Here is a 72,089-nt window from a genome sequence, read left to right on the forward strand (position 1 = left end):
TGCATGATGCAGGAACAAGCTTAAGTGATGGGCAGTAAATAATGCAATGCCATGATGTGCCATCACGGCATATCCCTTTTGCAACCTTCAAAAAAAAAAAAAAAAAACAGGCTCAATTCATATCCTGTTTTCAAGAACTGTGAAAAGTATAGGTGAGGGATGAGAAAGCCTTTGTGGAAAGCTTCCAGTGTAGCTCAAAATTATATAAAGCGTACCACTTATATCTAATGGCCAGAACTGAACTGAACTTGAAGAAAGCGAAGTTGATGCCGTCAAGTGAGGCTTCAAATTGCACTTTGCAAGCGATCGGCGCCACATTGGTGCCCAAGTAACATACAAAGCAGTCTTGCATGTGAACTAACTCCTTTATACATAATGGGTGTAGTTACACGAGCCAGCAATGGGAAAAAATATTACACTCTTACGTCTTCATCATTCGTCATCCCTTGCTTCCCAAAGACATTCCACTGAGTTACACAGCCTCCCACTTATTGGTGCTGCCTGCGGCTCTGTACAAGAATCACAATTCGCACAGCAACTTGCAGAGGCAAACAAAAAAGAAAAATGTACTCCCATGACCTCCCTTTTGTTTTTACAAACAGTGAGATGCAAAGGTGAACGATGAACACAGCTTCAGAGCCTCAGTAGGTGGCCTGATGCAAACAAACCAAACAATACAATAAGATCTCTTGTGTTCTCACAAAGCTTTGGTTTTCTTCAGTTCCAGAGATGGTGCAAGTAAACCATTTCAGGAACGTTTATCACAGTCTCAGGATATATATATAAAAAAAATAAAACATACGAACAACGTTTTTCCTCTTTCCAAAAACCATACCAACTTGACAAGCCCCGTGTGTTCAAGGCACACCTATTCCGTAAACACGCACACCGCACACAAGCCAAGCTGAGGCTCAGATGTTGTGCAGGCTAAAAATATGCAACATGTGTACATCTGTGGTGAAGAAGAAAAATAATGCAGAAGCACAGCAGTTGTGGATGATGGAAGATGAGTGTCGAACAATAAATAACAAGGTATATATAACACCATCACAACAACCTAGGAACGTGGTGGTAGTACAGTCTTGGAGCACGTCGACAACTGGCTAGGTCGCCAAGACTTCTCACGGAAGGGGAGTACCAAAAGAAAAAAGGGGACTCCTATTCGAAAAAGCCTACCGCATTCAAGCATTCCCCAGTACAGCACAACAGTGTCCTGTGTGTTTTCGCATATGCCACTGTCATAGGCTACGCAGGCATGCTTCTCGGCACTTTTGATCACAACAATGAAACAGTGTGAAATAAAGAAGAAATAAAGAAAGCAGTGTGAATAAACAGAATGAACAGGAAGCTTTTGCAAGCTTAGTGGTTACGGCCTATAAAAAGACTCTTTGCAAACAGCCACCAAAAAAGCAAAACACGGATGGTGAGCAAATGACCCAAGCAGTGGATGAGGCGCAATCCGGCGAGTTAGTGCAACCACAACAACATTTAAACACAGCAGTGGTCTCAAAAAGAACAAAGTGACCAAATATTTATGAATGCGAACAACAGCCAAGGAAGCTTGCAAGAAAAAGGCAACAGTAAAGAGCTTCAAATGCAAGAATTAAAAAAAAGAGCAGATGGAAGGATGCAGGCAAAGGTGCCAAGGATGAAATGACAATTGAATAAATAGTGGCCAGTTATAGGCGTACCTCCAGCCTAACTTAAAGGTTCTTCAGTCTTGCCAGATGACATGCTTATTTGCATCCTTGTTTACAATTAAATAAAACAAAATTGCAATCATGTTTAGACCTCAATGCGCACAACCATAACAGAATGCACAGACTTCTCAGCACAGTGGATTTATATGCGGCCCCTTATCTACAGGCAAAGTGCGACAACTACTAAAACTTTACCTTTTCAAAGTGAAAATCTAAGCATCAGCTAACACAGCGGCACAAACCGTGTAATGTTTGTTAGACCAGGAGGACATCTCCAATACTGGCCTGCGTCCCTGCGACTGCCAGGAAACTGACAGCAGCTAGACATCCTTGTGCAGCCAAATCAACAGGTTGAGCCTTGCAGTACTTCCACGGCATAAAGAGCCAAAGCAGAATACACCACACTGGTGTTAACGCGATAGTGTTAAAGCCTTGTTAACAAGAAAACCCGGTATTGGTGTTGTGAGCGAAAAATCACGAGCGTAAATTTGGCAAGCGGTCCCCAGAGAGCAACCTAGGAGGCAGGTGTAGTGACCAAACTGCCCACCGTGGCAGGTGGCAGTTAAATTTGATGATTTTTCGCTCGGGAAGAGCAACTTGGGCCGCACAAGGCCCACCACTGCAAGCACCTGCCATCGCAGGGGAATGACACATCGCTTAACCGCTGCACCACTGTGCCAGAAGCGGTACGAGGACTCCTAGGGATTTATGAATGGAGAAGTAGAGAGTGACCTTCTTCACATATATGGGAATTAACCTACTACGCTATCGCGTCATACCCTTAAGGCAGAGCCTAAGCATCCCCTCCAATTTCTTTGCAATGAGGTTTGAACAAAATGCGCATGTACAGGTTGATAACAAGAGCGAGTTTGCACCTGGCAAGACTGAAGACAGAACCTGTGCCCGCACCGATGTGTGGCCGCGTCCATTACATGCAAGGATGACAGAGCCACACGTCTCTGAGGATGTGGTGCGGTGGCACTCAGCGAGTCTCATCCATGGTGTTGGCAACCCGGTCGGCCTCGAGTGAATCGCAGATGGCGTAGCCCTTTGCTGCCGCTGCTTCAGTCGGGGGGGCACACTAGGAGCGGTCCTCGGGCACGGGCGCCAGCTTCTCGTACATGAGGAACACGATGCAGATGTTGGGCGTCACGTGCAGGAAGTAGGCCGTCACGCCCTTGTAGAAACCCCGCAGGCCCTCGTACCTGCGCGATTTGCACGAATTGACAAATAAGCCGATGGCAATATTCACCACCGTGTGAATGAACAGCACGACATGCTAACAACCCCACATTGTTCCAGTACAACTGCTGGGTGAAACCAACAGGCAGTGGTATTTCTTCATGGTTTGGTTTATGGGGTTTAACATCCCAAAACGACTAAGGCTATGAGAGACGCCGTAGTGGAGGGCTCCGGAAATTTCGACCACCTGGGGTTCTTTAACGTGCACTGACATCGCACAGGCCTCGAATTTCTCCTCCAAAGAAATTCAGCCGCCGCGACCGGGATCGAACCCGCATCTTTCAGGCCAGCAGCCGAGCACCATAGCCACTGAGCCACCGCGGCGGCCTGGTATTTCTTCATGTCCAGCTTGCCGCTAAAGCCAATTTCCGACAGCATGCGAGTTCCAGCTCACAAATCGACCGGTAGAATTTACCAAGGCTCAAAGAACAACAAGACCTACAGCACCATTTCCCAGTAATGACCAGAGGACCCCATTGAGAGTGTAGGCAACTGTAGAAAGCAATGCAATTCTTCTTATGCGATCTCACTGCAGAACACATTTGCAGTGGCATTTGGGCTTCAGTTTACGCTGCCCAGTTCCACAAAAGAAGCCACTATATAACTTAATTCCACGCTATTGTGCTTTCAGTCGACACCACATCAGAGGAAACAAAATCGCCCATGTGTTGCTCACCAGATGACATGCCAATCTCGGATTATCACGTGTTTGTTTACTACGCAGTAAGTATGACTACAGACGATCGACCCTGCATGGTGATTGACTCTGCTGTGGTTGTTACGATTTCTACTTTCGTGAGCTGCTTCCTGGGGGCTGTAAGCAGAACAGAATCGGGATACGTTCTGCTCAACTGTAGTCTGTCTCCTGTCGGCTTTTGCTGCTGGCAAGGAATGCGTGCAAAATATAGACAAAAATGAATATCAGCTGGTTGAATGTTCACATGGACCAAGAGGGTGTACTGTGCAAATTTAGCTGCGCACTGTATCTCTAATGCTACAGCTGTACCATAGAGGGCTGGCACTTGAATGAAAGGCACCACAATCCGGCCTTGCATGTCGGCTCCTTGCATACAGCATGTGCTTGCATGATGATCAGCACTGTAAAAATTCTCTTTAATGAGTCAAACGCAGGGTGATGCATGTGTACGGTATTCCTAAGGTATTTTAAGCAGTTGTGGCAGAAGGCCTGAGCATCGCGATGTACGGCAGTCGGGGACGACCAAATCAGCACTCATGTCGGCTGTCGTAAGTGGCAATTGTGTGGCCTCATATATGCCCCGCACAGATGCCCCGAGAAATTTACTCATGAGGGCTTTTAATAAAGGACATGTTTCAATCAATTGAGCATGTCTCAAAGTATATCCATGTTTCCAGTGCACAGAAATCAATGAAGACCACGTTCTCATATTGCACTCAACACCTCGCCCACCACGTTCACCACACGCCTGTATGCGTGCGCCTTAGCGTGTATTCGGAGCTGGAACCTGTGGCTGCTCTTATGAAAGGCCTCGAACACCATCAGCAGGGCGCACAAAACTAACAGCCAAAATATTTTGTGAATCAGAACTATGCGGTCATAATATGAAGCAAGCACTTGTGGTTGCGAGGTGGTGAGACAATCAAAATACAATTACACACATGCATGCAAAACAAAAAAAAAACAGACAGCAAGAACTACCGCACAAAGCGTCACTGCAGGCGAAACATACGATACGCACCATGGTCTAGTCTAAACAAGTGCCTGCGTTGTGCTAGGGATTGAACAAGAGATCGCATGATGAACTGCAGTCCTTCTAGTCCATCTAAAAATGGCCGTGCGCGCTTCCCGCTACCATGCCACCTCTCAGTCATCTGCTAGTTGCCCGAGTGCTGCCAGCACAAAATTGCCCTGGCAAGCCTGGCTGCCCGCTGGCAGCCCAAAATCACTCAGCTAGAGAAAAACTAACGCGTTCTGGGCAGCCACCGGAATTGCACGGAGCATCCCGAGAAAACAGAGCGCCTGGCTCCGTGCTCTAGCAGACCAAGAGCAGCCAGAGGTGAACAATCGAAGAGGCCCAGTGACGTGAATCACTGTCGGATTGGACTCCGTATAACAGGTTTTGCTGTAGCAAGACATGCATAGCTAGCAATGTACCAAAAGAGAGACCCTTACCGCCATGTCCTGCTCACCACTTCTTTGAGTCCCTCATAGTTTTGGTGCTGGTCTTGAAGACGTGCCCTCATCAGCTGATACGGGTAGGTGACGCTAGCCGAGAGGAGCTTGGACAATGCGGCGAACGTGAGGTACTCCAGCGTGCCCTGCACAAATTGCGGCAAACAAACGCATTGGCATTGACATGTTCCCACATTCGTATGACATGAGAAACTTTATAGGCGACATTTCAGCAGTATTTATCAAAACAAGACTGGTGGAACTCCCAAGTGTGAGGCTGATTGATGGCAACAAAATAAAATGAGAATGGTAAAAGCAGTTCAAATGTGAACAGAACAACAAAAAACGCACGCACAGTGTAAAGCTCACATTTCAAAAACACCTACTGGTGGCAAGTGCACTTTCAGTGAACACATTTATGACATACAGGACAAAATTTACCAATAAGATGATGCATTGAATAGCAAATTTATTCTTGTTAAACAGTGAAGGAGTGTGCACAGGGACACGCACTTTGAAAAACAGTGCATACCAATTTGGCTTGTGGAGGGATGTTGAAACGACTGGAGTAGGCCTTCTTCATCTCCTCGTACACCATGAACTGCAGTGCTCCATGTGATACGTTGAACATGCCCGGAACGAAACCCTGCGTTCACAATGAAGAAACAATGCTCAGAATGTGACAACACCATTGCTCACCTGCAATTTGGGCAAGGAAAGTGGCAGCAAAAATTCTTTTTCAAGGAGGTCTGTGAACATTAAACACTTTCCAATGTTTTTAACATCTCATACTGAGGATCACACAAATTTGGTGTGTAATTGTTGGTTTGGTTGGTTTATGGGGTTTAACGTCCCAAAGCGACTTAGGCTATGAGAGACACCGTAGTGGAGGGCTCCGGAAATTTCGACCACCTGGGGTTCTTTAACGTGCGCTGACATTGCACAGTACACGGGCCTCTAGAATTTCTCCTCCAAAGAAATTCTAGCCGCCGCGGCCGGGATCGAACCCGCGTCTTTTGGGTCAGCAGCCGAGCACCATAACCGCTGAGCCACCGCGGCGGCGGTGTGTAATTGTGTACCACAGGGTACCAAAAGGTAGCTGGTAATGAATGATGATGACAATGGAGATATAAACACCACTGAATTGAACTCTTTAGCCCTCAAGCTAGCGTACTAGTTTTCCATTTTGCCTTCAGTTATTGAACAAGCTGCTACGTACATGCAAGGGTACTTAAAGATGTAGACGTTTTGTTGGCATACCACTGAAGTGGCGTATGCACAAGCCGTAAGTACTAATCAATGTGGTCATCCGATAAATACACAACAAAAATATGTAATTAGGCATCAAATGACTAGCATATAGTAGTTCCATACTAGCAGCATGCTCCCTGATACAACTTTCGGCGCTAGCAATACGGTAAGCAACAGGCTGCACACTACTAAGTGAAAGGCTTATCAGAGAGCTTCCCATGTTCAAGTCCATGCGAGATGCCGGTTATGTACCGTTAACCAGTGATGTTTCTCACCCTGTAGAGCCCGGTCACCCCTTCGTACTTGTAGACCTTGTGAAAAGCATCCAGCATGCCTGAGTAGCGGCGTGTAGCCGGCAGATCCATGTGGTGGTCCGCATACTGGAGGCACATGCGAGTCTTCACCATGGTGATCGGGTTGGTGATGACTAGTGTCAGCAGCCCTGCACGCATGTGCACACATACAATAGAACCATGACTACAGCGGTCATCACAACCCAATGGGCACTGAAACTTCCCTGGACGTCCTTTGGACGTCTGTGGGACGTCCATGGAAGTTGCCTATTCACTATGGCTGCTCGAGAGCAGATTTGAACACTGAGGAAAAGCTGTGTGGCCTGCGGTCCTGGGACCAGAAGGAATACCTTCACCTACCTATCAAGGTTTCTACTCAAGGAATCCGGTTACATATCCCAAGCGCACGCTTGGCCACACTTCGGTGCAAGGACCAAATAGAGCCACATCATGACTACACAGCAAATAAACTTCCTTCCTAAGCTCCCAGGTTAGAATTCACAGAATTGATCATAAGCAACAGTGATGGTCTTAAGTGTCATGCAAGCTGCACTGCATTCGCGAGGCGTCCATCTGTGCAAAACACAAATGACCAAGACACTTGGTCTTGAAATTCACACAGCTGGCCCACTACTTTAATAATGCTTAGGAACAGCTCTGCTAATCATAATAAAATTTTGTGACTTGCATTTTAGCACAGCAACATGAACTAAAAAAGTGCGCAAAAAGAACTGTACAGCTGCAAACTATTACACTAAACAAAGCAGGCATGAGTAAAGTTCCATAAGCATTATGTGACGGCCAAACTGTCGTCACAGCAAAAGGCATTCCTGATAAGATAACGCTCTTAAATATGCTTTTGCAACAGGTGCACACAATGCACGCAGCCATTTTTTTTTTGTTTTCAAAACTGGCATGGGCGCATTACATTAGCATTTATAAAGGTCTCATCCAAAGAAAAACACTAAAAAAAAAGAACAGTTCCCTTAAAAATGTTAACACAGCGATGTTGCCAGTGACATCCGCAATCACTAGTGCTTTAGTTTCAGTTGCTAACAACAAGAACTTATTTGAGTGACATCCGGGTGCAAGAAAGAAAACTGAGCAATACCCGGAAAATCGTCTCATTGCCAATGTCCCCAAATTCAAGACAATCAACAAAAAAGCATTCTCAGCAACAGAAAAAAAATTAAAGCTTCATTTTAACAAACTTGGCAATGATCCAGTGTCAAGTTGCATATGTGTGTAATGCAAGCACAACCACGTGAAGCTACCCGTGATGCACGACCTAGAAAAGTATGCCACATGGTGCTAAGGGTCCCCTCTGTCTAGCCCCAGGGCTTCCTCCAATGATACAGATAAAACTTGGACAGGAAGCCCATGATAACCAATGTGGGGTAGGTACGGGGTGATAAGTGTGGAAGATTCCCCTAAGTTTTCCCCGGGCTGCTTGGAAGGCAGCATCATGGCAGATAAATGGAAAAAAAAAAAAAAACCTACTCAAGTGGCACATTTCGCACGCCGTGTTCAAAAGCCACGGAGGTCAAACAAGATAACTTTGTACACACGTAGCAAGCCAGCCTCCTGACAAGTACTGCCCCCCCCCCCCCCCCCCCCCCCCCCCCCCCCCCCTTCTCCGTTCCTATCACAGGGAAACTGAAGATGCACACTGGGCTTTGGCTCACTGGCGGGTATAACGCAACACATGCCGACAGTTGCAACAGCTTAGGGCATACATAACACTGGACAGGAGGAAAATGACAGCAGTAATACGTAAAACTACGCGACAGGCCAGTCACACACAGAAATGCCCACCACAAAAATAATAAAGCAACTTAAAAAGACAGCGTACATGGCAAACCAAATCGGCATGCTGGATTAGAGGTGAACATTTGACAAAGCCACAAAAGCCACTGTCTTCTGGCGAAAGGCATTGAGGCCAAGAACACTAGTTTTACTTTGTACTGCTTTTAAATAGAGCATAAAAATGACAAATAAAGTAAAACCCACACTGTTTTTATACTATGAGAACAGAAAATTATTCCATGAAAAATTATTAGTGGCCTTCTACCACACCAACAAACCAAATGAAACAAGGTTGGCATCCCCCTCCTTTTAATAGACAATCATCAATGTCATAGCAAGTGTTCAGTGTTCAATAGTTACATAAAAGCTCGAAGCTTAATGAAAGCAAAATGCCGCTTCTCTGAGCCCTCACCAAAAATTCACTCCCCGAACACCAGGTCTATAAATTGATAATGGGCAGTATAGAAATCGTAGTTAATAGTAGAGATAGCGTAGCTGCAATATATATTAAAAAAAAAATCGTTCACCAAAAATTCCTTTTACAAACTCTTGGTCACACCTCATCAAACCTATGACCGTCATTAAAGTGCAAATAGCAACAAGAGGCATCAGCCGTGGACATTGTTAAACAGTGTGGAAAGACAGGACAGACGAAAGAAAGAACACGCAACACACGCGCTCGTGTTTAGTGTCCTTTCTTTCATCTGTCCAGTCTTCCCGCACTGTTTAACAATGAACCAGTACCAACTTGACCGAACTGCAGCTTTTACATGGACATTACCCTATCTGGAGCCATATTAACTGCACTTGCTCACTCTATGGGAAGCACCCCTCAAAGTCAACGTACAGTGCATCTGAATATCCCGTATATGCACATGCCAATATATCCACTTACAATGCACACAGTAGCAAAGCCTGAAACTGAAGTTTTACTGAATAAATCAACTACACCGAACGCCTTATTGCCAATCCTCAGCCGCCTAGGGTGGCTGAAATTCCTAACAAGGAAGCAATCACAATTTACACTGACACTCGTACGGATGTCAGTCATAGTTATAATGCTAATCACTGATGTCAAAGCCATGAGAGCTACCATGAAATACACCAAAGCAGAACAGTACACATCTGATCTTGGGGGTTCTTTCAATGGGCATTAAAATCCCAACACATCACCATTTTTACTCTGTGCCTTCAGTTAAAATACACCTGGGGATCAAGCCCACGACTTCACACTCAACACCAGAATGCCAAAAATCAGAGTCACTGAATGTTATTTATTCCTAATCTTATGTTTGCCAGCACGGGTCAAGGATTCAGGGCAGACCCGCAATAGTGAATGAGTGCACAAACATGGAAATCGAAGCAAGACATGATGTGCACACGGCACAACATTACGCAAAGGGGCACATCGACTCACCAGATTCTGCAGCTGCCATCATGTGCCTCCCAGGACCAAGTTGCTTGTCCGAGGATCCGTCCAGCATCCAGGTCTTGATGGAATTGTAGCTGCACGAATCATTGGGAGGAGGGAAGGTCCATTGTGAATCACGAACCGCATTCAGCCAAAAGTCCAGAGTTCAAACAAATCCAAGCATGACCCACTAGGTTCTGAATGCGCGAAACCTGGCCACTAAATTCTCACGCAGATGTGAATAAGTATTTGCTGAAGATCAACAAAATGACAGCAACAGCATGACACAGACAGCTCTCTCTTTCCGCAAGGCATGTACAGATAATAAATGTTTGGCTTCGGCTTTCAGTGAAATTATCAGTACCTGCAGCAAATGAATGAAAGCACAAAACATCAGAGTATATGCAGGCGAGCAAGAATGCTGTTTACAGTAAACAGAAAAATGCAGACAGAGGACTAACAGAACACTAAATCAAAAAGAACTGCAACTTAAAATGGTAAAAGAATGCTAGCATGAATACCGCTCAAAGAACGAATCAAAGAACACAAAACTTGCAACGCAGAGTTCAAGTGATGAGAGTGAGGTGGTTGGAATTCGTGATAATTGACGTGGTGAGCTTATGAGGCACAAAAAATAAAAAGCTCAAAATTGGCCCCGCCGAATGTAATTACATTTCAAAAAACAATGAGTCACTGCTAACAGCAGGCCTTCAAATTGGTGCTCAGCAGGGGGTTTGTCCCGGTAATAGTGTCGGTAGTAGGAGAGCCTCTGTTGTAAACAGTGGGGGAACACGCCACAGCTGAGCGCACAGGTGTATAGCATTGTTCACGGCTAGCAACAGCTTAACAAAGCAGCAGCTGTCCTGACATTCTGCCGATAAGTGAACCAGCACAGAGTCTTTGACTAAACCACACGAGCCTACGATTATAGAATATAGATATAGATTATAGAATAACAAGATAAGCCAAAGAACGACCAGTTGTTCCCAGACCAAAAGTTTGAACGTTACCCGTAAAGTCTGTAAAGTGGTTTTCTTGTAGGAGAATAGGCCACAGGTCTGGCCCAAAGGCAACAATAATTCGGTTCCTGGGACATAAACCATGCATTTCCGGCGTAGCGAACTGCCCTATGCTTTCAAATGGGAAATGCGTCCACAGTAACCCCAGCGAAATCCACGTAGAGCATAAGATAGGGAGACAATGCCCCTTAAAAAGGAAAATTAGTCATGAAAACAATGCCTCCTGGAAATGCTACCGTCAACTAAACGACGTTTACTTTGTCATGATAACAAAGCGTGAAAGCTATTTGCAGACTCCATTTGTCTTATCTGTACTACCCCTTTTCTGCCCCATTGAAAAAAGAAACTGGAAAAGAAACTGAAAGTTTTTTGCAATGTACAGCAACAATGTTTGGAAGGAACTAAATGGCTTTCAAATGGTTTTCAACTGTGTTATTGGGATGCCCAACTTTTTATCTTAAAGTTTTTCCTCTGATAGGAAACCTCTACAACCAGCAAAAATATATTGGCAGATGTTACAAATGCCATGAAGCCATCACGTACAAGAGAAAGTAGAGGCCCCAAGAGGTGCCGGCTCCCCAGCAGTTTGGCGCCACGCCGCGGTAAAGACCGCGGATGCCTTCTTCCCTGATGATAGTCGAGACGGCGTTGAGAATGCCTCTGTACTGCGGCCGACTCTTGAGCTGGCCATCATTCACTGAGAAGCCAGGGAGGATGAGATAAGACAAGGCATATCACTTTTCAAATGACACTGCGACAAGGTGTACTTCAGTGGATGTAACAGAAACAAAGACATAGGCAAAAGAGACCGGAACTTCACTCTTCACGAGCATGTCGTGCATTGACACAAGGCAAGTATCGCACTGCGCTATGGCAACACTGATGGCTGCAAGGAAACAATCCCAGTATTCTACATCACAAACACTAGCACTAGTTTGCGAAAAAATAATTTCAAGCAGTCTACGTCCCAACCCTTCCACAAATCTTTACAAGTCAGCACAGTGCATGAAAATGGCCAGAGAAGAATGCGATGAGGCAAGCGATGATTTCATTAAGTACACACCAGCTAGCCTAAAGGCTGTGTTGAACTTTGTATCTAATGTGCCCTTTCCATATCCTACCTTCGCCTTCACAAAAATCCAGCACTTCCAGCCCTCTTATATGTCTTACTCTTATATATCAATGACTACCTCACTACCTCAACGCAAAGAATATTGCACATGCCTGTCACACGTCAATACAGTTCACCACTTGCCTCATCTGTTTTGTGTTGCTTTTTTGAAAGTCTGAGTTTTGTTAAATATTGCAACCCATTACAGTCAGAGTTGTGCACATTAATATTCAGTAATATAGCTCAACATAAAAAGAAAGTGAGAAACACTTCCACAAAATTGAAACTGCACATTCGAGCACTGTTTTCTTTTTTTTTTTTTTTCAGCATGTTCATATGGCTTCAGGGGTGGATTGCACTCTCATAGATACGTCTCCTCGAGAAAATTTTCAAGAGAACCAAGGCAGGGAATCTGAGGCAGTTTTGTCACTTTCTCTCGATAGTCTTAACTGAATGTCCTTGCTCGTGTTTTGACAGCACAGAGCTTACAAAGGCTTGAATCTACACACATCTGGCATGTGAACTGCAGCACAAGAGAACCCTTCCTCTCTGTGTGATCTCAGAGTACTGAGGGCACAGGTATAGCTATCTGTTGTGCAGCCAAGATCTTCCATTCTTATCTGCCAAGATATATGCTGCAGACTGTGCTGCTGGTATGCTGCAAAGCATGGTACTTGCATGCCATAATGCGTGCAATGCTAACAGCCTGCTTTACTTAAATGCTATATGCATTCAATAAGGCTGCTCAGTAACGGTTTTCCCCTATGTGTATACCAGCTGTAAACAGGAAAAATGGATTTCAAGCTACACACGGCACCATGCACATTCGCTATTAATGCAGTCCTTTTGAATGACGGCAACGGAGTTGACAGCCCTCGCAGTTAAAAGGCTTTAATGACTTTAAAAAAGATAAAAAATCGCCTAATCAGGTGACATCTAACCTCCGAGAGAATAATATATCCTAGACTTCGTGTACCGCTGGGTGTGATCGTGATGGTTTTTTTGTTATTCTTGAAAATTTCTCCCGAGTTTATTTTTATCACCAAATCTGGGACAAGACCTTCAATCCGCACCGCCAAACAAACCGCGTGACGTCAAAACTCGCGCGATCAGTTTCCTCTCCAGACGCAGTAAACGTAACTGGCACCTAGCAATTAATGAAAAACCGGGCAGAAGGGGAAAAAAAAAATGCCATTAAAACTTCCCGTCACGCGCGGGCCCGATAAGCGCTGCGGCACTGCGTCGATGTCCGCATGAGCGATTGCGATAAGCCCTGCCACTCGGCAGGTCCAAGGCGGCCATCGCAACAAAGAGCGAACCACAAGACACGCGAGTCTACGTCCCTCCCTCCCTCTCGCTAAAGCAAGCCGCGACAGGCACAACAGCTGCCGAAGACGCCGTCGACGACAGCGACGTCACAATGACGTCATGGGCGGCTCGCCGAACCGACCTTGAATCAGAGCCAAGGTCCCCCCCATCGCTTTCGGGGAATCAAACAGAAGGCAAAAACACAATAGCCGGTCTACGGTGCAGGCAGGCAAACAGGCGACGACGACGAGCCCCACGGACCATGAGCAAAGCGCGCTGCCAAGTTCACACTGCAGTGCAGAGGAAATTTAAGCTTTTTATTATAATTTTTTTTCGTGGTGACTGCGCCTGCCTGCAAAACAGCTGCCAGAAATGCCACAGCGCAGAAATATGCCGCAGTGACGTTGTGCCTACGCGCGGTACGAATCGGAAATCAAGCAGCGCGCGCTGCCTCTCAGCGAAACGCTCCTGGCGACAGTCTGGTAGCGACACTATCGCAAAGATATTGCGGCCCCGCTGTAACTTAATCTGCATCTAACATGAGCATCTGGGTTGAAGTACTCAAGAAAAAAAAAATACGGTCACTGCCCTGCGGCGGTGTCACCAGTCGTGAGTAACCTACGCGTGAACGACAAGGAAGTTCAGCACGTGAAATCACCGTGCAACTACAATGGTGGCAACACGGGAAACCATTGATAACCATTGCAAAAGCTGTGCAATAAGTCTCTTTTTGTACGCGCAGGGGAATTCCAGGTAAGGTCCACAGTTGCAGACGGAAGCGCGTTGCAAGCGAAGGGCTCACGCGCGATAACGGAATCTCACGCGAGCGAGCGCGGTCTCCCGCGATGCGACACGTGCAACGACGGGAACTAAAGAGAGTATGTGGAAGCGATGGGGATGAAGTGGAACAGCGAGCAAAAGTAGCTAGCTTCACAACCGCGTCTCTTGGCAGCAACGGTCGCACGTCGGGAGCGAGCAAGCGAGAATGGAAGCGGGGATGACGCAACGGGATGCGGAGGCCGGCGTCGTCGTGTAGCAAGCAGTAGCAGACCTCTCGCTCCGAGAGGTCTCGCTCCGAGAGGTCTGTGGCACTTCGGGGAAGTTATTTTCAAAGCCGGTCCCCCCTACTCGGCGGTCACACGTACCCTTCGTTCTGCTTCCTTTCACCCTTTGTGTTTGCCCGAGGCAAAACCCGCGCCGATCAGCCCGTTTACGTTTTTCCTGGGGTAGCGCACGAGTGAGAACCAGCTGTCGTCTGCCTCGCAAGCTGTCTGCTGCATTCGCAGATTGCGTGAATAACTGAAGCTAGCACTAACTACTGTAGCACTTTTTAATTACAATTCAGCGTTGATAACATACGGTGTTTGAACAGAAACCGAGCTTGGTGCCGGAGGTAGGGTCAGGATTGCAGCAATGAATGAAACGGTGTCAACGAGTACGGTGCCCTTCACTGGCGTCATTCCGTGTGCACAGTCGGGCCTCCATTTTCTTTTCTTCTTGACTACAACGAAGGCCACCTTGTCTTTACCTGCCGTCACTTTCAAAACTGGTCGCGCTAAAGCGCCCGCGGAGCGGGTGACACAGTTCGCACACTTGCACGCGAAGCGAACGTGGTCAGGGTTCGCGCGCGTGTCTTCGCGGTTGTGCACGCGTCCATGGCCCGCGAATATTCCACTGACCGGTTCAGGGACCAGTTAGAACCAGATCAGGCTGGTACTACCACCACCGTGCACAAAGGAACGAGAGAGCCACGCGATCGGTCAAACGCGCGCGCAGGGATTCGCCGGGTTCCAAGAAAAGTGCATGCGCCTGTGGCAAAAATGTGATCAGTTCAACTGCGAAAAGGGTTGCGATAGAGAGGGGGTGCACTCCGTTATATTCAGAGCAACGGGTGAAAAAAAAAAGAACAAAGCACCGCAACAAATAAAGCTCCATTACTGCACTTATGCACTGCAAGAAACAGGCGACAAACACTGCATGCATTTTTTTTTTTTTTCCAGGAAGAACAGGAATAGCAAGGCGAGTATACGTATTAGAACAAGCAATGCGGCAGGACAGGCGGCTCACCTGCAAGGCGTATCTTGAGCAAATCGAGCGGGTGCAGGACTAGTGTCGAGGTGACACCGCCCGAAATGCCGGCCAAGAGGTGTTCGTAGCGAACTTGAGGCATCACGAGGCTGTACGAAGAAGTCCTCCAGCGACGATCGTGGTTTGCTGATGTCGACTCCTTCATCGGCGCGCTCCTTGTTTAGTCGCCGCGGGGAAACGAATTTACTCGCGCGACACACGAAGAAAAAAAATATAGGAGAGAGACTTCGAGGAATCGTCAGCTCGGGCCGCAGGGTTTGGTCAGCGAGAAACGTCGGCGCATAGTGCGGGTACGGCGGCTGCGACCAGCGCCGTACCGTAGAGACGAGAATGAATGGGACGATCGGGCCGGCACACGCGATAGCTCTCCGCCGCTGACACGGAGCGGGTGATCCGGCACGGAAACGCGTTCTCTTCTTTTGGTTGCCACCCTGTGCCCTCCTCCCTCGTTTTTACGGGATGCCCTACACCTGTGTCCCTTTCTCAGTGCACAAGGCCTGGCAAAAGCAGTCGTCACATGCCGTCACCGTCTCTTGGAATATACGTCACAATAATAGCGCTGCTAACGTTACAATTTAGTTTTTAGCTCGCAAAAAAAATCTATTAGCCAGATTAACAAAACAATTTGCGTTATATTTAAAACAAAACTTAATAAATAAGTTAAAATATAAAACTTTGAGGTGAAAAACATTTAAATTTACTTTTATTGATGTCAGGCTTTTTGAACACTAGCGCCCTCATTGGTAGCGTAACGAATGTAGCAGAGCGTGCGAGCCCTTTATATCGTCTCCTCTCACGTGGTGAGAAGCATAGGTAAGCAAATGCGTCAAAAGACGCAATTTCTGCTTATTTACCGAAGCGCTTCTATTTCGGAGATATCAAAGTGTGCATTTAGCCCAAACTGACAAAACGTAACCGGCGGTACAGTACGGTCAGCTCTTTCCGATCGTGGCCAGACGGAAGCATCTGTGACGCCGATACCACCGGCAAGTGTGTCAAAATCGCTACGAAGATCTCTCGAGATTGTATTAAAACTGCTCACGTCTGCAACATGCGAAAAGGTTTTTCTTTTCATTAAAATCAGATACGTTATTGCGTTCTTGCTGCGCGTGAGCTATAATCTGTGAGCTCGAATCTGTAAACTCGCGATCGCCCGAAAGTGCCCACTGGAAAGTGTGTTTCGGTAGTCCAGGGACGCTGCGATTGTCGGCATAGGTGTCACGTTGCGAAAAGGCTTTCACATTGCGTTTGTGACTTATGTCGCAGGAGACATCTCAAGATGCCTTCCACAACAGAGCCTTCAAAGATGACCGACGACGGGTTCCAGCTCGTCCAGCGTCGGGCCAACCGCAAACGCAAGATGGCCGTGGACGCCGACGACGAAGACCCTAAAAAAGGACGGCCCCTCTACCCCCCTGCCAAGCAGGAGAAGCTGGTGCGACGCCTAAAATAGCACCTTTCGCCTCCCTCGTACTTTTAACCATTACCGAGATTGGTGCAAGTGGCGGTTCTTTCAAACGTGCCCCCGTTTCAGCGTGGTTGTGTTACGATATGTCAGCCGTGTGTGTATCTTGTCTGCACGGTTCCTCTTATTGCGCGATAAGTTTTGGCCATGAAGTGTCGCGAGTAGCGATGGTTGTCAGCTGAAAAGTCAATCAGGCTTGTCAGCATCGTATGCATAAAAGGGGGCGTGGTCTTGACTCGTTTGTAACACAAAAATGTTAAGACAACTGCTGTTTTATCTAGTGCCTAGGTAGCACGACTTTCACAGGGATTAGGTTCCTGTGCTTTTTTGTTTAGATTGTTTTTCAAAATGCATGCATCTTTCCTGTAGGATAGTTTTCGTGCTGTGTTGTGGTGTTGCTTCTTCATTATTGTATGTATGTGTCTACTCAGGCAGATATTTCTGGACGCCCTTTCCCACACCGTGATGATTACTTTACAAGCAGATGCTGCTGAATCAGCTGCATGTTGACATTAGTTTTTTTCTTTGTTACATTCATATCTGGGTACCACGGAGCTGGAAATTCTAGAGGCCCGTGTACTGTGCGATGTCAGTGCACGTTAAAGAACCCCAGGTGGTCGAAATTTCTGGAGCCCTCCACTACGGCGTCTCTCATAGCCTTAGTCGCTTTGGGACGTTAAACCCCATAAACCAACCGTGTCTGCTCAGGCAGATATTTCTGGATGCCCTTTCCCACATCCTGATGATTACTTTACAAGCAGATGCTGCTGAATCAGCTGCATGTTGACATTAGTTTTTTTCTTTGTTACATTCATATCTGGGTACCACGGAGCTGGAAATTCTAGAGGCCCGTGTACTGTGCGATGTCAGTGCACGTTAAAGAACCCCAGGTGGTCGAAATTTCTGGAGCCCTCCACTACGGCGTCTCTCATAGCCTTAGTCGCTTTGGTACGTTAAACCCCATAAACCAACCGTGTCTACTCAGGCAGATATTTCTGGATGCCCTTTCCCACATCCTGATGATTACTTTACAAGCAGATGCTGCTGAATCAGCTGCATGTTGACATTAGTTTTTTTCTTTGTTACATTCATATCTGGGTACCACAGAGCTGGAAATTCTAGAGGCCCGTGTACTGTGCGATGTCAGTCCACGTTAAAGAACCCCAGGTGGTCGAAATTTCCGGAGCCCTCCACTACGGCGTCTCTCATAGCCTTAGTCGCTTTGGGACGTTAAACCCCATAAACCAAACCAATCAAACAGGAATTAAAGTCAAAATTTTTGCATGAATGGTGCTACAAACGCAGTGACAATGCCCTTGAGCTGAGCACAGCATCCTCGAGATGAGATGACTTTGGTGCTTTTATGCCTTGCCATGCATTTTACAGTGCAGTTGCAAATTTGGCTGGGCTGTAGCTCTTCAAACTAACCTTGCCTCCGCTCAATGTGGTGCACAGGACGGCAAGACCGAAATGCGGAAGGTTCCCGTGCCGGCACACAGGTACAGCCCGCTGAAGGAGAACTGGCTGAAAATCTTCACGCCAGTTGTGGAACACCTCCACCTTCAGATACGGTTCAACCTGAAATCCCGCTGTGTTGAAATACGGGTGAGTTTGTAGGGAGGCATTGCTGCCTTGAAAGCGCAGAGTTGTCTATTCTTAGGTCAGTTCTCACTAGGGTTCTGCATCTGCAGTCTAATAATTTTAGAATGCTTACGGAAAACAGCCAAGTTCGGAAATGAAATTAGTGCTTTTGAGGGCATTCTGTCAGGGAGCATGCTTTGTTGAGTAAGGTAACGGTTGCTAACGGTTCATATTGGAAGGTATAGCGCAAAAGAGACGCAAGACGTACAGAAAGAGGACACAGACAAGCGCTGTAGGTGTAGGTAAGCTACAAATTGCAGCACTGTGCAAGACCTTGAGATAATCTTGATAGCCTGAAACTCTTGATTCCGCACTGTTCTCATTACAACGCCAGTACTGGATGTCTTCTGCTGCCACTGTAAAAGTGTGAAAGTCTGTTCTGGTGGGCTTTTCCTCTTGTTGGTCTTGCATTCTTGCTGGATTTTGCCATCCCAATCCAATCAGTCCTCCTTGTGTAATGCCTGCGGGCGCTCATTGAAATTATCAGTGCATTTGTAGTACTGCCTCTGGTCTTGTCCTCAGTAGTTGAAAGCACCACTGCTCATGTTTAGATATGAGAAAAGTCTTCAGCACACTAAGGTGTCGCCATGCAGCCAGCTACTCTCAAGTGGTCTTGGCCGAGTAACTACAAGTGGATGATTGTTGTGTATTGCTGCCAAACACGGATTTGCAGAAGGGGTGGCAGGCCAGTTTATTACCGCTTGTTTAATGGCAAAAGGGGATCTCGCCTAAAAAGTTTTTTTTTCTTTTTCCCAGACGTGCAAAGAAACAGAGGAGATCAGCGCACTGCAAAAAGCTGCTGATTTTGTGCGGGCATTCACCCTAGGCTTCGACGTTGATGTAAGTGGCAAAGTATTGGTCTTTCATTAGAGCAACTTAAGGCAGTATATTGGTTCACATACTCCATTTTCTTATTTGTTTTGCCATGCTTTATTTATATGGATCATGAGGAGTTTGGTAATTACATAATCTTCAAGGAGCTTTTGTAATCAAAAAGTTTTTTTACAGTTTCTCTTTGTTTGTTTTTACCTTTTGTGGCAAGTGACTTGCAGTTGTGTCGAGCAGTGTTTTGCAGGAATGGCCTCTTTTAACACAAAAAATTAATTCTGTCATTGGCTGCCACAAATTATCAGTGAACCTCGAAACTTTGTATTGGCAGTTTGGTGGCTTTTTTTTTCTAAGAGCAGAGTACATGTCGCAACTTTCTTAAGCCTAAGCTGGTTTGGTTAGCCATGCATCTTCAGCATTAAGACTAGTCCTAACTTGCATGTGTGACCGCACCTACTGTTACTGCTCTTTAGAAGTGTGGAGACACAAAGGCTCATAGAAACAGGTCATGGTGCCGCTCCTGTGAAAAGCGGAAGTTTCCATGGCATACAGCCGAAATCGGTGTCGAAAGCCAAACGAGGGCGGTTTTATGCCACACGTCTTTTGGTTCCTGTTGTCTTCCTCTTCAGAAGTGTTTGAACTCATTGATTCTGTTTTGTTTTTATTTTTCCCCCTTTCATTCCATGGCCCACCCGAATGTACTATTTCTGGTGCTGGCCTCTTGGCAGGATGCCCTGGCCCTTGTTCGGCTGGACGAACTCTTTCTCGAGTCTTTTGACATCCAAGATGGTGAGCCTGCTTACAACTCTCTTTATTTTTTTATTATTATTTTTTTTCAGTCCAGTTTATTGTCTGTTTCATGCACCCACATGACCACAGTGTCTGTTCGTTTATTCAGCTGGTTAATTTCTTTTTAGCATTTCCAGTGTGTGTAGAGCAAGTTCTGAAGTTAAGGTAGATGTGAATTAAGACGAATGTCCCAGACTGAGGCAAATTTTTTTTCAACCTTGAAGTTTCTGTGAAAGCTCTCTAGCTGTTCTTCTAGCCATATGGCTGCACTTGGGTAAATGCTAACAAGTAACTATTCCCCCATTTCTAGCATTTGTGTACTAGTATTCTAGACAGAGTGGCAGCATTTGACGGTTTTCTGCCCATATGTCCAATAGAAGATTGCTGGCATGTGTTTGGTTAGCAAGGAATTTCTGCTCGATAAATAAAGCAGGTTTGTGCGTTCATAATTAGCAGTTCAAGATATTCATGTAGAGTCACTGAATTCCGCAGGGCTAAACTGCGCTTGCATTGTTGTGGAAGGCATGTTAAGGGCACATTGTTATGGTAGTGTACTGATGCAGGAGAATTTTAGTGAAGTTGATTCATCATTAGTGCCTCTTGTAGCGGATTTGTGTTATAGGGAGATGGGTAAAAATTGCAATGCTTTTTTATGTGTCATGTGAACTTGATCAATGTCCTTTTTTATAGTTTAGACAGCAAAGATAGATTGTGAACTCAGAGTGCAAAAAGAGTGATGCTCTGGGCTTTTTATTTTCCTCTGCTCACTGTCATCACAATTCGTACGTAATTGAAACACTCACCTTGCATCTTAGTCCCACAGCCACTTTCAGCTTGCAGTTAAGTTGCAGGTCTTTCAACTCTCCAGAATTGCGTACACATGAGCCAGATTAGAGACCCCTTGCAGTAGTAGAATGGGTGATGCTGCCAAATAAAGAGGCACTCTTTCACATGAAGTGTACCTCTGTGTTGAGATCTTTTATCTGGATGTCTCTGAATCTCTCATTTGGCACAGGAATTGAATATCTCACTCGGTTCACCATTTTAATGAGACTCCCAGTTCAGAGGCCTCCCAAATGGCCTTAGATAAGTCATGGTCATTCAGCTCTTTCCAAACCATGTAAATTGGTTGAACAACAAGGAATTGTTTGGTTAATGACTGAAAACATTGATTGACATTGTTTTATAGTTTAGTGAGCATTGGATTAAGTGATTGCATAAGTTCTGCGAAGATGTCTTTGTGAGGTGGTTTCAGTTTTACTTTTTTATAGTAAAGCCACTTTGATTAAACAGTGAAATGAATGTGCACCTGTGTTGCATGTATGTTGGAGTTGGAATGAAGATTTGCATCATAGGTGTGACCGTGCTCACTGATACAGACCAGTGCTAATTATTCTCAGCATGTAATAAGCTCACGGCAACCGTCCCCAAACTCCTCTCTTACAGTGAAGCCGCTGAAGGGAGATCACTTAGCCAGGTGCATAGGACGAGTAGCTGGGAAAGGGGGCCGCACGAAGTTCACCATTGAGAACGTCACCAAGACCCGTATTGTCCTTGCCGACAGGTGAGCTGTGTTCGCCATTCGTTTCATAGCAGGGCATTTGTGCGCCGGGTGGTCACGTTGAAGTTGAAGTCGAGAGTTTGACAACAATTCTCTAATCAAATTACAAAAAAAAAAAAACATGCAGAAAGAGGTCTCATGGTGTGAAGTTGCTGGAAGGACCTCCCCTTCCAGTATTAACAAAAGCTGATAGGAAACTAGGAAGTGTATGTGATGCATGCAAGACTGAAAAAATAAGCACTGCAGACAAACACATTAATACGTACTTCAAAGCAATGCAGTTGAAGCCTTTTTTAAGAGGCATAGCTGTAACAGACAAATGGGAATAAGAGATATTTTTCTGACACTTGAGTGTCAGTGGCTGCTTTATCACTCCCATTCAGTGGACCTCTCTTGTAGCAGACATTCGATATAAAAGGTTTTCAGTAATAAAGACGGATCTCTCATTTAATATTTATCAAGAACCTGCTTCTAAGGGACGTTTGACTTGTGGATGTGGTACCATCGTTCGTAAACCGTGGTCGCGTTTATGCTCAATGGAGCCAACAAAGAAGCAAGCACTCGCTTGGAATTTACTACAGTTGCAACTAATACACAGTGGGCAGGGTAGCTGCAAAACATGCGAGCTCCTCATCTTGCAGCTTTGCAGCTGCAAGACGAGGAGCTCCTGAATTGGGAGTTTTGCATAAAGGAAGGCTTCCAAAGTGGATGCTTAGGAAATTTAGTGCAGCGTTATGGAAGCAGCACAGAAATGAGGACAGAGACCTTTCTGTGTACCTCTTTTCACATCCTCGTCTTCTTTGTGCTGTTCCAGTAATGAGGGCTTCCAACCTATTGGCAGGTGTGCACACGGCAGGCTTTCATGCTTGCCCGATTCCCACGATCAAGAAGCTTGAAACTAAACAAAATTTTTTAATGGGACATCAGCTAGTGATTTAACCGGCCTGAAGGTCATAATATAGAACCAAAAAAGCAAGTCTCCACTTATGCGTCGCAGTGCTGGACTCTCGCCATCGCTGCTTTTGGTTTCAAAGAGTGGCGAATTTATGGTGGAGACCTTGGAGAACTCGCAGCGGGACATGAGGCACGTCCGTTTCCCTAAAATAGGGAACAGAGCATCGGAACGACACAGGGACTGAAAAAAAAGGGGCAAGTGAAGGGCTGTAGCCTTTTATGTGTTTGTGAGAAGGAGGGAGATGAACTCTTTACTTACTGGATGGTTATGTTAAAACAGGCAGATCAGTAATGAAAACTCTGAACCCTGGTCATAAGAGAGCTCTTATGTAACAGGCTAAATTCTTGTCCAGTGCGTAAAGGGGTTCATCTGTTTTTATATAAACAAAACTGGAGCCAAATACTATGGGAAACATTCAAGTAGAAGCGTCACAATTACAAACATGTAAATGGTGTGGCATGGCATTGCAGTTTGCACAGTAATAACGTAACAGTATGTTGACTACCGTATCGCACCAGCCAAATCAAAAGTAAACAGAGCTCGGCTACATGATCTGATTACACTATTGGGCGGACTTTATGGAAATTTGGGGTCATTTTTGGCATAGAACTGCTCGCACATTCATGCCTACTAAATGCCACAGGATCGCATGTTGGCACACTTTGATGTAAGAATAAGAAAGAACAATCTTCCATTTACTTCTGGTGACACTTCTGTGTAGTGTGTTGTCTTCTTAGGTTTTCTCCTTGCCTGCCGCATTTCTGGTCGCAGATCATTTGCACAGATGTACCAGTACAGCTGATATAGGATAGCGTGTTTACTCGTGTAATTTTCGCACTTTTTATACGAAGCATATTGCTAGAGCTACCACTCACGCCGTCGCCGTGGGACCCCCAAGTGACACCGTGACGTCACACCACGTGACATCGGATGAGAGAGCCGGCCTCCACCTCGCGCTGTCGCCGTGGGACCCCTAGCCGTCACACCCGCGCATTCCCGCGAATTTCAAACGCGCGTTCACACTCGGTGTAGGTGAAACGCTCGCTCCACCGGGCAGGCGGACGCGGCTTCCGTGGCAATCCAGGCGCTTACCCAACGCGCGTCTCGGGGTTAGTCGGCGTTCCGCTATAGCCATGCCGTTGTCTTCCCCCACGACGAAGGCTTCTAGTGGTTGTATTAAAATGACCAAGTATTCAACCAAGGAAAGCCATGTATTACCAAGCCTAGCCACTAATATGCTTCGCATTCCCCAGGCTTAGCCAAGCTGAGCTTCAGCAATTTTTTTCTTTGAATTAAGGCTTTAAAAAAGGGCTATGCAAATTATGCAAAGATTTTGCAGGCACGTCCTTAAAAAAACTCTTCTGTGCTATGCATTTTTTCTGTGCTATGAAATGTCTAGATTATAGTTGTCCTTTGCACAGCCGCTTTTAGAAATGTTATCCTTTACCATGTATTATACATGTAATGCCCACACCTGCTAAGGTCTCAACCAGAGACTGGCAGTGTTTCAAATAAATAAATAAATAAACATACAATATATGGTGTACATGCCAACTACACGTCATACTCTCTACTTGAACCCCTCCTGCCTTCCTCCACATTATGTAGTTCTACACAGGGTGGCATGATGGCGCTTGAGTAGCTCAAGGCGATAAATGCTCAATGATACAATCTCGAAGCCCACAGTCAGAGGCAAACTGTGATAAAACGCTTCGGTAGCTTGGAATTTTGGCACGTGCCGGAGGTTACTAAAAGTTTGCTCTCGCAACTAACTGTTCATCCGGGAAAGCGACCGCCAGCGCGAGCCGAGTAAATGGTGCACAGTTAGTCCCTTCGCCATTTGTCGCAGCCGATCTTCCCAAGCCTGCCTTGCATGCACCCGCTTGCATGCTATTGGTCTGGCGCAGCAGGGAGTGTGAAATATGCGAGTAAAAGTTTTTTTCTTTAGAAACCTGAGTGCAGAACTGGTGATTTTGGTGCTTTTGGAAGAATGTAGTGCCAGAACAAGATGAGGCTGCAGTGATGAACCATCTCAGTGAATACAGGTCCTTGAGTTAGCGAGCTCTTGAATCCATGACAGCTAACTAAGCAGAGTTTGAGTGTTTAATGCATTGTTCTACCTGAGAAACCGTGCTACCTTATTTTTGTTTTCTCAGAAATAGTGCACTGTCCTAAACATTCAACAGGGTCCAACCTAGGCATTTCAGTGGAGCTGGTAACATGAATCCTTTTATTTCTGTTTTTGTAGTGGTATACTTTGCTTTGGCACAGCACAGATGTGCACTGCCATGTACTTCAACTGATGCATCTGTTTATTATTATTTTTTTCTGGTCTTTGTGCCATTGCTAGTCGTTGTTGTTGCTTAAATAATAAATTCTTTATTTCACTCATGAAGTGAGGGAGTGCGGAAAAAAAAGCTGAAAATTCAGCTTGACTAGTTCCCAGCTCCCCAGAGTACAAAAAATTCAAGAAACAAAAGAAGAGAGGAGAAGAAAAAAAAATAAAATAAAATGGTGGCAGAGCGGCATAAGAACAGCACAAATCAGAATACAGAAATGCTTTGTTTACAAGGTCAGATCGGCTTGTACAAGGAAAATAAACAAAACAATTCTAATTGAACTGTATGAGACACCGGTGATAAGCGAAAGTACATGCCGGAAAAAGGCCGAAAAAACAAGAACGTTACATAAGTAAAGGAAAGAGACGAAGAAAAACAATGCGCATGAACAGAAAAGCGTTGCTCAAGGAAGGGTACAGCGTACATATGCAGAATGCGCGAAATACACCATCACATGAACGGATTGTTGTCTATGAACAGTAATTTCAGTTCTCTTTTTGAAGTTAACTCGGGAGTGATACCGTTTCTGTAACAGATATTTAACAAGTGTGGTATCATTCTGTTTATCATTTGTCGTCCATAATCTGTCCTGCACGTTTTTACTAACCAAGGCTGTGTGCTTCTATATTCATTTACTTTAGTAAATTCAAAAAAGTCTTGAGTTGGCTGCAGCATGGCTTTCCTTTCTTGATGTCCCTGCTGTATCAGGATTGCAGTGTAGAAAGAGCATGTAAATCGGATAAAGCATTTATAATTTTATATTAAAGTTATTGCAGTGCACATGCCGGACACATTTGATGACACTCAGCTCACAATCAGTGCCGATGAGGTTAGGTCTGTTTCCAGGGTCCTCTGTGTGCTGTTTCGCATAGCTATGTGCCAAAGCTGTGTAGTTTCAGTGCATTGCTTAATGTTGTTACTCTTTTCCGTGCAGTAAAATCCACATTCTTGGCTCCTACAAGAACATCCGGGCCGCCCGAACTGCAATCTGCAACTTGATCCTTGGTGAGTATGAAAGTCCTTGTTCGTTGCACAGAGGCATTTGAAAGTGAGAAATTTAATTTTTGCTGTGCTTCACTACTGGTGTATATGAGTCGGCACGTGCGCAATGCGCACATCATATTTTACAAATTTGCAAAATACAATGTGTGCATTGTGCACGTGCCGTCCAGCAAGCGGTAACAACAGCTCTGTCACGAAAAAGACCGTCTGGAGCGCCCACGTTACCCCGGAGTCATGTACAAAATCCCCTGCAAAAACTGCGGCGCTTCATACATTGGCGAGTCAGGCGATTTCAAAAGGGGATTAAGAGAACACAAGAACGACGTTAACAAATGTCGCACATGATCCAACCCCCTGGCAGAGCATGCTCAAGAAATGAACCACACCATTGACTGGGAGAACGTCACAACTGCTTTTAGAATCTTTTTATATACAGACTATGGATAATGTCATTAACAGGACTAAGGGTAATCTCCCGGTTAGCCACGCCCCCTCACTGCGCTGTGAAGTGCGCATATAAGAAGCGGCCTATTCCGTCCATCCTTTATCGTGAACAAGGGACCCATAGGGGTCCCGAAACGTCATGTTTTAAAAACCATCTTTGGCGAGTGTACGTTTTATTTTACCACTTTCCTTGCGATCGTTGGGACGTGTTGCAAGAAAGTGAAAGGTGCCTTTTACCTTTGACGTGACTTGGAATAAATTGCCTGAAGATGCGGTGAAGTGTACGTCCGTGGAACTATTTCTTAATTATATCGAAAAAATGGACTTTTCGGTTTAATTCTCTTCTACTCTTTTTGTGTTTGGGTCAGAGAACATCTCTGTATTTTTGAATTTTTGTTTTTACTCTGTTTGATCAATGATGCATTGTAAACACTCCTGCATGGGCCCGAAAAGGGCCTGTAGTATGCTCAAATAAATAAAAAAATATCATTTCAAAACATCAGCAATTTGAATTAACAGTAGTGTATTTTATAAATGGTACATAGAGCAAATATTAAGTTGTACAGAGCTTTGTAGCCTGAAGAAAAAAATAATTATAAAGAATATGTTTAAGATTCAGCCAAACCCATGTGTAACGTGCATAATTGGAAAGAGTGAAGTTGTGACGATGTTATGATAGTGCAGTGTGACTGCAAAACTGTGCCTAGGCTACACAACTGCATTGTGGGCGAGTTGGTTTGTGGAACCAGTTGTCTGAATTTGCTGGTGCTATTAGTGATGGGGCAGTCGTACACGACTTTACGTCCACGGGCAATGACGTTGAGACCATAGGAGAGCTTCCGGACAAATTTCTGAGATCGTGGATAATCAGGACAGCACTGATCCGAATTGTGACGAGGACTTGAGAGAACCTATGCCCAGGTTCTTCAACATGCTCCATGTGCTCAGCATGGTTTGTCGCTATTGCGGGTCAACAGAAAGGCAGCAGTCTCATCTGTTCGGAGTCCATTGATAGCATTGGAAAAGATGTTCTTTTCGAGGGAGTGAAGATGAAGAAGCATAAAAAATTCACTTCTATTTCACTCAGTAATCTGAGCACATTTTGTGGCTATCAAAGGAATACATCTGAGCGTGTATTATTTACATAATGTTTCAGAAAATCAGAGAGAGTTGTTTCGCTGGTGACTGCTTGTTCTAATATTGCAAATCATCACTGTTGTCATAAAGCATTGGGAAATTATTGTTGGCAGCTCAATCTAACACTGCTGTGTGCTTTTTTTTTTTTCTCTTGCAGGCCAGCCACCATCCAAGGTGTACGGAACCATGCGGCAACTGGCAAACCGCTTAGGGGAGAGATTCTAATTTATTTGCGCAAAGCTCAAACTAGGTACCTAAAGGAAGCTAGTCCCAAGATCTGTTACACCTCACTGGCAGCAAGCAGAATCGCTCTGAGCTCTTTCGGCAAAGGAAAGGATGACTATTCAGAAGAAGCCCTTGAGATTAAAATGTGACAATTGCATGTCGTGTGTTGCTGGTTTGTTTGTTGCACATTAGGAAAAGCAGTGCAAGAAAATAGAGAACTATGTAGTAATTATTTCCAAGTTCTAGATGGTATTCTGAGCATGAGCTGCTTTCTGCTTTGTGTTTATTAATAGATTTGACGACGAGGATTCATGTTTAATTTGTTTCTGCTGTTGCTGTCAGCCGTATGCAGCCACATCCTTATTGCTTAAGGGGGGACACTGGTCCTGAAAAAAAAATTTTTATTAATGAAGTCACAGTTGCGAAATCTTCAGGGAATATGTATTTTTGTATGCTGATTGTGAATATGTCATTCAATTTCATGTAAAACAATTCCTTGAGCACTTATGCACATTTTATGCTACTATTTTGCGGAGAGTTTTGAAGAAAATTTGCTGTGAGTAACTTGCTGAATTGTATGCCATTGGGTTCTCTTGACACCTAGGAATACAATAAGGGTGAAATCATCTTCCTGCCTATCATAGAACTTAAGTTATAGAGTTTTGAAGTTGTCGCTTCAGAAATAAGGAAAGTGTGTATTCCTGTTTCTGAAGCGGCAGCTTCAGTACCCCATTACTCAAGTTCTATGAGAGCCAGGATGATAATTTTACTCTCATTGCATTCCTTGGTGTCAGGAGAACCCAACTGCATACATTTCAGCGAGTTTCCTGCAGCAAATTTTCTTCAAAACTCTCCGCAAAATACTTGCATAAAAAGTGCATAAGTGCTCAAGGAATTGCTTTACATGAAATTAAATGACATATCTAGAATCGGCGCACAAAAATACATGTGCCCTGAAAATTTCAGAACTATGACTAAATTAATAAAATTTTCTTTTCAAGACCAGTGTCCCCCCTTTAATACCGCTACAGCCAGGAGACTGATTTCACTGGTGTTATCACACATGCAACACAAGCAACTTTTGTTCTTTTAATGCCTCATGAGAAATTTTTTTTTGTTATCGCACACGTCAAAAGCAAGTTAAACTGTTCTTGGTGCACATTACGCTATTGGGCATTAAGCTTGCCTCTTTTGCTGGCCTGTCACACAGCACTGTAACTTAAAAGAAGTGTTTCACACTAAATGGTCAGTCAATGAGCCCATCCTGTTTCACTTGTTTGGGACAGCGGACGCAGTAGAGATGTCAGAAAGACTTGAGACAGGCAGGATAACAGTGCTGTATGCACAGCGCAATGATGGTGCATACACTGCATCACAGGTCATTATAAGAGCAAGGTTCCACCTTTGTAGCATTAGCAAAAGCTGAAGGGTTGAAATTGCACACTTAACTCGGTGACGCAATCCTTACTACTACACTTCCCACTTCCAAGTTTCTCTTTTGCGTCATTTGCAAGTATAGCTTGCAAATATAGTCCCTTCGTACCTCAGGAACAAGTTTCAGATGATGCTGTGCAGTGACAGTGCATGTTGAAGAACGTTAGGTAATCTAAGATAGTCCACAGCCCTCCACTACAGCACCTCTCTCTTACTTCCTCCTTCACCCCTTCTCTCATGGCGCGGTTGAGGTGTCTGCCAGGAAGTGAGACAGTTACTGAGCGCCTCATTTTACTCGTAGCCGATTTTTTTTTTTAGAGTATGAGCCAGATCCACCTTGACTGAAACAAATAAAAGCTTTTAGTGTTTGATATGCAGCAACACATTGGAAGCTGTTATGTGGTATGCTTTAAAATGCTAGTTATATGGCCCATTTAATTTTGATACCTTTTCAAAGGAAATACTGTATCTATAGGCAAAGTTACACTCGCAGCTGAGCTTCACTTAAAGGGCAACTCCAGCGTTTTTTTTTTTACCTGCTCTGATTTTACTGAAACTTTCACGGTATGTTTTCACTTTTCCAATCCTTTTTGCCAAGCTTCGCAGTGGGTGGGGTTCTGTTAAAGTGCAAATTAATTTTAAAATTGCTCATTTCATAGCCTCAATCTCGGAGGTCTCTGTGGGCGACCTCGTGTGTGTGACGTCATTGGACGCACGGCCCGCCAATATTCGCTGGCTTTTTGTCATTTCAGGCAAACGCTGACTCAAGTTCTCACAGTCACCAGTTTAGCCAATCAACGCGTGCACGATAGGTTGCGTGGCAGTATCTGTGACGTCTTAGGATGGTCTGTCGTGTGACGTCATCGCTTGGTCGAAACTCAGTTTCGGTTTCCTGCTTTTAATCTTTTTAATTCCTTCTACTTGGCATTTTGAAAACCTTTTTTATGTACCGGAGCGAGGGGACTCTAAGGAATGAACTGTCATTATCAACTCAAAATTTAGCTGGGGTTCAACGCCGCTTAAACCGATGCGTGACTTTCAAAAGCGCGGTGGTGTAAATTATGACGCCACAAGCGATACCATAGAAACGAGATGGCGCAAATCTCAAAGGTATGAACAATTTTTTCATGTGCGGCCCGGAACAAATTGTTCGAAATGACCCAGCTCAAAGTTTGAGGTCGCCATCGTGTCGGGCACAATTACTTATGGTTGGACATTGATTTGGTCCTAGTCGTCCAAGGTGAAATTTCGGGGGTCGTCCGGGCCAAATTTAGAGGTCGCTTGTTGTCGTGTTGCCTCCCTTTCGCGCTCTCCATAACGACTAGAATCCACTGAGGCGAAGCGCATATATATGTACCCCCCGCGAGGCGGCACCTTCTCTCCCTCTACCCCAGCGGACCACGTCCGGTGTGGAGCGACGGCGGCGCCATCTGTTGGAGCGTTGCTAGGCAACGGCGGCTCAAGGTTGTTCGTGGGCCACGGCATACGGCTGAAGTGCGACCACGTGACGAGCCGAGCTGGCTGGAGTAGTGTTGCTTTCGCAACAAAAACGCGCGGACATCTCAACCGCTCCGCGAGTGAAGGAAAGTGGAAATGAAAGAGGAAGAGGTGCCATATAGTGGAGGGACTCGGGCTATGAGGGACGCCGTAGTGAAGGGCTCCGGAAATTTTGACAACCTGAGGATCTTTAACCTGCACTGACATGAGTGCTCATGATGCCAGGTACGTGATGTCAAGTGATTTCAGGTGCGCCGACTCAGCAGCCAAACGCGCGAGCCAATGGGCTCTCTTGGCTGCTGCTGCGCGCTTGATTTGAGAGCGGTTGACACATGCCGCTGTTATCTTCGCCTTACCCTCTCGAAATGCATGCTTCTCTTCGGTTTTTGAAACCACTGTCCTCGCATGCGGCTGCTGAGCCGGGTTCAGCTTCAGTGAAACATGAAATACGTCCATGTGTTGTGCGATGTGAGTGCGCGTCAAAGAACCTCGGGTGGTCGAAATTGCTAATGCGTTAGCATTAGAACGACTAGGCAAACGAAACCCCGGCGTCCGTCTGTCGGAGTACAACCCTCAAGAAAGTGGATGGTTTAGCTTGGTTTATGGGGGCTTAACGTCCCAAAGCGACATTGGCTATGAGGGCGCCGTAGTGAAGTGCCTCCGTCGAAATTCGACCGCCGCGGCCGAAATCGAACCCGCGTCTTTCGGGTCAGCAGCCGAGCGCCATAACCACTGAGCCATCACGGCGGCTCCAAGAAAGCAGTAAAAAACTTGCCATTCTTACGGCCTCGAGCGAGATTCGAACCCGCGACGGCACGAACAGATCAGATTCGCTTGCCGCTTCTTTAGACCACTCGACCAACGCCCCATATCCTGAGCAGCCGGGCAGTAGAAGAAGCAATGGGCCAGGTCCATGTATATACATAGGAAGTTATGACAGGAAGGTGGGTGATGGTGGTGGTGGAAACGTTTATTGCCAATGACGTAAATCGTGGGGGCGAAGCCCCCTCAATGTGAGGAGGAGGCACCCTTACAACGCGAAGGATAGCCCCTGGAGCGCAATCCTTTTGTGAGCGCTGGAGATGATCCGGCGCTGGTCTTGAGCGGACGAGCTGGCCAGAAGAGACTCCCAGTAAGACAAAAGCATTTGTTGGGCGAGTTGGTGGAGTCCCAGTAAGACTCCGCCGCTGTTGGTGATGAGGAATGAGGGAAGGTGGGGCATGTGAGGAGGGTGTGTTAGAAGTCCCCTGGTTTGCCGCAAAGTTTGCATGATGACGGGAATTGGTCTGAGTATCGGGCATGCAGCAGTATTGGGTATGGAGCAGTCCGGGTTTGTAGTTGTCGCCAATGTGCAGCCTGCGCTATGGTGAGGGATGGAGCGGGGGGTGCGTATTCCCGTCGTTTGTCTCGGTAGTACGAAAGGATATCACGGAAGGAGAGCAGGCGCTCCGAGGCTCGTAGGGGGTTCGACTCCTGCTCGGAATGTGAGACCTCGGGCTAGGGAATGAGCCTCCTCGTTGCTAGGGAGGCCAGCATGTGCTGGCGTCCAAATGAGGGTTACGAGGCGCCGAGGCTGCCAGAAACGTAGTAAACGAGCGGCGGTGCTGGATATGTAACCCTTGGCATAATTTAAAATAGCAGATTTGGAATCGGAGATAATTTTTGTGGCAGATGTAGAAATGAGAGCAAGCGCGATGGCTGCCTCTTTTGCCTCTGTGGTCGAATTAGTAAAGATTGAGCAGTATTCTGTAAGTGCAGCAATGGATTGTGCGTTAAGATTCCTGAGAGCCTTGTTATGTACCCCGTCTGGGTCGGGGGCTGAGGACGTGTTAAGTCTCTGGAGTTCAGCCTGGACCTTTGCTTCTGTAATGGGTTGGTCAAGCTGGTCGTTAAGGGGGCCTGCATAATCAGGGTGGTTTGCAGGAAGGAAGGTCCGGTCGATAGCCATAGAGAGAGGCAGGATGAAGTGATTGCCTTCATTTGGATGTGTCGAAGAAGGCGAGCCTCCGGCACGTTGAGTGATGGATGTAGGGGAGCGTAAGGGCGTTTGTCGAGGCGGAGCTCGAGGTAGACGTCCTTTATGGTGCTGCACAGGGTCTTCCACCGTCCTCCGATAGATTGGGCCAGGGTATCTGATGGACCGAGTTGATGGCCCAGCTCATTGCCGTCAATCCCTGAATGCCCAGGGACCCAGCGGCGGAAAACAATGGAAGGCTGCAGTGCGGCGACCGCTCATTGGACCTCTTGTTGGAGTGAACGTGGTAGATAGCGGCTGAAGAGTCTGAATAGGCTGTGTATACCCTGTGTCGAGGAGCGCTTGCACAGGAATTTAGACCTTATATAAGAACGCCCTCCCCATCCAAATACAAGTTGCCTAAAAGTTTCGCAGATGATTCACAGACAAGGAAAACACCATTTCAACACATCGCTGAGACGTTGAACGCTGCCAGGCGCTGCAATCCTCTTGTCATACAGTACACCGCATGCAAGTACTTATTTAAAGCGTTGCACGTGCGTCTCAATAGCATCGTTTCACGAGAGGGAACTCCTGTGTTTGAAGCAGTAAATTGAATTCCAGTAATCGCTTCGATCTTTTAATCAAATTTAACGGCATCTCAAGAATAATCGATAAAGTTGATTTTACGTCGATATTAAGGAGGCCACAGAGGTAACTTGGTGCTGCAGGTAAAATTTGCTAAATTCGTTTTTGAGGAAAGGAAATGAAGCAATATCTGTCTCCCATATCTCGGTGGACACCTGAAAATGTAAATGTAAATGTAAATTGGTTGGTTGGTTGGTTTATGGGGTTTAACGTCCCAAAGCGACTAAGGCTATGAGAGACGCCGTAGTGGAGGGCTCCGGAAATTTCGACCACCTGGGGTTCTTTAACGTGCACTGACATCGCACAGTACACGGGCCTCGAATTTCTCCTCCAAAGAAATTCAACCACCGCGGCCGGGATCGAACCCGCGTCTTTCGGGCCAGCAGCCGAGCACCATAGCCACTGAGCCACCGCGGCGGCAAATGTAAATTGGTTTTTGAGGAAAGGAAATGGCGCAGTAACTGTCTCACATATCTCGGCGGACACCTGAACCGCGCCGTAAGGGAAGGGAGGAAGGTGGGAGTGAAAGAAGAAAGAGAGAAAGAGGTGCCGTAGTGGAGGTCTCCGGAATAATTTCGACCACCTGGGGATCTTTAACGTGCACTGACATCGCACAGCACACGGGCGCCTCTTGCGTTTCGCCTCCCGCCGCGGTCGGGTTCGAACCCGGGTACTCCGGCTCGGTAGACGAGCGCCTTACCACAGCCACCGCGGCGGGTACACCTGAACCGGGCCGTAAGGGTAGGGAGGAAGGTGGGAGTGTAAAGGTAGGGAGGAAGGTGGGAGTGAAAGAAAAAAGAGAGAAAGAGGTGCCGTAGTGAAGGTCTCCGGAATAATTTCGACCACCTGGGGATCTTTAACGTGCAACTGATATCGCACAGTACACGGGCCTCTCGCCTTCATCCAAATGCGTCTACCATCTACCGTCTATCGAACCCGCGTCTTTCGGGTCTGCAGCCCAGCACCTGGGGCTCTTAGTCATTTTTGCTCAGCCATTATAAGTAATTTTCTTTCTAGCTGAGGACCTTTCTTTGGCGTTTATTTTTATGTCATTCTGAGTCATCGTCAAGTTTACAAAGTCTTTCGTTAATCACGCTTCTTTCTTTTTCTCGGGGGGTATTCTTTCCATGGCAGCCACGTTTCGGCATCTCTCTCCTCTCCCCTGAGTGGAGAGGGGGATTTTCCTCTCCCCGCTTTGCCACAGGCCAATCGTGGCAGGCGGATTTTTCGCGTACACAAGAGTACGTCGGATTTAAACGGCCGCTATCCCTTGTACAGCGGCAGCGTCTTCAGCCAGCTGGAGGAGCTTGATCTGAGTCCCAGGGTCGGGGCTCAGCATTAGAGCCTCCTAATGAACAGAGTCGGTAATGAATCGACTCGCGGGTAGGGACTGTGGGCAGTTTCAGATCATATGATTTAGATCGGCTTTGCTATCACAATGTGTGCATTTGTCTAAGTAGAGTCTTTCCGAATAGAAGCTACACAATTGGGGATTTGGATAGATGCTAGTTTGAAGTTTACGCCAGGCTTTGGCCTGTTGCTTGGAAAGCGTTTTATCTGCTGGGGGAAATCTGAGTCTTGCAAGCCTGTAGTGCTGCAGGATTTCTCTGTAAGAAAACAACCTGTCCTTGCCGGAGTATAGGGCGGGCGGGCTGCACGACCCAGCTCGGCGGGACAGTTCTCGAGCTAGGTTATGAGCCGCCTCATTACCAGCAAGGGAGGCATGAGCAGGCGTACAGATTAGGCGAATGCGCCACGTGGGCTGATAATTTTGCAGAATCCGTGCTGCTTGTGGGGAGATTCTTCCCAACGTGTAATAACATATAGCCAATTTTGGGTCGCATCACAATGGTTTCTGCCGAGGATCCCACAACGGCTAGAGCAATGGCTGTTTCTTCTCCAACATGTGTGTGGTGAGCGCGTATAGTGCCCCCAGGTATGAGTGTACCACGGTCCGTGGTGACCACAGCTACCATACTGTCAGCCGAAGAATCTGCTGCATCTACATATACCACGGAGGTATCGTTAAGAAAGCGTTTCCCTAACGATGTGGCTCTCTCTGCCCGACGTTCAGCGTGGAAATTTGGGTGCATGTTTCGAGGTATTGGAGGAATGACCAGAAGCTGGCGTATATGTTTGGGAAGGTCAGTTGTTGGTCCGCCTTGTCGTTGGTATGTTATGCCTAGTGTGGACAGAATGCGTCTGCCAGTTGGTGTGGCCGATAGCCGCTTCGTATTGCGAGACGGTGACCGTAGGGTGTTAAGAAGACCGAGACCTAACACTTTCTCAGTCGCTGTGTGCATGAGTAGCCCAACTGCCTGTCTGACGGATTTGCTGATTGTGGCCTCCACTTTCTCTTCTTCAGCTGACTTGAGATGTAGGTAGCGTCCGGAGGGGGGGGGGGGGGGGGGCAAGGGGGGGCGGCTGCACCCCCCTGGAAAATCACTCACTCGAACCGTGAGTGATGGCCGCACGCCAGGGGCGGTGGTGCGCTCAGCCAAAAGGGTAAAAGCAGCCCCGCTTCCACGCTTTGGGTCACATATCTGCGAAATGCCGCGTCCAGGCACGCGTCGTTCCGCCGTTTTCAAACCACGCCATCGTTAGCTCTACTAAAGGGCGACCTGTTGCACACATACAGCGGCACCGGCGAGCATGTGTTTCGAGCCGTCTTGAGATGGGTGTCTGTTTCTTTGATCTCTAGAGAGATAGCGACACGGAGGCAGACAGTGCATGGGGCATCTTGTTTTCGCCTTCGTACGCTGGCCACCGATGAATTCTTCAGGAGGGAAGGACAAATCAGCCGTGTCCACCCCCGCTTTGTCGGGGTGCTCAGTGGCAAGCGGGCGATCAGCCGGCGCCGCCGCCGCTCGCTGTCTCCTCCGATCCTCGGGAGAGCGCAGTTCGGTAGAAGCGCCGCTTTCAGAATCTTCGGCAAAGGGGATTAGCTGCTTTTGTTCACGGCGACGCAGTCTCCAGAGGCGCCCCACACCAGCGTTCCTTAAGTCTTCTCCGAAAACCAGCGCCTTTGGTCAACGCAGCCCGATGGCGCCTGCCTGGCTCGCCTGTCCCCTCTGGCTGGGCCTCAAATCACAACAGCGCCCATGTACTGTGCGATGTCAGTGCGTGGTAAAACGACCCAGGTGGTCGACATTATCCGGAACTCTGTACTACTCCGTCCCTCATAGCTGGGGCTCTGAACCCCATAAAAACGCAAAAACAAATTTTCCGACCGGAGTGGCGAGTCACGAGTGTCCCTTCCCCTCGGAAGTCGCGCGGCGTTCCTTTCACCCCCAGAGTGCGCATTCGGGGATATTGCGGCAAGTAAGCCCTTGCACGTGTGCGCGCCTCTGTGTTTGTGCTTCGGTGTTTTTAGTGGCCGGTTGTCAACGAAGCTGAGAACAACCAAGACAGCGGACGAGAAAACGACGAGCGGCGAGCAGTGTGTGTGCGGTTGCTCGGCTGTGCGGATGCGCGAGCAAGATGGAGCGAGGTGTATGAAGCTGCTGGCGTGCATTTATCTTGTAAATAAGTTTTCGTTGCATATATAGTCATCTTTTGTTTTCGACGTACGCGTTCAACCGTTTTTCCAATCAATATGTATGATGAGTGTGCACCGAGAGCGTGTAATGAAGCACTGAAATGAATTTATCACCCGTGTAATTACGCAATTCGCCCAGAAAAATCCGAGGCGTCTACAGTTGCTGTTCAAGGAAGACTGACTGAGTGAGTGAGTGACTGTAGTTGCGTGTTTGTGAACATATCTGTGTGCTGGTCATCAATCCGGGTGAGTCGAGAACCCGTATGCAGCAAGGCTGAGCACACTTCTCCACGAAGTGATGTATCTCTTTGCATTTTTTTATTAGTTTTAATGGTTTCTTCATTGATAAGCTCCAATGTATCTCTCCTAGCCGCACTTTAATTTGCTGTTTGTAATTTTTATTTCATGTGTGTATTTCACTTATTTTTTATATATATATAAATAAATAAATTCACTCCGCAAATAGTGCCTTTTTGCTACGAATATACCCCCCCCCCCCCCTCCGGCGCCAACAACCAATGGGCCCCCCCCCTGCAAAAAATTCTGCGGACGCCCTTGTGTAAGCTATGCGGCTCATCCCAAACGCTTGTAGTAAACGGAGAGCATTGCTTTCCCTCAAGCCCGAGTGGCGGTCACTAATGCGGCGAACGAGTCGCATGCCGCCTTTTCTGCGCGAATGAGTTCTAATGCAGACGCATTGAAAACATTTCTTCGAAAATTCGCAGGACATTAGAGAGACATATTCAGGTGGAAATTCGTTCACTGTGAAGAGAAAGGACGAGCAGGGAAGCACTCAATCGCGACTGGGTATAGCTTACGAGGTTCGCTGTGGGAATGGAATATTAACAAAGGGAAATATGGAAAAAGGTTTGAATGGGGAACAAGGGATTGAATAGGGAAGGAAGGCAGATAATGAGGGAGAACGAAAGAAGAAAAGTTATAAATGAAGTTTTAGCGCAATTAACAGGTGATTCAATCACAGAAGGCAGCTTATGCACTCGGTGGAGCGGACCTTCTTGTGGTTGCGCCTAGGTGAGGGGCGAAGCCCTGGATTATGTAGAACCGGTTGCGCCTCTGGTGAGTCCTAAATAAATAATTCCTCCTCCTCCAGGACTGTTCGTGCTTACAGATCATGTTCCACGCAATGTAGGCACACAGGGGACAGCGTGATGATCCGTAAGGAGAGTAGCGAGCGGACAGTCGTTTCAGCAGCAAGCATTGTAGCTCTGCGTAAATGAGCTCGAGCCGTGTAGGAGACGTGACAAGATTCATCCTTCTGGCAGCGGCAATGCGAAACTCACCAGTAGCGACTCACTGCGGCCGCGAAGAGCCTGCGCCCATGCCAACGCTAAACTGGTAAGGCGGACAGGAAGGAAAGGCTGCCATTTTCGGGCCAGCAGAATCTTCTGCTTTTCGATCGTCCAAAGACACCAGCTCCATGTTGACTCGCCCTCGAACACTCTCGGCAGTGTATATTTGCTCCCCTCAGTAGTCAACGACATGAAAAAAGCTAGGCGGGTACACCGTCGTCGCGAAGCACACGCGGAAACTTCGCTATCTCGTCTATCCATCGCTCATACCCACTCACGTCCACTCACAACTCATCACCCCTCACTCACACTGACATCCATCGACTCTTCAGCACTCACATCCGCTCACTCACACTCATCTCCACTCGCACTCACTCACTCACTCACTCGCTCACTCGCTCACTCGCTCACTCACTCGCTCGCTCACTCACTCACTCACTCACTCACTCGCTCACTCACTCACTCACTCACTCACTCGCTCGCTCACTCACTCACTCACTCGCTCATTCACTCGCTCATTCACTCACTCACACTCACTCACTCACTCACTCACTAACTCGCTCACTCACTCACACTCACTCACCCACCCACTCACTCATTCACTCACAGGCGTGAGTGTGCCTACCTATGCTTGAAGATATATACTCGTGGAGAGACTCCCTTCTCTTTTGCACGGGAGTTGGCTAATCGCTTATTGTTAATGCGGTAGCATTGAAGGAGCAAAATACGCCGTCCGATTTCACGAAATTCGCTGATTGGTCGAAGAGAGGTCACGTGACATTGTGACGTCATCACAACTTGCCCACTGTGTCAGGTGACAATAAATTGACGATTGGTCGAGAGAGGTCGCTTGACCCTTTGACGTCATCACAACCTGCCCACTGCAGGATTGCAACCACAGCAGGGATACCTGCTACTGCAGTTAGCAGTACGAAAATGGCGGCTGATGGACCGACAATTGCAAAGGAACAATCGCAAACACTCACCGAAGTTGCAACAGAAGCCGCGACAAATGTGAAATATAATGATATATGGCATTCCACTCTGAAGTTACTTCAGCATCCCCACAGTTTTCTTTTTATTTTTACTCTCAGGGGCCGTACCGACGTTTCCCTCAGTCAACAGAAGCCACGAATGGTTTAGCGAAAATTGTTTAGGGGGCAGGAGAAGGGCGAACTAAATAACCACGCTGGCTGTCCTTTCTTGTCCTTCATGTCAGTCCAGTCAATTTGGCGCTAAAAAATATGTCTCTGGATGCCGCCAACAAACTAGCCCAGTTGTCTCCGTTATCTACGTTGCAGACAAGGTTGTGGTTGCTATGAAAGCACAGGGAAACATGCAGTAAAAACACGTCAGCTCGAAATCGCAGAATAGAAAATTCTTTCAAAGGCACAGCACGGTAGGGCCAAGAGCAGACTTTGTTTCTATTGTGCACGGAAAAAAAAATGTATTTGCACAAGTAAGTACGAGGATTAAAACGTGAAATGTTTAGTTCGTGATACCCTGGTAGGAGGAGCCTGATTTGCCTTCTGCTGAATTTAAGTCATTTTGTTTTTCCGCTGGCATCAAGCACCTCAGTCACTAGCCTAAATTCTGGGAAAGAGGGTGCCTGGTTCGCGATGTTCTCTTCGAGCGACGGGAAAGTACAACGCGGGAGGCATCGATCTGATACCGGGAGGCCCGTTAATCGAAGCCTGGCCCCCTTTGCCTCGCCTCCCCCCATTCCGCCCCTCCTGCTCTCGGCCATCCAACTTGCCGTATCGACCGGCTTGGCTCGGATCCGCTACGGCTGCAGCCGAGCCGGGGGAAAGGGAGTAAGAAAGAGAGAGAGAGAGAGCGTTACACAGCAGGGCCGAGGTACCGTGACGGAGGTGCGAGGCAGCTAGTGCCTGGAGTGGAAGTGTTCGACTGAAACTGCGCGCTTGAATGCGTCGTCAACCCTGGATACCGACTGGACCTGAATACGAAATGTAAATAGTTTATGTGAACAAAGAAGAAATTTACGTCGCTTGCCGTTTAGTTTTGCGCTTACTCGCCCTGTGGTATGAGTCATTTAAAGAGGGGTTCAAACCTCACTCATGCAGAACGGCCATGCCTAACAAGTTATGCCTCAGCTTAAACCATGCCTCGTCAGGTTATCATGATGTACCTGGACGCGATATATAGCATCGTTCGAGAAACTGCACACTGTAGTGTTTTCCATCATCATCGTCTTTGGAAGCTTGCGTTTCGTCGTGATAGGGTGGTCATACGCTGCAACACACGCATTGCACACAGGCTTCAGCACCTCGTAGGCAGAAGATGGGGGACTAAACTTGACTAAATTGATGCAGCACAAAGCGCTGAAGATGTCCCACACTACAGAGTCGTCTTGCCCGAGGCTAGCCAAGCCCGCCGCGTTGGGTGACCTCGCCGATGTCGGGTGTATATAAAATAAATTCGTGTAGACTGAAATACGCAATCGCTTTCACGCCTGGCCAGTTTCGCGGTATACCTTTGTCATCGTAAAACAAAGTCACTGCGTCGAAACAAACGGACGTTGACGCTGGGGCGTATGGCTAGGGACGCCTTAAAAAGGCGTCGTGTAGCACATATACGTACTCACACCCAGATAATGTAGGCTTCCTCTGTTACCAGTTTTACGATAACGAAGTCAAGTGTGAAGTCTTCTTATCACAAGCGCGCAGGCAGCGTCAGATCTGAAACCACTCTACGGTATAGAGCAGTCTACGAACTATACTGCTCGAACTATTAATACCTCTACAGACTAGAAGTTGTGCACGCTTCTGGCGCTGGCTAGGGGCCTCTACGGAAACACCGATGAAAAGCGTCCTCTACGAAGCAAAGTTCGCTTCGGGTTGCACAAAAACCCTAGCTGGTTTTACAGGCTCTGTAGCTGCGTTCCTCACACAGGTGTAGAAGTGTCCAGCGTACTACAGGTAGCGGAAATATGAAAATAAACGCATTGTGAGCATTCAAACAAACGTTACTCCTTAAGTATGAGTGAGAAGCGCATTTTCCCCCTCTTTTTCTTATAAGTTTTTGTCTGGTTGAAAAACACCGGTATGAAGTTTTCAACTTCAATGCGCAATAACAAATTTTCCTTTTCACAGTACGCCTATCTGCACGTCTATAGCGCGTGCAAAACAATGAAGCATAAGTAAGTTTCTGCGTGGTGCCTCTCTAAAGCTCGGCGAATGTCGTACCATGCAGAAATGCTCTCGCTGAATGTAAGTAAAATGGATCGTCTTGACAAGGCTCGGCCGCACTATCCCAACACGAAAAGCGACGACTGCCGCTCCAGGAGGGGCGACCGCGCATGATGCCGCGTTCTGGCTTTCCTCCTCTCACAAAATTTTCTCTCTCTCGCTCAGAACAAGAGGTCGGGCGGGGAGGGCTCTGGCGGCGGATCGGAAGGCTAGCGGCGTAGCAGGAAAGACGTTTCGAAAAAAAAAAAAGTAATAACTGGTCGGCCCCGGCACATTTGGCCGACTGCCGGGGCCCTTGGAAGCCGTGCCGAAGACTCCGTCACGAGACGGCGTGGCACTGCACGGGTTGCACGTCACCGAGGGATGTTTATGTACACCTATTTGCTTAGCACAGTGGTGTTTTCCTCAAGTGAACCCTTCAAGACACCACTCGCCATTTCAATTTTTTTTTTTTTTGCATAACTTGCGTGCAGTTGATAGCGTTAGATGCAGGCATGGTTAGCCTTACATTGAATGTGTCGGAAATTGCTCCGCGTGTGTCCCATAGTCTAAACATAATATAACACATACGACTTCCTCACAAGGCCAGCGCCATCTGGGAATTTCGAAAGTATCCTTACTACTGCGTGCCTTCAGGGACCTTCAGGGAACACCATGTAAGCGATCTACGCTGTCCATGGTGGCACATTCCACCTTCTCGAGCTGAGAAGAAATCTCTCGCAGCCATGGGATGGGGAGAATATAGTGGGGAGACTAAGAAATTGGTTTATTGGTTTATTGGGGTTTAACGTCCCAAAGCGACTCCGGCTATGAGGGACGCCGTAGTGAGGGGCTCCGGAAATTTCGACCACCTGGGGTTCTTTAACGTGCACTGACATCGCACAGTACTCCAGCCTCTAAAATTTCGCCTCCATCGAAATTCGGCCGCCGCGGCCGGGATCGAACCCGCGTCTTTCGGGTCAGCAGCCGAGCGCCATAACCACTGAGCCACCGCGGCGGGGCAGAATAAGAAATTGCCGAGGTTACTAAATAGATTACACCAAGAAAACTTACAACTTAAAGATGTCACATTCAAAGAACTTCGGCAGTATTTAAAAAACGTCTAGGCCATTTTCATTTTTTTTTCTGTCCTCCAAGTTTAATCTTTAATAATCTGTTCTCCTCCCGACTCAGTTATTATCACTTAGTGGGGTCTACGACAACTCACAGAAATTTTCAAAAGCGCAACAAGTAACATAAAATGTTTGTGAGAGTAATGGAAAATCAGCCCTTTCATTCATATACCTCTTATCTGTTTGACAAGTAGAACATACACCCTGTTACCAAACTGTTCGATTATGTTTTTTTGCAAAGCAGTTAAAAATGAAAAGCTAATAATAGTTAAGTTTTACATCGTCCAGCAGGTTACAATAAACGCTATTATACGCCAGAGCCATTACACAGCCCTGGAAAGCGAGAACGTTTAAAAAGGTTTACGGCCTACAAACACCCCAGAATATATTAAGCCGGTTAGTTAAATGATTAAATCATTAACATATACAGCTTTAAAAGTTGACGTTTAAAGAACTCCGCCATTATTTTTAAACGTACTAGGTCGCTCCTCTTACCATTTGTTTTCTCTGTGAGTTTTTTTTTTTTATCCTGACTGTCCCACTTGTATATTTTCAGTTTCGATCCACATTCTGTTGAAGCAACAAATGTGCTTTATTTATTTGTTACTTTATCTTGACACATTATCGTCGCTCGTCGCATTTGTATGGTTTCTTATTCCTGCCTGCAAGTGAAACTGATTTTGTAACTGCTCCTAGCTTTATTTCAACACATTTCTGTACATCTTTTTAGTAATTATTTTGTGAGAAAGAAACTACTAATGCAGTTTTTTAATGTCATTTAAGCGACATATCGTTCCCTTGCTTCTGTGACGCTGTCAAATGTATATGGGGGCCTCCGGCTTTGTCAAACGGTCGATTGTGACAGCTTTTAGTGCTGGCCTCCCGCGTCATGTATTTATGTGGCGTCAATGAAGCATTATTACTATAAACACAAATTAGACCATATGGATGTAAAAAGAGAGCAAGCTGTCTTTTAGCGCACACTCATTTAGAAGCAGAGTATTCTGCGCAAGCCCTGAGGTAGATTTCGATAACTCAAAATACGGAATACGTACGCGCCATCGCAATGGTTTGAAACTATGACATCAAAACACTGAGATTTCTCGGATAAGTACTCGAAAAGTCCGGGGGATCGCTTATATTTGTTGGAAAATGCACATGACACTAGAACCCCCCCCCCCCCAAAAAAAAAAAAAAAAAAAATTATTACGAGTGGCCAAATCTATACAGGTTGTTCCACCTAAGACTTTACACAATTCAAAAAATGGGCTTTTTGAGTTCGAAGAGAGCTTTTTTTTTTGGCATAGCATTGACAGCAGTGCAGTATATCGAACACAGCTTGGACGTGCTAACCAGCAGGCTGGTCAACTAATATTGAAAAGTTAACTTTTTTAACTATGGCTGTTAGGCTACTTACTTATTGAGAGGCTATAGACCACCGTAAGTAATATCCATATCAGTTTTTAGAATTTCGGAAACGCAGTTACCCTCGGCGCTGTGGCCCAACAAATTTTCCCCATTTCGACGTGTTACTGGAGAGGTTTTGAGAAGCCTGCAAGCTTCTCAAAACCACATGTATTTTGGCCCGATCATGCCGAATTTTTGGGGGCCACAGCAGGGTAAGTACGCTTTCTAAATTATAAAAACTGATATGGATATTATGTATAGTGGGCTAAACGCCTTTCATAATTAAGAGCCTAACACAATTTCTTTGGAGGAGAAATTCTAGAGGCCCGTGTACTGTGCGATGTCAGTGCACGTTAAAGAACCCCAGGCGGTCGAAATTTCCGGAGCCCTCCACTACGGCGTCTCTCATAGCCTTAGTCGCTTTGAGACGTTAAACGCCATAAACCATAAGCAATAATTCAACTGTTCTATATTAGTTAACCAGCCTGCTAGTTACCACGTCTTAGCTGCATTCTGATGTACTGCACCGCTGACAGTGCTATACCGAAAAAAGCGTTTTCAAACTCAAAAAGGCTTTTTTATATTTAAAAAATGGTGCACCTAGTCTTAGGTGAAACACCCTGTGCGTACGTGTGTGCGTGTGTGTGTGTACACCACTTCCACTTCCGAAACCGGACGACACGCCAGCCCCTGAGGGGACTGCCTCCAGCTTGAAGAACAGCCCGGAACGGCACGAGCTCTCATGTTCCCTTTAAAAGTATTGCTCACTGCACACGGAGAAGCCAAGTGTTGGGATTAAGGAAAGAGCGAACTTGCTGTAGGGTTTTCTTTACTGAAGCGCCACACACACGAATACAGATGATAAACATAGCGGAAGCCTTTGCCCATGTATGTCTTCAGGTTTCGTGTGTCTCGATCTTCACTAATTTTGGAAGGAAAGCTGTGGCGTATTATACGCGGCTGTTTGCGTTCAAAGATACATACTGTCACGGACTAAAAGACGGTGAAATGGGCAGTGGCGCACATTGAGTTTCTTACTATTATCTCTATGGTGGCGAGGCCGGGAGCGCTCGTGCCAGGCCGTCCGCCATTAAATCATGCGATAGCCATCTGTTACGTCGTACTGTATTCAACGGCTTGCCGTCACGTAGCAGTATCCATAATATGTAAACCGTTCTATGCTTGTTGATTTAATCTACGTCGATAATTAACTGTAATACATAATGGCAGCGATATTGAGCGCTAATCGCGGTTCCAGTTCGCAATAAGTGGGTTGTACTTTGTGGGTTTGCTCGATGTTGGCCTGCATCGATTGATAACCGCTATTTAACGACAAATGTACTACTTTCACTAAAAAATTGAGCGCTTATACTAGGCCGGAAACGGTAAAAAAAAAATTGAAATACACGTGGCGCCATCACCGGCCGATTCAGCAACTAAAATGTGACACGACGACAAAGTGTTTTTTAGCGCGGATCCCAGACGCTACAGACCGCACCAGAGTTGCACGTCACGCGCTATACAAGTAATTGATTACCTGTAATAAAATACATGTCATACTGAGCTGGAGCTTTATCCAATGAGAAAGTGAACAGCAAAGTGGGGTGCTTTGCGTGATTACGAGATGGCGCGCGAGGTCTTCGTTCGTTACAACTCAGCCCTTCCTCCAGCTCGTATACCGAGAGTTTTCGCTGCTGATGTTTCCCCAAGAAAACGCAAAAAACAAACAAAATACCAACAAGAACATGGGAAAAACAACTGTTGGTGAAAATTAAAAGGCCATGAACAGCAACAGACTACAGCTCATTCTAGTTCGCCCGCGGCGATCGCATTTCGGTAGAAACGAAGCGACTCAGGCTATGAGGGACGCCGTAGTGGAGGGCTCCGGAAATTTCGACCACCTGGGGTTCTTTAACGTGCACTCACATCACACAGCACACGGGCCTCTAGCATTTCAAAAAAAAATGAAAATTGGTTTTCAGGAAACGAAATGGCGCAGTAACTGTCTCACATATCTCGGTGTACATCGGAACCGCGCCGTAAGGGAAGGAATAGAGGAGGGAATGAGAGAAGGAAGGAAGAAAGAGGGGCCGTAGTGGAGGGCTCCCGAATAATTTCGGCCACCTGGGGTTATTTAACGTGCTCTGACATCGCGCAGCACATCGGCGCCTTTTTGCGTTTCGCTGAATACTCCCTATACGTTTAGTGCACATTCATGTATATATTGAGTACACTGACTGCCAACATGGCCACGTGGGCTTGGAAAAAGCTGAAGAAGATGTAGTTGACGAAGAAGAATACAGCCTCTATAGAATACGCGGACTCGCGTTTGTAATCGATGGAAATGGCATTTCTGCAGCTGTTGTACACGGTGTTTCACATGCGTAGTACATAGCCGCATTAGTTTTACTTCTATTGTGCTATTAAAAGAAGCCCAATGTTTTCAAAGTGGCCGCTCCCGCCGGCCGAAACCATAACTTCCAGCCCTCTTGCCCATAACAACGCATTGCATGCGACGTCGCAGTAGTGACGGTGTCTAATGAATTCGAAAATATTTTTCAACTCCGTGTATTCGAAGTCTTTTTTTCTCTACCGGTCAACGTCGAGCCGACCGAGACGCTGTACTGCCGCTCCAGACGGCCCGAGACCACTTCCTGTTTCCTCCTCCTCCTCTCTCCCTCTCTCTCGTCCTACAACCGTGATATCGGACAGGCGGTTTTTTTCCCTGCACAGCGGCTCTGTGTTTTCTCTGGCGAAAGGAGGCCGAGGAAGGCACGCCGACGGAGCAAGGAGTTCCTGCCTTGAGCCAGCATGGCCATGGAGGCCAGTGCTGTGGCACCGGCCGGAATGTAGGCCCAGCCGAAAATGGAAGCACTGAAGCAGTTTAAAACAATGAATGAATGAATGAATGAATGAATGAATGAATGAATGAATGAATGAATGAATGAATGAATTCCCTGCCAGCCGGCATATATCTCACCACATTCGTCATCCTTTCCAAGAGTTTCGCCCACGTGTCCGCACCTGTGTCGCTTCTTTTTTTCGCCGTGTTTCTGCCCTCGTAGAAATGGTCTATAGACAGTCTATAGATTTCTTATAGACTCTGTTGCCTTCCCATAGATATTTCTCTTTGTCTATTCATAGTCTATAGACTGTCTGTGGACAAAAGTCTACTAAAAGTGTATGGCCACAAATCTACAGATTGTTTATAGACTGTCTATAGCCTTTGTATTGCCTATAGAGTGTTCTCTAGGATTTGTGCATAGAAAATCTATAGACTTTACAGACAGAAGTCTGTAGACAGTCTGTAGACTGTCTAAAACATTTTTGTAAGGGTGTCGACTGGAACGACCTCTCCAACGACTTCGCTACCATCACGTCCCTATCCATGTCCGCCGAAACTGTTACCGACCACTTATTAACACTTGTTCAACTTGATTTCTTGTACCCACCCCTTATGTAATACCCCAAGTGGGTATTTAAGGTATTGAAATGAAATGAATTAATTAATTAATTAATTAAAGCGTTAAGGGCCTCGTTCTGCACAAAATCCACTGTCGGCGTTGTCATACCCAACAATTCTGGACAAAAACATTATTGAACGGGAAAAAGATTGTAAGATTTCGCTATAGCAATCAATATACCCGCTGGTCTCCCGTCGGCAGTCTCGATTTTTTTTTTTTTTTGGCTATTAAGGATTTTGCTGTCGTCAAAAGCGCTCCCCATAGGCTTTCTATGGCGCTTACATACCGGAAGAATGGACCATTGCCTTCATTATTTCTGTACCACTTGCCTGACATTTTTTTCAATATTCCAAATTTTTTGTCCAATAATGTTGTACATGCGGCGTTCTGAACGAAAAACAGGTGACCCAGCTGCCTCCTATGTCACGTGACTTTATGGCGTCGTCACAACCTGCTTACCGTGGTACACGGGGCAGGTTGAAATATCCGGCATTCCGAGTTGCCCATGTGGCAGCATTGGCAATCATAGAGTAACTTGCGGGTACAAACTAATCGGTAATTACAGATGATTTGCAAATATTAGACAAACGTTAGACAAATATTATACTCTATGGTCGGATACAACTTAAGTCTGCAGTGAAGCTCCGCCCACATTAAGCCTCTGCGCACAGAATTCCTCCACGACGAAAAAGTAGTCCGCTTCTTGAACGTTTCTTGTTACGTAAACAAGGAGATTATCAGAAGGAAAAAATTGTGAGCTTTAGAATTTTGATACGTGGTTTGTTTGATATATATAGTCAAACACTAAAAAGCTTATTTCGTTTACTGTTGCGATTGGTGAGCGGAGTAATACAAAACGCCGCGGACCGCGGCCAAGTGTTAGCAACTGCTGTTTTTTTTTAAGTTGTATCCTACTATAGACAAATATTAGACTATTCTATAGACGATACAAATCCTATAGACAGTCTATAGATTTATGGCCATACACTTTTAGTAGAATTAAGCATTTGCACAGTCTGTAGACTATGAATAGACAAAGGTAATATCTATATGACGGTAATATAGTTATAGTCCATAAGAAATCTATAGAAAGTCTATAGACCATTTTATACGTGTTCTACGCAACCTGTTCATCGCCGCAGTTGAGAGCTTCCCTCTTTTCACCCTGTCCTGAGAAGCAAAGCAACACGACATGGCGATTCTGCGCAAGTTTCACGTTCAGAGATGCAGCGGCCGGATCGGCTGATATGTTTGAGAACATGCAACATCGAAAACGGGCTTCATTATGGCGTGCTGTGCGGTATTCAGGAATTTTTTAACGACGTTATTGTGCAGTCCGCGGCGCATGGATGGCCTAGTCCTTTCAGAAGCTATGTGTTTACAGCTACAGAAGATAAGTGTGTATACAGAACGAACTCGAAGCTTTCGAGTCGCTTTCTGAGGCTAGCAGTGATTTCTCTATTTCAGGCGAATTACTTCTTGCACTCCTCGTATCGAAACTGGCCTGCTTCTTAATGGTACTTAGAGGATATTAATCTGCACTCTGCTATTAATACTGATTCCTTCCCCACACTAGCAAAGAATCGAATAACTTACCTGCATCACTTACTAGCGTAGCTACATATAGTAGGATACAACTTAAAAAAAAAAAAAACGGCAGTTAACAGTAGGCCATGGTACACAGAGTCTTGTATTACTCCGCTAGCCAATCACAACAGTAAACGAAATCTGCTTTTTAATGTCCGACTTTATTAAACGAGCCATTTATCAAAATTTTAGAGTTTATAAATTTTTTCTTGTGATTGGCTTCTTGTTTACGTGACAAGAACGGTTTTAACAATGGACTACTTTTTTGTCGCGGAAGAATAGTGTGCGGCGGCCCTAAATGTGGGCGGAGCTTCACTGCAGACTTAAGCTGTATCCGAGTATGTCACTGACAATTTTAGAACGGCTGCTGTAGGTTTTATTTCTTAAGTTATTGTAACGATTCACATTTTATGTGTAATTACTATGCTCGTTATGCATTGTATATCTTTATTTCTATTTCTACCGTGCGCTACTGTAGCATTTCTGGGACCATTATTACTTGTATATATTATTTTTCGTGTTTGCCTTGTCATCTTTGGTTACTGTGTTATCGTTATTTGCGCTCCGTATTTTCTGACATTAGTTCAACTTTTGTATGATTTGCCTTTTTCTCTTGTATTATTTTATTTTTGCCCCTACCCTCTGTAATGCACTATGTACCTTGAGGGTAGAAAAATACATACCAAACAATTCTGGATAAAAGCATTTTTCAATGGAAAAGGTTTATGAACGCAATTTTTTTGTTCATATACATTGTAAGATTTCACTACAATCAATATATCCGCAATCTCCCATCGTCAGGCGTGCATTTTTTTTTACTGCAATCAAGCCTCTGTAACAGAAAAATTTCATTTTTATTCTATCCAATTTTTCTTTTTCCTAGCCTTTTATTCGCACAAACGACGCCACGCCCCACGTTCCCACTTCTCATAAACTCAGGCCAGCTATGGCGAATGCGTGGAGTCCCTTCAAGTACCGTATATTCCGGGCACTATACTTCATGCAATCAGAAAAAAAAAACAACAAAAAAACAGATAAAAGCAAACAAGAATTGTTGTATTACGACGGTCATAGTCTAACAATTAAGCTCACGCGTATTCTTGGAACACATGGTTGCGGTTGTTCCGTACGTGCTGATAGCGACTGCTATATCTTAAAACAGGGCCGCGACATTAGTATCAGGAGGTAAACTTTATTAGTATCAGGTACTGCACTGTTGTCACACACTGCGTCGCGCGCCATTTTAAACTTTAAAAGTCCGCCGCTGCGCGCAGGTGGCGCATGTGTCGCTGCATCGCTATGCTCATTTCTCTACACATGCTGCCGCCTCCCCTGCCAAATGACTCGATCGCTTTCACAGCGAACGATGTTGAGACATAAATAAAATAAAAGCACGCATACACAATAAACGCCTGTACAAGACGAGCATATCGTTCCTGTATCGTTTCTTTTTCTTTTCTGCAAGCGATGAACACAAGAACGAGCGGAGGCATGAAGGAATAAAATAAACTTTCGTCTGCCGACTCTGCGCTTGTCGCTTAATACATTCCTTCTTTTACGCTCCCCCTAGCGCTCCTGCGCGTTATCCTAGTTTAGTGTATACCGTCCGCAGCCTTGCTGCCCGCCATCTTTATCAATTTTTTTTTTCCTCCGTGTCGTCTGCGCCGACGGTTCCTGGCAAGAAAAGCAGCAACAGCCAGGAGGCTTTCGCCGAGCGGCTAAATCACAAGCATCGCAGCCAAGCCAAGCCAAACCTAGACGGCGGGAAGAAGGCGTTTCCAAGGCAGAAAAGAAAACAAAGAAAGAAAAACGATGATCTAGACTGTGTACAACACGAGAGAAAGAAGAAGGGGAAGTAAAGAGAAGTGCGAACGTCCCGAGCAAAGGAAGGTCCAGAACGAGCAGACGATCTGGTTTCGCCTCCCTTCCGCTTTTTTCTTTCTTCGCTTCTTCTCACCGCGGCTGAAACCAAAGCAGAGGAAGTGAAGAAAGTTAAAAGAAAGATAGGAACACATAAAGTGCGAGCTGCTCGTTTTCCTCGGGCCCTTCTCTCCCTCGTTCAGCTCGCCTCCTCGGTTCATAGTCGTTTCTGATTATAAGCGAAAAGGAGTCTGTCTGCCACAATATGCGGAAAGTATATCGAGCAGCTGCAGGCTGGTCCATAATAAACAGTGGTGTTCACATTAAACGAAGCAAGTTTCTCATCAGGTTCTCCCTCTTCTCATTTTTGTTCTAGTGGTTCATTGTACGCGACCGGGAGAGTGAGTGTCCACGGTTTTGAGTTGCTGGTAATTTCACACAAGACGGCGATGTTTGCATTAAACAGGTTACATGGTTGCCATGGTAGCAAACTGAGAGTCTTGCTTCATTATGTGTTGTTTTTTTTTTTATCCTACCGCATTATACGGCCCGTGGTATCCGGCGCAAGCCGAGTTGCACGCCAAATTATGTGTCTGGGAAGGCGCTGCCACACTGAAGTACATAGACCAAAAACAAAATGCACAAGGTGATTCAGTATTTCATCGCTGACCTCGGGCACGGAGCTGTCTGGTACGCGTGTGATTCTTGGTTGTTTTCGTTTGTTTGCAAATATACGAGAGCTCTCCGCTGCACTGCACAAGTCGTTTCGTGCTGAGCAACTGCAAAGTGTTTTGTGCTAACATGCCTTCGGGTTTACTTTATCCGAACTTTCTTCTCGTATAGTACACTTTTAAAGATTGGAGGAACGTCCAATATTGTCTGCTAGATGTCTACATTATGCGGGCTGGGTGTCAGAAACACGGCGGCCGCAGTGTTTACGGATAAAGAAATAAAAAGACACATATGAAGCAAACAAGAATCATCGCTGACGGCACGGATGGCTTGTTCTGTATTTTTATTTGCTATATGTAATGCATGTAAAGTGTTAGGTCATAAATGTAGTACTACTTTTTATTAATTTTCTCGCTGGAGGCCTCAAAACGTGAACATTGTCACTCCCTGACACAATAGTCACATTATCGCCCATAACGTCACAAACTGAGAAGGCACTGAGTCTTCGTCGGCCTTTTTTTCGCGAAAATCACAAAGCAAGAGCACCATTACGTAAGCAAGTGTAAGTCGACAAAGAAAAGAGAAACCCGCGTGAATCAAAACAGAGAGACTGATATGCATTTTGGCTATACAGGGTCACTATGTGCTAAAGATTCGACTTTCGTAATTTCTTTAAGCAATTAATGGTGAGCAAGTAAGATTACTGTGGGCGTTAAACTTCTAATAGAAATTAACTCACCTTTCTATTCATTACCACGCATGTTACTCCTTGTGGCTTACAGTATTCACCTTCCAGAAGCGCAACACAGCTTCCATCCTTCCAGCTCTACTCTACAGAAGCGTCCCGCTACCAATCCATCCGCCTGCACCCTCCACAAGGACTCCACCTGCCAACATAACGAAAAAATGGCTGGCGGTTATGGGGTTTTAATTGGGGAGAAATACACACGTTCTCCCCGCTTAAGCGCGGCTGACCCATTTCAGAACTTCCGAACCCCACCTCGTGATCGCGTATGCTACCGGGCGCACGCCGACCACGGCGAGCCTTGCTCTACGGGAACAAAGGAACGACACACTGGCTGACACTAACAAGGCATTTATTGCTACAACTACAATAACGCCAGCTAGCAACAAAATACGCTGAGGAATCGAGGATGTCCGACTCCCCAGCACGGTTACGAGCGAACGTTCGCCCACGCCAGGGCAAGGGGGGAAACTCCAAGGCCGGACGGGACGAGCTGGCAGGAGCATGTTCCCACCACGAGGCCGCCCGCCGGCGGAGAGCGGAGCCTTGCGCGTGAACGTGAACTTCGCGAACGTGAACTTTGCGCGTGAACTTCCCGAGCCCAAGAGAGCCGTCTCCCCCCCGCGCGCGCGCAGCAAACACGCCATCCGTGGCGCTCGTGTCGCTGCGACTCCAGTGCCCTACATTGTTAGTTAAACGAACACGGCTAAGGAGGGTGCACCACGGGGAAGCGAACCACAGGGGACGAGTAAAGCGCGTCTCCACACGATTTAGCATTGCTATAGTGTGATATACCTTAAACTGTGAGGTTTATCCCTTCTAAACCTAGTTATACAGAGCGAAAGCTCTGTTCCGTTGCCTAGTAAGTCTAGCTTTTCGGTTTCAGCGGCTCGTTTAGCTCGCGTCCTCTGCGTAGACCTTCTAGCTGCGCTACATCGTCTGGATGATCGGACGCGGCTTGACGGCGACCCCAAAGAGTTCACACACTCGGTCAGGTGCGCGCTTCATCCATGGCGAAACTGAAGGGGAAACCACCGACGTAGCAGCTGTTACACCCTCTCCTATAGTCACGTGGTATCACAACGGCGAAGCCGACGAGCGTGCACAGCTGCGCCTCTCACAACCTGCCCTCTCCTAATCACGTGGTATCCCAGAGGCGGAGCAGGTGCTCCTCTGCTTGGCGAGTCAAGTGGTTTGCCTGTGCTCCGGGGCCTCAAGGTCAAACGTGCATCAAGATTGACCTTGGGAGACATATAGTAGTAGAGCCTTCGCTCTAAAAGCTAGGGCGAAATTGAATTCTAAGACCCAGAGGTCACCCGGTCTGAGATGTAAGCCTAGAAACTGAAGCCATGGGAGGCTCCGGAATCATTTTCACCCCTGGGGATCTTTAACGTGCATTGACATTGCCCAGCACACGGGCGCATTTGGGTTTTGCCTCCATCGAAACGCGGCCGCCGCGGCCAGGTTCGAACCCAGGAACTTCGAAGAGTTGCTGTAGTGGAGGGCTCCGGAATAATTTCAATTAACGGTGTGTTTTTTTTCAGCTGCGAACTAAAAGCCACATATGATCGAAATTATTCCGGAGCCGTCCACTACGGCAACTATTTCATTCTTTCGTCTTTCACTTACACCTTCCTCCCTTCCCTTACGGCGCGGTTAGAGTGTCCAACGAGATGTGAGAGAATTACCGAACCATTTACACCCCTAAAAAAACAATTTTAAATTTCAATTCGCAGCTATGAGTGCTGTAGAATTTTAACTCGCATCCTGAGCTCCCTGACGTGTCTTAATATTGCTTGCAAGCAAACCTCCTCGTACGTATTTAGATGAGGACAAATCACAATAAATGAGATTATTTAACTTGTTTAGGCCAAATTCGATATATGTGTGCTAACAGTAGTTGTGCTTAGCTCAACTTTACATTCATAGACCACCAGAAAGTCCTCATAACAGTACTGGCGCAGTGCTGCAGCGCTAAAGCAATACGTCACTACCCTGAGATGACAGGTGCTACCACCGGCGGGTATTCTGAGGCCCGGGCTACCCTTCCCGAACAACCTCTGGCGGATAATCATTAATTTAACTGCCACCTGCCACGACGGACAGTTTTCTCACAATCCGGTTGGCAGGTTGTGATGACGTCACAAGGCCACGTGACCTAGGTGCCCACCTTGCTTCCAGGCGTGTGGTATCTAGGCGCCCAGCTCTTCAAGGTCGCAGAGTTACCGGTCTGACATACCTCGGAGAAATCGGCGAGTAAGGGCTCTAGCGCTAGCGCAATCGTATAGAAAGCCCTCTTGCGGCCAAACCCGCCATTATGAAAGTAGTCCACCACGTGACCACATCTCGGTAAAATATCCCTTATTTGTCTTAAGTGCACAGTGTTTTTTTTTCTCCAAGAGTGTTAGTCATATTTTGTTATAGTTTACACTCTCTCCAGTGCGCCATTCGATGAAAAGCAACACTCCCTTCATATCGTCGAATATACGCTTTTAGTATCTGTAACTAGATGGCGCCACAGTGTTTTGAATTTCTTGGATGAAGCGGTAACCAAGGTCTACTAAATCTTCCGTCGATGCGACGTAAATCACTGCGCCATAACAGCTTCATGTATAAACATTGAAATGGACGCTATTTTATATAGCCTACAAGTACTGGCGGGTGAGATTTAAATTAGCTTTTGTTACAGCGCTTTTGCCGACATGCAATCTACATCGCAGTCGCTGATCATGGTTTCCAGCATTGGGGTAGATGGGAGCATGCTCTGAATTAAAATTTTAGTAAAAATTTCCTACCACGTTTACAATAAAACCGTTGCAGAATACAGAACCATAGAAGGCAAGCTTTCCGTTGTGACGAAAAAATTGGGTCCTTAAAATTCAGTGGTCTGTCCCTTTAAGGCCCCTAATTCCTTCCAAGTAAACAGCGCAGCTAGAGCAGCTAAGGACAAGGAAGGCTAGATGGACAGAGCGAGGCGTTCGTCTGGTCTTTATTCTCCGTGTCTTCTAGAGCGCCGTTTAGTACTTGAATTATATCGCTGGAACATACCCAGTCTTCTTCTACAGTCTCAATTTTCCCCAGCAACGACGCGTGAAGGGAAAGTTGGCTTCGCGAAACCAGTGGCGGCAACAGCGCCCCCATCGGAAGCCCGCGCGACGGCGGAATCGATCGGAGTCGCGCGGGGCAACAAGTACGTGAGCAGACCCGGCCCCGGTAGTGGAGAGCGGGCAACGGGACGAAATGGGGAGAAAGGATAAATAGGGATCTAGGAAAGAGAGGGAGGGCAGGGAATGAATGAAAGAGAGGGGGCAGAGGAAGGGGGAAGAAGCGGCCCGGCTTGACCGCAGTGATACGGGAGAGGCAACGACGCTACGAATGTGAGAGAGGGGAAATAGGGACATGTGGGAGAGGAAGGACAGGGACATAGGGAAAGACAGCACTGGAGAGAGACAGGAAAGAAGGTGGCTAGTTTGCCCGGTCGCGCTGATATATATGGAGAAGGGAATGACAATACGGAAAGGAACGTGGAAGCAGTGAAGGAATGGGGAGAGTCAGAAAATGAAGCAAGACAGTTTCTCAGAATGATTCATCCTTTCTTTTTTTCCGGTTTGTCTGTAAAGTTTGCGGGAAAAAAATCTGAAGATAACTCTGCTGTTGTTCATAGAGGCGCTTCGTGTTCCGTGGTGTTTTTAACAATGAACCGAAACCAAATAGCCTAACAGCAAGTTGTCATAAGTTATACGGGACACCGAGTCCAGGTTAGGTTTTACTGGACGCGTTTGGGTTTGGTTTGGTTTCTGGGGTTTAACGTCCCAAAGCGACTCAGGCTACGAGCGACGCCGTAGTGAAGGGTTCCGGAAATTTCGACCACCTGGGGTTCTTCAACGTGCACTGACATCGCACAGTACACGGGCCTCTAGAATTTCGCCTCCATCGAAATTCAACCACCGCGGAGGACGCGTTTTGTGCCGGCTGTCCAGGCAGGCTGTGTACATAGTTACACATGCAAACCAGTGAGCAAAAGGTACCTTTTTTTTCATCTCCTTCTAGTTTCAATAGCGGTCGAGCTGAGGAATGTCTCAAATATATCTTGTTCAGTTATGTTGTGTTTAATTCGTAGGTCTTAATTGTTTAATTCGTAGCGGGTCGAAAAAAAAAGACGCGGACAGGAGGTGCTTTCACTTCTGCTCATGGCTCTACACGCATTTATCATGTTATTATGGATACTATAATGTATATTTACCAGAAAACAAACAATTATTATCAATTCGTTGTGTCGAAATGAGAAACTAAATAAGGGGAACAGAAGAAGCCAAGGAGCTCGCTGGTAAACACGGGCAGACATGGCCGCAGTGATGGTATGAGAGGCGAAGAGACGAAAAGAAGACGAATAGGAAGAGGAGGAGATCAAGGGAGAAAGGAAAAGGGGAAGAAAGTTAAAGAGAAAAAAAAACGCGAAAAAAAAAACACGACAGTGCCAGAGAGCAGACGTGGAACCAGTTATATTGGGGAAGGGGTGGGCGGTTCAAGGAAGATAAGAAAATAGGGAAAGTAAGGCTGTAATGGGGAAGATAACTTAAATGGGCGAAAGGCAGCACAATAAGAAATCAAAGGGTACGCGAGCATAGCTTGGGGCATCATTTAGGTAAGGGAAGAGTGCGCGAAATGGGGAGATATGAAAAGGGGATTGACAGACGTTGTGAAAGCATGGAAAGAACACTCAGATACGAAAGAGAGAGATGGATAGAGAGAGGGACGATGGAAAGAGGCTTTCCTTGGCTAGAAAGCTGGGGCTATCGGATGCTGCAGAACAAGTACCTCGTTTACCAAGCCTTCTCTCCTGCGACACGCAGACAGTCTTCCAGAGAGACGATTACTGCGGGGCCGCAAAATACTCAGCTGTTACTTATTTTTTTCGAGTAACGTATGCTAACTTAACGTGAACCAATATATGATCCGTCGAAACGAGTAAACATTGTCGGCTGTGCGGCCGGTTAGGGGATATTCCATCCGCGGAGAGGCAGTCCAACCATTTCAGCATTCATTCGTTTCCTGTTTGGAGTTTTTTTTTATTCGATATGTTTGCCATTAGGCATAATGTAAAAGGGAAAGTTATAAGAAGGAGTGTAAACAAGCCTCTCTTAAAAAGTGGCAAAAGTTCACGTTGAAGCGATTGCCATGAGTTTGGAGTTCCAGCCTTCCTGTCCTGTCGTTTTATGCGAAGCATACTAGCCGCACAACCGAGCTCTTCCTTGCTGCGCCGCGCGCGGCCGCGTAGCTACCACTTGACCTACATCGGCGCACCACTTGATATGACGTCACAACAGCTGTGAAAGCTGGGGCTCAACTCGTGCGCTCGCTTGCGGACGCGCAGCCTCCACCGGCGGCCTAACTCCCGCTCCTTCCGCTAGGGGCGCTGACGTCACAACAGCTGTGAAAGCTGGGGCTCAACTCGTGCGCTCGATTGCGGACGCGCAGCCTCCGCCGGCGGTATGCTTCGCATCCTAGGCTTAACCATAAGCTAAGCCAGGCCATTTTTCCTCCTTCTTTGTGTCGTCTTGTTGCGCTTTTATTCTTGCCAGCAGACATTCATTTCCAGTTTATAATTTTTTTTTCAGAAATTTTATAATCTGGTTTCGCCGTCGACGTCGAAGGCTTTCAGTTTCTCAATATAATCTCGGCACCTAAAACCAAAAATAAAAAGTTGATCAGTTTATTTCAGTTAATTCCTCGTACTTTCGTTTCACTCTACTGAGTACACAATGACCGTGTCGTATAAATAATCCACCTGCACAGACCAGACCACACGGACGTATCCTTCACGCCTTTTCAAACAAAGAAACGGTATTGAATAATTTGAAACACGCCGTATAAAGAAGTACACAGTCTTCGTTTACAGCGAGCACTGACACTTTTTCTGAGAGTGCTTGCTAGAGTTTCCTATCGAAATAAAAACAGAATAGGCTGAAAGAAACCACGTATTTACACCGACATAAAAGGTATAGCTGACCCGACGTTTCCTAGACGTTTTGGAAAGCTTCGCGTATAGAGAGAGAGAGAGAAAGAGGGGGGGGGGGGTTTCGCCATGCAACTGCGACAGTGCAGCTCTTCGAGACGTTGTTATCGCTCGTTTTGATCCACGTAGGCAACTTGCGTCATCTGACCCTCGACGTAGCATGCTTGGTATGGCTGTCGGGATTATAGAAAAAAAAAGAAGAAAGAACAGGTGCATCAACCCTGTCTTTACGTATACGAAGGCGTGGAAAGAGAGTTCGCTTTGAGAGTTGCTAGAGCTTTAACCTGCGCGTTGTCTGCTAAAGTTTCACTTAGAACTAACTGTCTGTTCACGTAGCAACCGGACTTAGTTCGTCTAGGTGGTGTTGACTTAGCGTACATGCAACTTTCTCTCTTTCTTTCTTCTTCTTCCTTCTTTCTTCCTTCTTTCTTCCTTCTTTCTTCTTTCTTTCTTCTTACTTCTTTATTTCTTTCTTACTTCTTTCTTCTTTCTTTCTTACTTCTTTCTTTCTTACTTCTTTCTTTCCTTCTTACTTCTTTCCTTCTTTCCTTATTTCTTTCTTTCTTTCTTTCTTTTATTGGTGTCCATTTTTACTTCATTCGCCACCGCGTTTAATTTCTATTTTCCCACCATTTCGGTGGTATTTGTCGGAGCCAGTCAACGCTTCGAAGGGCCTCTCACAGCAGGGTAGACTGTTATAATTCTAAGTCACAAACAACACCAGCAGCGAGATAATCCGAAACAGCACATTCCGACCGACTGGCGTGTGGAGGGGCGGAATTCCTTTGATCCCACCGACCACGGAGAAAAAAAGGCTTTCCGTGCCACCGACGAGGCTCTGACTGGAACGTAATTAATACGGAACCAGTCTGTCTGGCCTTTTGCTTTTCGTTGTGAGTGCACGTCAGTATATGCGCGCATTACTGGTGACGCCAAAGCCAGACATGATTTGATAGTTAGCAGCTAACTAGACAGCGATGGGCAGGCGAACAGGAAAAAGGTGAACTCACGGCGCCACTGTAGTAAGTGGCCAATGTCGGCGCTCCAAGGGCTCAAGGAAATATGGAAGCAATACGTAGCGCACATAATGATGTGTTAGAGAAACACTTAAAATTCGATATCATTACAGGGCACCCTGAAACTGCTTTAGAAGCCCTCCTCTATGCTCAATATGATAAACTAAAAATAAATGTCATGCAGGGAACTTGTGTTTCGTACCAACGAAACTAGCACGAACCCCATGCCCAACATTCTTGGACAAAAAATTTTGAAAATTGAAAAGTTGTAAGGTATTGTTATGGAAATATTGAAGGTAATGGTCCATTCATCTAATGTGTAGCGAAATCTTCTAAACGTTTCCATAGCTCCCACGGAGCAGTTTAGACTGGCATAGAAAACCAATGGGTAACGCTTTTGACAACGGCAAAACGTTAACAGATAAAAAATGAAAGCCTATCGAAGGGATATTTGCGGATATATTGATTGCTATAGTGAAATCTTACAATATGTGAAAACAATTGCTTTCATAAATTCTTTCTCGTTCAAAAATGCTTTTGTCTGGAATTGTTGGGTGTGTTTGTTCATGGAGAAACAGCCGTGGACAGCTCACACAAAGCATACTTATTTTGCACCGATCAATTTACTTCCCAAGCTATATACTTTCAACACAGGATATTTCGAATGCGCAAGTTTATTTTCCAATTCATTACGTTATTTAACAACTGTGATTTTCAGCGAAACAAACTGTGCGCAAGTGTTGTTCTCTGGATTGTGGAAGTAAGTCATGTACAGCGTTTAGCTTTCACTGACATCACAGCCACGCAGGAATGTCTACCTCTCCATTTTTACAGCGGGAGCTAGTCCTAGGATGATATCCGCCAGGGGACGCACATGAAGCTCCTAATAAATTCGAAGCGCCCGTGGTAAGCTGGCATGCCCGGAGAATGGCGTAGGTGGCGCTCACGGCCGAGTCGGCTGCGGAGTCGCCGCGTAAGTTATGCAACGAGTTCCAACAGTTCTGTTTATGGACGTGGCGTAATATGTTAATTCCGATGCCATGACTGCATGCATACAGTCGCAACTGATCATGCGGGGAACCCTACAGTCTGTGCATCCATGCGGAAAGAGTATTTGTAAACTGCAGAAGAATTTGCCATTGCCTTAGCTCGGGTTGGTGGACACGCAGAGGAAGCGAATAACTTATCTTCGCTGATTTTCAAAACGCATGCAGAAAGATTACTACAGCGTCTTTAGACGAAAACCTGCCCCAACCTACAGACTCCAATCCATCGCCTACACCCAACACTTTACGAAGACAAATGTACATGGTGCGGCGACACCCCAACCCTAACACATGTCACATGGACATGTCCTCAAGACCCCCACCATCTACAGCCGCGTAATGTGGCCCTGGAGCTATGGGAGATGAAATTGACCAACGCACGCCCAGACTACCAGGCAACGCTTCCTGTCACCGAAACAATGTCGGCAGAAGCCCCCGAAGCCCTGGAGTAAAAACGAAATGGCGCAGATAAACACTGTCTCACTTCTCGATGTGTGGACACCTCGACCGTGCCGTAAGGGAAGGGTTAAAGGCGGGAGTGAATGAAGAAAGGAAGAAAGAGGTGCCGTAGTGGAGGGCTCCGGAACAATTTCGACCCCCTGAGGATCTTTAACGCATACTGACATCGCACAGCACACGGGAGCCTTTTGCGTTTCGCCTCCATCGAAACGCGGCTGCCACGGTTGAGTTCGAACTCGGATACTCCGGCTCGGTAGTCAGTAGCCGAGCGCCCTAGCACACGGCGTTTGCGTTTAGCACACGGCCGTCTTTCCTGCACATCTTCACACAAGTGCGGAGGTGCTGGTGGCAGATTCTCGCGAAAGGGGGAGACGATATACGGGATGAGGGTATAGTTCTTCGCCTGTTGTCGCCTATTCTCTGTTCTCCGCCTCGCACCATGGCCGAAAATGGGTCTCGCGGCGCGGTCTTCCCAGGATCCGCGATGTCATGCGAAGGGCCCGCACAGATCCGGAGCTGCGAACTGCGGAGCAAGAGAATTCTCGGCGGTAACAGATATGCGTCTTCGGCGAGCGGCATAACAAAGAGGATGCCGCAAACGAAAGAGTGTGGCAGAGGCTGCTGCTGCTGCAAAAAAGAAAAAAAAAAACTCTCCAGTTTCGCGACTTGCGCAGCATTGCGTAAGCATTGTGCTATTGCTTTATGCCTGTTCAGATTCTTCGTGCCTCACTTCACGATGCAGTTGAGATGTCCATTCAGTGAGACCGTTATAGCGCAATATCTCCTCTTCAGAAACACCTACGAACTACTTAAGCAACAAATATATACATCCACGCGTGTTGGCACGCCAGCGCATTCACGGACACACAAACAGCCACGCTACACCACCACCGCCTCGGACTTTGCGCTTCGTCTTATTTGACGCGCTAATTGCGAGGCTCATTAGCCGTCTTCAAGACGCCTTGCTGCATACCTCCCACCGTCTATAGTGGAGGACGCTTGGCCAGGGTCGCTGGGAGGAGGAGGAAAAACTTTATCAAACAGAAGGGGCTTGTTCGAGCTTATGGGGGGGGGGGGGGGTCCTCATTCCAGGGCTACACTGGCTTGAGCAGCCCTGCGGACCTGTGGTATGAGGGCCTGCTGGTCCTCCAGGCTATCGCTGGTCAGCAGCGCCTTCCACCGCTCAGAAGACGTGTTTTCCGTCTGTAGATTGTTCCGTTTGTGCGAAACTTGGGACGGGAGCAGAAACGACGTATGTCGTGTTGGCTTGCTCGGCACTGCGCCACTCAATATAGAAGAAATGATTCGCGACTGCTACTGCTTGCCACTTAGGCCTGACGACACAGATGGCAGCTAGCGATAATAACAGAGCAAAAGAATGAATCCACAGAAGGATCCTCATAAAGCACGCCAGCAGCACCCGGACGACTTCCGTTGCAATTCGTTGAGCCATGGATGAGCCACGCTCTGAGCCACGACTGTGTCAGTGGCTTTGGGTTCCTTAAAGGGGTCCTGAAACACCTATTAAACCCAGTATATGAAGTTCCTCAATCGCTGATCGGGTTATCATGAACAGCTGACGCAAATAATACACTTTTACACGCGGCTCAGAACGCACAATCATGCTCGAAAGTTTCCGAGCTCTTTCCGGCGAATATTTCGAACTCGCGCACTCCTCCGCGTCACGAGTCTTCGTATGTCGGTTCAGAAATGGCTATTGGTTAGATTTTTTTCAGACGTCGCTCAGCTGCCGTGCCCGCGGCCTATCAGCCGCTTCGCGCCGGCATGTCAGGCAGCTCGGTGGTGCAAAAAAAGAGAAAATGGTCGGGTTTTACCGTATATTTAAACCGAGTAGACGTGCAAAAGCACGTGATTAGCCTGGTTGGCTCATGGTTCTGCTTTGACGGGTCGTTGGCAGGTCTGCCGATGATACTAGACTCAGGTTAAGCCCTAATCGAGGTTAAGCTGATCTGATTTGTTCGCGCCGCAGATGGAAGTTGATCGCAAACAGCAAACACCCCGCAAACACACCGCAAACAGTGTGTAAAACTGACAAATTCTGAGTCTGATAACTTGGATGTCTACTCAGGAGTACTACAGGGTTCAGTCCTCGCCCCCTTACTGTTCTTAATTTATATCAATGATATCAATTCATTCATTCATTCATTCACTCTGGGGGTACAAATTCGACTCTTCGCGGACGACTGCGTAGTATATAAGATAATAGATTCTATAGAAGATCAAATTAAACTAAATGAATCTCTGTCGGCTATTCAGACTTGGTGCACCAGATGGGGAATGAGACTCAACGCCACTAAAACAAAAAGCATAATTTTTAGCAACAAGAAAAAGCCACTAGATTTTTCATACATTATAGCCAATGTTCCAATTGAGAAAACTAATTATATAAAATACCTAGGAGTGACACTATCAAGCAATCTAAGCTGGGAACAGCACATTAAAAACATGTCATAAGGCCCAAGGAAAGCTGTATTTCCTCAGAAGAAGATTACGCAACGCTCCTCCTAATGTAAAACTTAATGCATATAAAACGCTCGTAAGACCAACCTTAGAATATGCCGACATTATCTGGAGTCCACATCAGCAATATTTGATAGGCAAACTAGAACGCATTCAAAACTTAGCAGTGCGCTTTGTATATTCAAGCTTTTCCAGACATTCCAGCGTATCTAACCTACTTCACAAAGCAGATCTTCACAGCTTGGCACAGCGTAGAACAACATCAAGACTAAAATTTCTGTTCTTACTTTATCATGGTGATTTGAACATATCAAGAGAAACATACCTCCAGGAACCATTTCGTCACTCTTCGAGAACTAACCACGAGAAAGCACTTCATCAACCCATAAGCCATATTAATGCTCATAAATATTCTTTGTTTCCGGCGGCTATATCTAGCTGGAACAAACTACCCTCGACAGCTGTAAACTGCAACTCAGTTGAATCATTCATAGAGCATGTCAATAGCATTGATTCATCAGTAATGCCACCGTGATAAAGCCATGATGCTGACTTTCATTTGTATTTTAAGCATGAAATGCTTTTAGCCCCCGTTGTCGGCAGTGTGGTGACGTCACGCCGAGACCGAGAGCCATCATCCGGGCACTGAAATCCACTCATCCGGGCACTGAATTACAGTCATCCAAGCTCTGAAACGAGAGCATCCGGGCACCGTACGAGACTTAACGAGATTTAACGAGACTCTCTAAGCCCTCCTACGCGACCGGCATGCAAGCGCCGGTTGGTCTCCAAAGGAGTCACAAAAAATAACTGCTGCCAGTGCCTTCTCAATGTTTATCAAGATATCAGTCGCTGTGCGTTTGATAATGCACGGAATTATAATTTCCGATTTCTAATAACGCGTGCAAAAAGCACATAAATGCCACGATACACTTCGTTGTCATATGTGATCTCTTAGGGGTTTCGCGCATAGAAGCAAAGCCGCGCAGGCGCACAGGGGCCCGGGGGAGAAGCGCTGCGTTCAAAGGGCAAGGCATCGCGCCGAACGGGTGGTGGCGTTCCTCCCTTCCATTACGGTGCAGTTCGGGTGTCCATTGAGATGGCAGAGAATTACTGCGCCATTTCCTTTCCTCAAAAAACCTTGCGTTCAAATGGCAAGGCATCGCGCTGAACGGGTGGTGGCGTTCCTCCCTTCCTGTACGGTGCGGTTCGGGTGTCCACCGAGATGACATTAGGCCCGTAAACATTTCGTGCTTACTCTACTCTCGGTTACGGGAGAGGCAGAGATTTTTTTGTAACTATATTTGTTTCGGATTCCGCTAGGTGGCGCCGCCCTGGTTAGCTGGCTGCCTACCGCGCTCTGCTTTAACCTGCCCCTGGCCTGGTCCAGGGCCTTGCCCGCCCCTGGATTTACACTCCATCGCTTCAGGAAGGCTCCCGGAGCACGTGAAAACCATCGGCATCACGGCCCGCTGCCGAACTGGCCCTCCAAGCGTCTCCAAAACTGTGAAGCGGCGCGGCGCCTCGCTAAACCTAACGCGCCGCGCCTCCACCGCCGCAATGCAGCGTCTGACCAAGCCCCTGCAGCCCAGACCCACCGATGCCGCCACCGCGGGTCCTGTTCCAACCACGTCGACAGCCGTCTCTCAAACGGGTACGTTCAACGCCGCCCACGCAACCGATCACATTCCTGCCGCACTGCACGCCTTGAGCGACGCTGGGAGCACCGGATCGACGGCCGCGGCGCAGCCGGCAGCGTTCGTCGGCGGCGCAGCGTCCACACCTAGCCAACTCCACGCTACAAGGGACGCCAAGGGCTTCGGGGCCATAGACGCGTCGCAGCCGGCTGCGTTCGTCGCCGCCGCTGGAGCCGCTGCACCTACTCCAGCCAAAGGTCCCACTGACACCAAGACCTCAAGCCCGACACCCGCGTCGCACACTGAGACTCCGGCTGAGGACTCAGACATGGACCTTACGACGTCCCCGGCAGACGACACTCCTTCCCAGGAAATCGGCTGGACCACCATCGGTGCAAACCGTAAGCCTGCCACCGCAGCCCGACCCCGCGCCGAGCTCATCACAGTTGCCATCCAGCTTCCCCCTGGAACCCTCACCCCCAAGCTACCTCTCTACGACGTACTCGCCGCAGTCGCCTCCGCTGCTCAACTTTCCTCGAAGACCAGTGCCGACATCACCCTTCAGGCCAAGCCAGCCCAAAGCCTTGTGTTTCTAAAGACTCATTCTCCTCTCACCGCCCACCTCCTACTCTCTGTCACGCATCTTCAGATTCATGGTAAGCCTGTCACCATCAAAACTTACACCCCCCATCCTCCCATCTCATGCCTCGGCGTCATCCATAACGTCGGGGGCCACTTCACTCCTGATGACCTCATGCATGACCTGGAATCTTTCAAAACAGATATTCTCGCTGCTCGCATGATGGGATCCACTCAATCAGTGCTCATAACGTTCGCTGGCACCGTCATCCCCCACTTTGTTTATTTCAAACGCGTTGCCTTCCGGTGCCGTCCTCATAAACCTAAGCCTCCCACCTGCACCCGTTGTCTCACTCTAGGCCATCGCGCCCACCAGTGCCCCCAGCACAGCGTTCCGGCCAAGTGCCGTCGCTGTGCTGCTCCTCTACCCGCTGACCCTTCCGCTCATGTGTGTGCCCAGCCCTGGTGCGTTCATTGCCAGGTGAACACCCACCCCTCCCTCGACCCCACTTGCCCCTTCATCCTTGCTAAGCAACGCGAGTGTGCTAAAGCTGCATACCTCCGACGCCTAGCTTTGCGCCGGGCCACTCAACCCACCAACCCTCCCCCCTCCTCCTCCTCCTCCTCCTCCTCTAATCATGAATCTCCATCATCTCCGATCACGTCACCACCAGGCTCCTATGCCGCCATAGTTAAAGGATCCTCGGTGCCAGCGTCCCTCTCTTCCACTACACCACCCTCTCCATCCTTGACTGACGAGAACCGCTCCTTCGACCTCCGGCTCGCAATGCTGGAACGCCAGCAGCGAGAGCAGCAGCGCATTTCCCACGATCTACAACAGCAGATACATGCCTTGACTCAAACCCTCCAGACAACCACCTCCTCTCTTACCTCCCAGCTTAGCAAGCTAAATGAGCACCTTGCCACGTTCACCACTCCTTCCTCCAGCGCCCAGGTCGCCCCTTTGGCTGACCTTGTAGAAACCACCACACAGGCACATCACACTCGCTTGGTTCAGCTGGAAACTTCGGTTCTCCAGATCCTTACCACCCTCCAAGCACAATCAAAGCAATTGGAATTCTTTGCATCTATGCTTCAATCCGTCCATGAGTCACTGCCCCCGGCAAAAAAGAAGGAACGCGTACCATCGCGTTCCTCTCCTCTATCATAATGGCGTTTGGCGAGGACCTCGAGATTGTGCAGTGGAACTGCCGAAATCTTTGTCACAATAAGACCCCCCTCCACCAGTATCTACTCACCCGCCCCTCCCTACCTCATTTTCTCCTTCTCCAGGAGACCCGGACGGCCCGCAATGTCCCAGGCTACCGCGCCTACCATGCCACTACGGCCACACCACTTGCGTCTATTTATGTACGCAGTGACGTGCTCGTAGAGCAAATTGACATCCCCTCCACCCTCCTTAAATATTTAGTTGGTGTGGTTTATTACCACCCTTCTTCCCGCATCTCACTCGTCCTTTTGTCTTTTTACAACCCCCCTGTCACTTCCTCTTTATTCTCTGCTCTGGGCAAATTCCTTCACTCTCTTTCTTCTACCTCCCATCTCCTCTTTGGTGGTGACTTTAATGCCCCTCACACACTCTGGGGCTACCCACAAACCCTCAAACCCGGCCGCCTCCTCCATTGTCTGGCCCAGGAACGCCACCTCACCCTTCTTAATACTCCTGGCTCTCCTACTCGAGCGGGCACTGCCTCACAACGCCCTACGACACCCGACCTCACTTTCTCTCGGGGTTCACTTTCCTTTCACTGGCAGGTGACAGCCGAAACTCTTCTAAGTGACCACTTTCTCATCCATATCACCACCTCTCTCTCCCACATCCCTCGCTGTCATCCGATTATTCACACTGACTGGCATGCTTTTCGCACTAATCTCGCCTCCGACTCCTTTCAATCCTACGACGACTGGACGTCGCGCATCTCTGCAGCGCTCACGTCCAGTAGCCGTCGCGTTCGCTCTCGTTACCCAATCCAAGACCCAGATCCTCACCTTCTCCGTTTATGGCGTCGCCGTAAACGTCTTCAACGCTCCTTTCGCTCCCAACCACACAATGCCCAACTTTCCTCCCGGATCACTGCTTTGCGGGCCGAGATCGTCGCCCACTGCGCCTCCCTCGAGCACTCTCGTTGGAGTGCTCTTTGTGACCGTCTTGACTCTGCATTGCACTCGCGATCCACATGGTCTCTCTTCAAATCCCTCCTTGGCACTAAGCCTGCCCTTGCTCCCACTCTAGCTAAAGCCCTCACTCAAGGAACTCCCTCCGATGTTTTTGATCAGCTCGCCTCTCTCTATCTCCCGCCCCCTCTGGCACCCTCCTACCCGGTGTACTGCGGTGGACCTAACCCCGATCTGGACCAATCCTTCACTCTCCGGGAGCTCGAATCGGCTCTGGCTGCTAATGCTACACGCTCGGCTCCCGGTGAGGATGCCATTACATACACCACACTTCGCAACCTTCCTGACTGCGCCAAAGAATTCCTCCTTAAAACCTACAATGATGCATGGGACAGCGGCTGCCTGCCCAGCTCCTGGACCTCCTTCCTCATTTCTATGATTCCAAAGCCGGGCAAGCCTCCCTCTCTCTCTAACCTCCGCCCAATCTCCCTGACATCATGTGTTGGTAAGACCCTTGAGCGAATGGCCCTGACTCGCCTCTCTAATTTTCTCGAGACGAGGGAGTTCTTCCCTCATTCTCTCATCGGCTTCCGACGCCACGTCTGTGCACAGGACATGTTTCTGGTTCTCCAGCACACGTTTCTGTCACCTACCCCCTCTCAAATTCACGCCCTTGTGACCGTCGATGTTCGCAAAGCCTTCGACGGTGTTTGCCACGACCACATCCTTTCCCAACTCGCCTCCCTAGACTGTGGCTCCCGCATGTACTGTTATATCCGCTCATTCCTCTCTAAACGTGTCGCTCGCTTTCGAGTCGACACCTATCTGTCCGACCCCCACAACCTCACCCGAGGCACTCCTCAAGGTGCGGTTCTCTCTCCTACCCTTTTCAATCTTGCTATGGCCCCTCTCGCCTCCCAGCTAGCTGAAATTCCCGACCTGCATCATATATTTTACGCCGATGACATCACTCTCTGGTGTTCATCTGGATCTCCCGGTCACGTACAGGACACCCTGCAACGTGGCCTAGATCTCATCGACTCCTTTCTCACCACCGCTGGCCTCTCTCCTGCTCCTGAGAAATCCGAGCTTCTCCTTCTCAGCCATTCCTCCTACCAGCGCTCACACAACCACTTCGTCTCTCTCCACCTTTCTGGTTCTCCCATTCCTGTCGTCACACAGTGCAAAGTTCTTGGCTTCCCTTTGCATGCGGCTAAGAATGTGCAATCCCTTCACCGCGCTGTCACCACCTGCCACTCTGTAACTCACCTCCTGCGGCGCGTGGTCACTCGACGCTCAGGTCTCCACGAGGCTCACGCGTGCCGAGTTGCCCACGCGCTGGCCCTCAACAAGGTCTTGTACTTTGCACCCTACGCTTCCTTCACTCAGACTCAACTTAACGCTCTCGAGACTGCTCGTGTGGGCCTCTACAAGGCAGCTCTCAACCTTCCTATCACTACCTCTACCACTAAGCTCTTTGCCACAGGCCTCTTCCATCCTCTTCGTTCTCTTCTCAGTCTCCATCGTGACTCGCAGCTTGCCCGCCTTTCCCTTACCCGTCAGGGTCAGTGGTTATTGACTCAAGCGGGTATCTCGCCCATTCCAATCTCCCCGTTTACCTCTCCTATTCCCACCCCCGCCCCCAATCTTCGTATCCTTCCCCTCCCGACCAACATGTCCCCCGTCCTGCACGCCGGACGTCGTCATGCGGCCGCACAGCACCATTCCCCTCTCTTTGATACCCAGGGTGTAGCTTACACGGATGCCTCCTTCGTGGCTCCTCGAGGTTCCTGCGGCTACGCCCTGTACCATCCACACCTCCCTGCTCCTGAAACCCACACCAGCGGGCCGTATCTACACCCTCCAGACGCATTGTCCCTCGAGGTCCTCGCCATTGCGCATGCCCTCCAGTCATTTTCCCTCCTTCCCTCTCTCCAAGAGTACACAGTCTATTCGGACTCACAAGCCGCTATACACCACATACAGAAACGCACCCTGACCCCTTCTCTCCAACAGGAGGTCGAACGAGCGGTCTCCGCACTGCAGCCTTCCATCGTTTTCCTCCGCTGGGTCCCTGGGCATTCAGGGATTGACGGCAATGAGCTGGCCCATCAGCTCGCCCGCGACACACTTTTCCGGGCACCGTTGATCCCCTGGCCCAAGCCCTCGGAGGACGGTGGGAGACTCACCCTTCGCCGCACCATAAAAGAGGTCTACCTTGAGCTCCGCCTCGACAAACGCCTTTACCCTCCCCCTCATCCATCACTCACGGTGCCGGAGTCTCGCCTTCTTCGGCACATTCAGATGAATGCAGTTATCACCCCGTCCCGCCTCTTCCTCTATCGCTATCGATCGGACCCTTCCTGTCCCAACTGCCCCTGTATCTATGCGGACCTGGCCCATTGCCTATTCTATTGCCCGGCTGCTCAGCAGTCGGGTTCCTTCCCCCCACCCTCTCTATCCATCACCACCTGGCTCGACTGGCTTGGCGCTGAAGGGGAAGAAGAACAGCGGCTTCTGGTCGCCCAGGCGGTCGAAATGCTCGGCCTGTAAATTATGGTTGATTAAAAGTCTTTTACTACTACTACTACTACTACTATTTGTTTCCGTACTGAACCCGCTATTTTCGTTTCCCTGAATTGGCATCATTACCACCACGATGCCGCTATGATGATGAATTCTTATTTTGTATTATATATGTACCTAACTTGTTCCCCTGTATTGTCTCCTTTGTATTGTGGGGATACACATGAATCCCCTGCCCCATTGTAACGGCCGCGCGTAATTATCACGCGATGCTTTGCGCGCGCCGTTCGGCAGGTTTTGCGAGGGAGGGCACTCTCGCCACCCCCGCTTCCTTTCGCTCCCCGCCGCGGAGACTTTCCCTCTTTCCCCTCTTACAACGGAGAGACCTCCTCTCCACAGCCCGGGAGGAGACGCGATTCTCCCGAGGCTCGCTCGTCTTCTGGCGGGAGCCGTGCACACCCACGGATCAGAGATCTGCCACGGAGACCGCTGCCCTTATCGCCCGGCCACCGTGTGTGACTTGACCGCCGCGGGCCGTGAGCGAGGAACCACGCGAGGTGAGCGGAACCTTCTTCCCCCACATTTTTGCGTGCGTTCTGCCCTTTGTGTTTTTCACCCCCGTACGCGAGCGGAACACTCGCCCTCGTTACGGCGGTGGTATTGTTGCTGCTGCATTGTATTGCTCGGGAGCAATAAACGCTCCTCCGAGTAGCATACTCGTGTTTGTCCCCTCTGGCCCGAACCCGCCGTGGTTGCGACTCACCGCACCGCGGGTTGGGGGTCACAGCTCTGACTGCTAGGGCTGGCACGCTGGTGCTAGAGAGCGACAACTGCTTCTAGCCCTTTGAGCGTTATCACAAGAATAGACCCCATATTCTTGGCGCCCAACGTGGGGCCAGAGGTGTGACAAACCGAGTGTCTGTGTGAGCGACTGCCGACACACAGACTAGCCATGGCGGCGAGCGGGATTGACATCCAGTCCCTGCTGTGGTTGTCCAATACGGCTTCTCAGCAGCAACATCCTGGTCACGGCACTCACTTGGCTGAGACGCCTAGGCGAGCCGTCCGGACGCCTAGCGCGATGGGCGCTGCTCCTCCAGCGTTACGACTTTACCGTGCGCTACAGGAGGGGCAAGAACAACGTGGTGGCGGACGCACTTTCGCGCGCGCCCGTTGACGGCTTGGGAAGTAACAACACTGCCCATTCCGCCGCGCCCGACAGCCAGAGCAGCGCGACTGCCGCGCAGCTCACACAACGCCCCGAGGGAAGGGACACCCCGCCTTCCCAGGGCGAAAGCGTAAACCACTTGGAAGGCATCAGTTCCGTGGTGAGCGTTTTCAGCAGAAGGGAGCTATTGGAGGCACAGCGGGAGGATCCATTTTGTCGAAAAGTGTTCGACGGGCTCAGGGAGCCGGGCGGCGCGGCCGCGGCGCACATGGAGGCAACTGGTATTGTTGTCCGTGCGGGGCGCTCGAACACAGCTGGTAATGCTGTGAGCGCGATGGATTCCTATCTGCTCGACTCCGATGGCATCCTGCTGAGATATATCCCCTCCGAGAAGGATACACACGAGTCCTTCAAGGTGGTGATTCCACGCACGTTGAGAGGAGCACTTTTACGCTACTTTCATGACACGTGCATCGCTGGGCATGCGAGTGGCCCTAAGACTTACCTCAAGTTGTGCCGCCTCGCTACCTGGCCTGGCATGAAGCGGGATGCGATACGCTACGCCCGCTCGTGCGACGTGTGCCAAAGGGAACGAGTGGCCTGTGGAGAACACCCTCCCCCGCCAGCAGGCAGCCGCACCGAGACGCAAGGCTCGACAACAGAGCCCGGCGCCTCGTTACAACTTGCGCCCACGGCAGAAACAACTCTGACCAACGCGCAGGGAGTAATTTCTCCTGCTTAATATGGACGGAACACCCCTTCCATATTTCGCACCACAGCTTCCGGAGCAAGCACACGCTTTCTCGTCGGAAAAGACCGAG

At 47.7% G+C, this 72,089-nt stretch overlaps 2 protein-coding genes across 2 annotated transcripts; one reads left to right on the top strand and one right to left on the bottom strand.

The window, feature by feature from the left end:
- Positions 1 to 346: 346 nt before the first annotated feature.
- On the bottom strand, positions 347 to 15,885 carry LOC149332402 (solute carrier family 25 member 32). Its single transcript, XM_089557327.1, has 7 exons — positions 15,361 to 15,885; positions 11,418 to 11,571; positions 9,862 to 9,950; positions 6,621 to 6,787; positions 5,627 to 5,740; positions 5,095 to 5,240; positions 347 to 2,905 (listed from the first exon to the last, which is right to left on the bottom strand). Exons 1-7 carry the CDS (start codon positions 15,524 to 15,526, stop codon positions 2,782 to 2,784), a joined length of 960 nt encoding a protein of 319 aa, XP_089413453.1. The 5' UTR covers positions 15,527 to 15,885; the 3' UTR covers positions 347 to 2,781.
- A 205-nt stretch (positions 15,886 to 16,090) lies between these two features.
- Positions 16,091 to 27,924, top strand: l(1)G0004 (RNA-binding protein pno1). The gene is made up of 8 exons (XM_089557328.1): positions 16,091 to 16,194; positions 16,648 to 16,816; positions 18,302 to 18,451; positions 19,244 to 19,327; positions 20,044 to 20,104; positions 21,551 to 21,668; positions 25,894 to 25,964; positions 27,700 to 27,924. The coding sequence occupies exons 1-8, from the start codon at positions 16,091 to 16,093 to the stop codon at positions 27,765 to 27,767; spliced, it is 825 nt and encodes a 274-aa protein (XP_089413454.1). The 3' UTR covers positions 27,768 to 27,924.
- The last annotated feature ends 44,165 nt before the right edge of the window (positions 27,925 to 72,089 follow it).

The sequence above is a fragment of the Amblyomma mixtum genome, chromosome 8 (assembly GCF_055824585.1).
Source record: "Amblyomma mixtum isolate Tamu chromosome 8, ASM5582458v1, whole genome shotgun sequence".
NCBI lineage: Eukaryota > Metazoa > Arthropoda > Arachnida > Ixodida > Ixodidae > Amblyomma > Amblyomma mixtum.

Coding starts and splice junctions, on each gene's coding strand:
- LOC149332402 (XM_089557327.1), bottom strand. CDS start 15,526: ATGAAGGAGTCGACATCAGCAAACCACGATCGTCGCTGGAGGACTTCT. Junction 9,951..11,417: donor TGGGGCCTCTACTTTCTCTT/GTACGTGATGGC, acceptor TGATTCGTGCAG/CTACAATTCCATCAAGACCT. Junction 5,241..5,626: donor TCCCTCCACAAGCCAAATTG/GTATGCACTGTT, acceptor CAATTTGTGCAG/GGCACGCTGGAGTACCTCAC.